The sequence below is a fragment of the Nicotiana tabacum genome, chromosome 1 (genome assembly GCF_000715075.1).
Source record: "Nicotiana tabacum cultivar K326 chromosome 1, ASM71507v2, whole genome shotgun sequence".
Lineage (NCBI taxonomy): Eukaryota > Viridiplantae > Streptophyta > Magnoliopsida > Solanales > Solanaceae > Nicotiana > Nicotiana tabacum.
In genome coordinates, this window is record NC_134080.1 from 75,016,619 (window position 1) to 75,088,707 (window position 72,089).

Genomic DNA, 72,089 nt, shown 5'->3' on the forward strand with positions numbered 1-72,089 from the left:
GATTCCAATCGATCAACTGAAGGAGTTCATCAAAGGAACCATTAAGAACAAATATGAAGTTGCTGCCAAATCCTCCCTTACATATGCAAAGCCGTACACTGCAAGGGTCAATATGTTGAAGATGTCTGGCTGGCTATCAACCCCCGAAGTTTCAACAGTTTGATGGTAAAGGTAACCCAAAGCAACATATTGCGCACTTCGTGGAGACGTGCAACAATGCTGGGACTTATGGAGATTACCTCATCAAGCAGTTTGTCCGCTCGCTAAAAGGAAATGCTTTTGACTGGTACATGGACCTCAAGGCTGGATCTATCGATAGTTGGGATCAACTAGAGCAAGAATTCCTCAATCGCTTTTATAGCACAAGATGCACGGTGAGTATGATAGAGCTTAAAAATACTCGTCAACGAAAAGGGGAACCAGTTATCGACTTTATCAATCGTTGGAGGAATGTAAGCCTCAACTGCAAAGACAGACTTAGTGAAGCTTCAGGCATAGAGATGTGCATCCAAGGCATGCACTGGGGATTGCGCTACATCTTGCAAGGTATCAAGCCTAGCACATTTGAAGAACTTGCAACTCATGTCCATGACATGGAATTGAGCATGGCCTCCGCTGGAAATGAAAGGCTACCCATCTATGAACCTTGCAAAGTGAATGACAAGCAAGAAGTCAGGAAGTGGGGCAAGTTCGTACCCAAGTCTGAAAGTAAAGAAGCTATGAATGTCAATACGTCACCTATGAAGTTCACGACGAAGGTGAGCAAGAAGAAGAGTATGAAATCCACTTCTTTTCAAGACAAGCCAAGTGGAAAGTTGACTCTAAAAGAAATGCAGGAAAAAGAGTAGCCATTCCTGGATTCTGATGTGCCAGCCATTTTCGAAGAACTCCTCGAGTTAAATCTCATTGAGCTTCCGAAGATAAAGCGGCCAAATGAAGCTGGGAAAACAAAAGACCCGAACTATTGCAAATATCACCGACTTGTAAGCCACCCTCTGGAGAAGTGCTTTGTCTTCAAGGATAAAATCATGGATTTGGCTCGCGAAAAGAAGACTGTGCTTGAAGATGAGAAAGCAAGCGCAAACCAAGTCTCTATCACCTTTGGATCATTCAGTCCGGATGACTTATATGGTTTTAAAGAAAGTAAAGATGAAGAATTACTGGAGAGCAGCAAAGCTGAAGTTAAATCAACCTGATGACGATGAAGGTTGGACATTGGTGACTCGTCGTAGGCACCACAAAAGGAGCACACGAAAAGAATCAATAGAACAACCAACAAGGAATATGATGGTAAAAAGACCAACAAAAAAGAATCTAGTTAGGCATTTGAAGGAAGCAAAAGTAGAGATGCACCATTCTCAAAAGCCACGAAATCCAGTGACCTTAGAGGAGTTTTTACCAAGTTGGTTCCGCACGAAGATTTCCCATGAGGGCATTGATGCCTCTTGTTTCCACGCTGACAAAGGGGAAGAAAAGAGTGATGACCTACCATTGGCACCATCTTCGAAAAAGCCCATCGAGTCCACTCCTCAAGAAGTTAATGCTTGTGAGCAAAAGGTCACGTTCACAAATGACGATCTTTTGCTAGGTGAAACTCCTCATAACCGCCCATTGTACATGGTTTGCTATATGCGCGATGAAAGGGTAAATCGGATTTTAGTTGATGGAGGATCCTCAGTGAACATTTTGCCAATCCACACTGTGAAAGAACTTGGTATTCCCATTAACGAACTCTCAGAAAGTCGTGTGATGATCCAAGGATTCAACCAAGGGGGGTAAAGAGCCATAGGCGCGATCAGGCTGGGAATCACTATTGAAGATATATGATCAAGTGCATGGCTGCATGTGATCGATGCGAAGACTTCATACAATGTTTTGCTTGGGAGGCCTTGGATACATGAGAATAAAGTAGTTCCATCTAATTACCATCAATGTTTAAAATACTACGAGGGTAAAGTCGAGAAGACAGTAATTGCTGATGATGAGCCATTCACCGAAGCTGAGTCACACTTTGCCGATGCAAAGTTCTACTTGAAGAACCGCATTGTGAAGGAGCTGAAAGTTGATGATGCTACGAAAAGCAAGAATGACGAACCCATGACTAAAAGAGCTGATGTGACTATTGGTAAAGCCAAAACTGTTACTGGGGAGGTACCCGCCAACGTGAATAAATCTCATAAAAGGGGTATTGCATCTTATGGAAAGAAAGTAAGTCTCGTGCTCCAATATGTCCCTAAAAGGAAGAAAGACGAGGGCGGATCACATAATCTCCAAACCAAGACGCTAAGGGAGTTAACTCTTCCGGTAAAATGAATTGAGGCAGTAAAGTTGTCCTCAAATCTGCTTGCAGGGTTTGTAGCCCAAAATCTTTTGCAGAATGTGGCACTCCCTACAAAGCGAACAGATGAAGGTTTCGATCCTAACACTTACAAGCTATTTACAAAAGCTGGATACAATCCTAATGAGCCATCAAAGTTAGGGAAGCTCCCATCAGAAGATGCAACGAGGCAACCATGTGAATGTCTAGGATACGAGCAACCGTCACCAATGCGCATCTCAATAAGAAGGGCGAGTAGAAAATATATCAGTGTAGAAGACGAATCTGCCGCTTCTAACAGGCCTTCTATCTTTGATCGGCTTGGAAAATCAACTGTGAGAACTTTTGTATTTGAGAGATTGGGTCCATTAAACAAGGGGAATAAGTTACAGAGAAATCATCGAAATACAAGAACATCCGCTTCACCCAAAATTCGGGAGATCTCTAAGGATTTCCAAAGTTTGGTTCCTTCCAGAATGAGGCGACAAACAAAACTGGTGGTTTCATGTGAAGAAGTACTGAAGGTAAAGCCATATACTGTGGTCTACACTAAGGAACGTGACGAAGATGAAGAAAGTGTAGGTTCTTCGTATCATGTCACTATACAAGGGGAGAATGGTGTTTTGTCTTCGATGGAAGATAATGCGGAATTGGAGGAGGTTTCGCCGTGTTATCACATATACTTCAATGATGGGGACCCTCAAGAAGATGAAGATGCGAAAGATGCTCCACCTGAACTTGAAGAGGGAGTGAAAAGGACAGTTGATGCCTTAAAAGAAGTTAACCTTGGCACCGATGAGGAACCAAGACCCACCTACCTAAGTGTTTTACTAGAAGCTCATAAAGAGAGCACTTATATTGAGTTACTCAAAGAATTCAGGGATGTCTTTGCTTGGAGTTACAAAGAGATGCCTGACTTGGATCCGAAAGTAGCAGTCCATCACCTTGCAGTCAGAAATGGTGCTTGTGAGCACGTGATTTTTGCATTATATATGAATTACTCCCATAAATTCAAAACAAAATAACGTCTTTTCATTATTTGCAATTTTTGAGGATTTTGTGGCATTTTCTGATAATTGTTTAATTAACGAAAAAACACAAAAATACGCCGCATTCTCATTTAGGATCTAGTTTTTGCATTATTGAATTAATTAGTAATTTAGTGGTTTTATAAAAGTGGAAAATCAAAAAATATATATATAGTTTATTTTTCACTTTTAATTTTAATTTTTGAATTTTGGTAGTTTCCCTTTGAATTTGATTTTTAATTATTTGTGTTAATTGTTATGTAGAGTTAATTTATGTAATAGGATAATTTGATTAATTTAGGATTATTTTTAATTTTAATTTAAAATAAACTAAAAGAAAATGAAAAAAAAAGAAAAGAAAATAAATGAAAAGGAAATAGAGGCTGGTTTGGGCTGCAAACCCCAGGCCCAAACAATTTCACCCCGAAACCCAGTCAAAACCCGGCCTAGACCCGTCCCCATCCGGTTCCCCCCCAACTAAACTAAACGACCCCGTTTTGATGATAGTGAATCCCAGTCGTTGATTTCCTTTAGATCCAACGGTTGGGAACTAGGGGTCTTGTTGATATATATATGTCCGAACCAGCCCCCCTAGACCCCTACCCCATTTCATCTCCTTCGCCGAACCCTCATCGCCTCCGCCGTGAACCGCCTGCCGTAAATCGTCTCTGCCGGCGGCGGTACTCCAATCGACCCCATTTTTACACCACCGATTCTCCTCCTTCTCCTCTTTCCAAATCTCCAAATTCCCCACTCTCGAATCCCAGCCCAACCTCTCGAATCTCGCATCAAATAGAGTGGCTGAAACCCTAACTCGTCCAATTAGCCCCAAATTTACACCCTAAAACCCCCATCCCTTTCTCGTTCAGATTATCTAAACCATTGCCTTCGAATCACCCTAGACCCCGTCGAATCTTGAATCCAAGTTTGAACCCTAAAATCCCAAAACTTCTGAATCGAGATTTCAATGTAGATTTTAGGTTTAGTTTGATTTTATTCGTATGTTCTTGATAAGAACATGCGATTAATATCAAATTAAGCCTAGAATTGGAAGGTTTGCAGACTCAGTTCAGTTTCTACTGTCCGAGTTTTGTAGGTATCCTCTCTTTTCTTTTGTTTAATCTTTCCTTCCTTTCTTTTTCATCATTTTTCTTATCTACTGCTTCTTTCTTTTCTTCTGTTTTCTTTCTTGTTTCTTCCTAGTTCTTCAGGGTCATGTTCTTTATGCATGTTAGTATTAACTTGTTTAATTAACGTGATTCCATTTTTTGTGTTAGATTGGTTCGAACTTCTTTTATTTTTCCTTTGAGCTCAAGACCTCATGAGTCTTTATGACTTGATAGGTCACTTAGGCTGATAAATTTTGTTTGTTGATTTCGAAATTTGGATTTGTCAAAATTCAATTGGACTTGGATCCTAAAATTTGGAGTCCAAGATCTCGATATACAGACCCATACCAAATTGATTTGGGTCAATTTGATCCATGCTCTGTCCGGTCTCTTCAGGTAATAATAGGGTCATTAAGGGGTAATTTGGGTAGTCTAGGCTTGGGAATCTCTTTGTAACTGCCTGGGGAAGCTTCTAGGAAGCTGGGGAGGGGATTTGTTTGCAATACTGATTTTTAACTAAGGACATTTTAGCTAAAACAAAAATTAGAAAAGGAGCAAAGTGCAAAAACTAAAAGCTGAGGCTGCCCTACTTTCTTGCCTATAAAGACATCATTTCTTGCCCTTCAAGGCAGACCCAAGATTGAAGAAAATTTTTCTGAAAATTCGAAATGGCTAACTCCAGAAAACAATGCTAAATTCTCTGCATTTTTGGTTTGAAACTATTCAAAATTTGGCTGGTCTGTTGGATTTTTGGTCTTTCATTTAGCTAGAGCCCTTGAAAACCATAAATTCTTGTGTCCGAGTAAGAAATGGTCTGAGTTTTCTAGGATTTCAAAGCTTATTTTGGGAGTTGTCTAGTTTTGGGTCTACTGTGCCTTTGAAGCTGATTTTGCTGTGATTTCATCCCCTACTTTGAGTCTGCTACTGTTGTTGCTTCTGTCCTAATCTCAACTTAGCTTTTCATTCTTTTGTCTTGCCATTTGTTACCAGGTACACATTCCTGGACTATACTAGATGTAAAGCAAGTTTGAAGCATGAAATGAAAATGGATGTTCAAAAGCATGACATCGAGTATTCCGTTTATAGTCTAATTGTATTTCCGTGAATTACCTGGTGATTTATTTCTAAATTTACAATATTTCCTAATTGCTTTCTAGTGTAATAACTGAGTCCCTGCTATTGTATCTAGCCTTGGGCTGCTGGGGTATGGACTTGATTTAGTTGAATAACATGTGAGCTGAGTGGTGGTGCTTGATTCCAAGTTAATTTTGTGTTTGTTTGTTACTTGCTGGGTTTAAACGACTTCCAGGTCTATTGTGTGGCTAGTGAACAACAGAGGTGAAAGCATTAATTGTCTGATGTTGGGAATTCTGTTGAAAATCCTGGGTTAAGGTTTAGAGTTCAATAGAACTGCTTGTGATTAATTTTAGGACTGTATTCAATTGAAAGTAGATCGATTTTGCCTCCTTGTCATCAACACTTGAATCTATGAATAATATTTTCTTCAGACTTGTGATTTAACTTTGTAGTATTGGGAGTCTATTTCCCCAACGAGTATACTGTTATTCTGAGCTTGGGAATTTTAAAATCATTTTGGAAATCAGAATTGATTGAGCATAAATGTAATGTTGTCTGTAAATAGGGATTATTTTATCATATATTGCAGGAGCTTAATATTGTTAATCCCATTATACCGAATTTTCCCTTTTCTCGGCAGGCTTTGCTTTTAGTTTGGGCTTTAAGTTGAGCCCAATTGCATTCTCATGTCCCGTTCAAGTTATTGGCAATTGGCCATTGGACCCCAGCTGGCTTAAACTTGTTTGACAATCAAGCCTGGGTTCTGTTGCTAATAGTTATATGGCTTTCAAATTTCATATTAGTTTAGTATAAAAGTAGATCATAAATTCAATTAGTTTTTTATAAATTAACTAGATTCCTTAAATGAATTTAAGAGCATGCTATATTGAGGATAAATAGCTTATGGCCCTTTAAGGTTTAGTTTGGACTATCGTTTAAAATCAGAATTGGGGCGAGTCGTGTCAAATAAATCACAAGATGTGTGGCCCGCATTTAACTATTTCTTTTAATCCTTAGAACGCGAGGCGCACCATTTAGCAAATTTTTCATGGCCCTCACAAAGTTAAAACGCGTAGTTGCTGTAGGCGCGTTCTTTTAATAATTTGCCTTCTTAAACTCGAGTGCGCATTTATGTGACCCAAATCCAAATCTCAATGATGTTAAAATATGTCAAAGACCACGGGTGCATTTATGTGACGTGGTTTAAGACGTGTTTTAATAACGTTGCAATCTTCCTAAAAATGAATAAAAGCGTTTAAGGTTGAAAATGCACATAGGTTTGAACATGTACTAAAATCAGATAATTAAGCCGAATATAATAGTTGAGCGACCGTACTAGAACCACGGAACTCGGGAGTGCCTAACACCTTCTTCTGGGTTAACAGAATTCCTTACCCGGATTTCTGGTTCGCGGACTGTTAAACATAGTCAATCTTTACCTCGATTCGGGATTGGAACCGGTGACTCGGGACACCATAAATCTCCCAAGTGGCGACTCTAAATCTTTTAATAATAATCCCGTTTCGATTGTCACTTCAAGTTGGAAAAAACTCCCCTATATCACCCTTCTCGGGGGTGTAGGTAAAAAAGGAGGTGTGACAGTGCTCGCCTTGTTAAACAAGCTCAAAGGCGTTTTAGGTCGGACTTGGTTCCCCTGATTGAAACTGAAGTTTACAAACTCATTGAAGCTGGATTTATTCGGGAAGTTAAATACCCAACATAGGTTTCAAGTATTGTCCCTGTAATGAAGAAGAATGGCCAGATTCAAGTATGCGTTAACTTCAGGGACCTAAACAATGCATATCCCAAAGATGTATTCCTGCTTCCTATTCCAGAGCTGATGATCGATGCTACTACTCGTTATGAGGCAATGTCTTTCATGGACGGTTCGTCGGGCTATAACCAAATTCGCATGGAACCAAAAGATGAAGAGCTTACTGCGTTTCGCACCCCCAAGAGTATTTATTGCTACAAGGTAATGCCTTTTGGCTTGAAGAATGCTGGTGCTACTTACCAAAGGGCTATGCAAAATATTTTCGACGATCTTCTCTACAAGAATGTCGAATGCTATGTTGACGACTTGGTGGTGAAATCAAGAAAGAAGAGCGACCACATGAAAGACTTGAGGATGGTATTTAAATTGCTCTGGAAGTACCAACTTAGGATGAATCCGTTGAAATGTGCCTTTGGAGTTACTTCTGGAAAGTTCCTTGGTTTCATTGTCCGCCATCGAGGGATCGAAATTTATCAATCCAAAGTGGATGCCATTTTGAAAATGCCTGAGCCTCGAGATATCCATGAATTGAAAAGTTTGCAAGGAAAGCTAGCATACCTTAGAAGATTCATATCAAACCTGGATGGGAGGTGCCAACCATTTAGTCACCTCATGAAGAAAGGCATTCTTTTCAAGTGGGATCAAGCTTGTAGCAATGCCTTCAAAAGTATCAAAACCTACTTGATGAAGCCTCTAGTTTTAGCAGCTCCTATACCAGGAAAGTCATTGATACTATACATTGCGGTGCAAGAAAGGTCTGTTAGAGCACTGTTGGCCCCAAAAAATAGTGAGGGGAAAGAAAACTCTCTTTATTACTTGAGCAGGATGATGACACCTAACGAGTTGAACTATCCGCCAATTGAAAAGTTGTGTTTGGCGCTAGTCTTCTCAATTCAAAAGTTGAAGCACTACTTTCAAGCTCATGTTGTCCGTTTTGTTTCTAAAGCAAATCCCATCAAGTTCATGATGTCAAAACCTGTTCTTAGTGATCGACTAGCAAAATGGTACCTCTAATTTCAACAATTCAAGATTTTGTACATCCCTCAAAAGGCTGTAAAAGGACAAGCATTGGCAGACTTCTTGGCAGATCATCCGATACCTGATGACTGGGAGTTAACTGATGAACTACGTGATGAGGATGCAATGGTCATTGAAGTTCAACCTCCATGGAAGATGTACTTTGATGGTGCTGCGCATCGTGGGGGAGCCGGGGCTGGCGTAGTACTTGTCACTCCCCAAGGTGAAGTCTTACCCTACTCCTTCACCTTGACACAACTCTGTTCCAACAATGTCGCTGAGTATCAAGCATTAATACTTGGGCTTGAAATGGCCGTTGATATGAAGCAATTGCAATTGCAAGTCTTTGGTGACTCCCAGTTAGTGGTCAATCAGCTTTTGGGTAGTTACGAGGTCAAAAATCCTGAACTACGCCCATATCATGATTATGCTAAAAAGTTGATGGGGTGGCTCAGTGATATGACTATTCAGCATGTGCCAAGGAAAGAAAATAAGAAGGATGATGCTTTAGCTGCTCTAGCTTCATCATTAGCCCTGCCTGACCAAGTGCAAGTTACTATCTGCCAAAAATGGGTAGTACCGCCGCCAAATGAGGCTGAAGGTGAAGAAAACGAACTCAAGCATCTTGTTGCTGTTTCTGAAGTTGAGAAAGAAGAATGGCGACAACCCATTATCGACTACTTATGTTATGGGATACTTCCAGAAAATCTGAGGAGAAGGACTGAAATCCGTCGTCGTGCACCTCGCTTACTTTACTACAATGATACTCTATACAGAAGGTCGTTCGAGGGAGTACTCTTGCGATGCCTAGGAGAAGAAGAAGCTCTCCAAGCTTTACAAGAGGCACATTCTGGGGTATGTGGGTCACACCAGTCTGGACCAAAGCTCCACTTCCATATAAAAAGGATAGGATATTATTGGCCAACGATGGTAAAAGATTGCTTGGACTACGCTCGAAGATGCAAGGCTTGTCAATTCCATGCGAATTTTATTCATCAACCTCCTGAAATATTGCACCCGACTGTTGCATCCTGGCCATTTGACGCTTGGGGATTGGATGTTGTTAGACCACTGCCAAAGTCCTCTGGTGGGCACCTATGCATATTGGCCGCAACTGACTACTTCTCAAAATGGGCTGAAGTTATTGCTCTTAAGGAAGTAAAGAAGGAAAATGTTGCAAGTTTCATCCAAGTAAACATTATTTATCGCTTTGGCATTCCTCGTTACATAATAATGGATAATGGAAAGCCATTCGATAATAGGTTGATGAACAAGATTTGTGATCTCTTTGGCTTCAAGCAATGTAACTCTTCGATGTACAATGCCGCCGCCAATGGTTTGGCTGAGGCATTCAACAAGACTCTATGCAACTTGTTAAAGAAAGTCGTCTCCAAATCCAAACGAAATTGGAATGACCATATGGAAGAAGCTCTATGGGCATATAGGACGACTCACCGCACGCCAACACAGGCGACTCCTTATTCACTCATTTATGGAGTCGAAGTCATCTTGCCACTTGAGCGTCAAATACCTTCGTTACGACTGGCTATTCAATAAGGGATCACTGATGAAGAAAATGCTCGACTTTGATTAGCAGAGTTGGAAGCTCTTGATGAAAAGAGATTGGAAGCTCAATAGAGTCTTGAATGTTATCAAGCTCGATTATCTCGCGCCTTCAATAAAAGAGTTCGCCCGAGATCCTTTCAAGTAGGAGATCAAGTCCTCGCCGTACGAAAACCCATAATTACTTCCCATAAACCTGTAGGGAAGTTCACTTCAAAATGGGATGGGTCATATGTCGTACAAGAAGCTTACTCAAATGGGGCTTACAAGCTGGTTGATGTAGATGGTATGAGGATCGGCCCTATCAATGGCAAGTTTTTGAAGAAGTACTATCCTTGAAGTTGCAACGCTCCTTGACGCACGAGCCTAAACTGCATGTTGCTACACTCCTGGCCCACATGAGTCTAAGCTATGTATGTCCCAAAAAAAAGAGTCCGCTAGGTTGAAAACCTCGAAAGAGGCGGCTCAGGCAGAAGTTAGGACATCAAAAAAAAATCCGCTAGGTTGAAAACCTCGAAAGAGGCGGCCTAGGCAAGAAAAAAAAACTCACCCATTTCGAAGTATGGAATGACTTGATCCTCTTCACCGAGGTACGTAGACAGCTTAGGGTTTCATTCTAAGTTCAATCATATGAGTTCAAAATATACATATTACCCAAGTCATTCTTCAAATGAGATATGATGGAATATGATTCACTTGATTGACACTTGAAAATTGGGTGTACATGTATTCTTTCGTTGAACTCTCCATCTTATCTTGATGGCTCAGCGGGAGCAAGTCCTCTATGTCAAATTAAGGTCTTTGATGGAATGATTGTAGTTTCTTTAATAAGAAGTCTCCGATTTTAAATCAAGTTGATTTTTTGCCAGGTTTGTTACATCATCAATTTGAAGTGTTCAAACTGGCTAGTTCTTTAAATTAAATCTGCAAGCATGTCAAGGCTTCGAATCCATAAAGCACTAAAAAAAGTCAAGAACAAAGGGGAACATTAATGAGAACACACAACATAAAGTGAAGCAAGAGAAGTTTTATTGCTGATGAGAACATCTACTAAACAATCAAATGCGAGAAGAAAAAACAACAACAAATAAAGTAGTGTTTATAGCCTAATCTAAGCACAACTTGTAGTTGGCCAAATATTTGAGCATAGCTTCCAAGTATTTCTTCTTCTTCTTCAAATCGGCCAAGTCATCAGTAGTCAACGAGACAGTGCAACATGCATCATACTCCTTTCTAATAGTTGAGGCTCCTAACTTGGCTTCTTCAACTTCTTTCTCAGCGACTTCTAAAAGGGCTTCTAAGTTCTTCTCTTTTTCACGGAGCTTCTCTATCTTCTCTTTCACTGTAACTAGGGAATGGCGGATAAATGACACCTCTCTAACCTTCTCTTCTTCTTCTTCAATCATGGCATTTGTAAGGTGTACCTCAACATCTGATATTGCATTTTCTTCAGCCTTCTTAGATAAATCCGAGCGTGTCTTGTTATATGAAGCATCAAGCTCAAAAATGGACTCTAATAGGTTTCTCAAAGGGGAAATATCCACATCATCCCCACCCATTGCCTCAAGGATCACTTTAGTATTTTCTTCAAGCTCAGATACATTGTCTGCAGTGTTGCCTTTTAGATTACGTTGAATCGAAGTCCAAAGCTTCAAGATAAACTCCTTTCGGATATCCAAGACAACCTTCTTTCCATCAAAAACTAAAGCTGCAATTGTTGGTCGTTCACGCAAATCAGAGCCCAACTTCGCCCTGATTCCATCATGAGAAATAGAAGTTGCCTCTTGATCTGCCTTGGATGTGGAAGATGATTTCTGTGGGTTCGGTCCTGCTATAGACTCACCACTATCTTGTGGCCTTACTCGTTGCAACGCTCCAGTGTTATTAGCCTGAAAAAATGATAATAAATAAATAAATGTAAGAACACTTCAGCAAAGCCATTGGGGGCCATGGATAACAAAAAATAAAAAGTTTATGTTTTCCTTTACCTTCTCGTTCTGAGCTGTTAGTGTTCTTGAAGGGCTATCAATGCTTTGGACCTCTACAACCCCTTCTGGGTTTGGCCTTTTCTTTTTCCAACATTGATCTCCTTTGATGCTATCATTCTCCTCTTGGGATAGGCGCTTGTTAGAGACATCAACGACTACACCAAATTGAATAAGACCTTTGTCAGCTGGAGCAAGGATCTCATCTCTTCGAATTTCTTTGTGTAGCATGGGTCCGTTGCCTGCGCGCATCTCAACAACCTTAAACTGTAAAGCTGGAAGCTTATCAATCACTAAGACATCCTCATTGCGGTCTTGAATGGTATTTGTGATGGACTCAACAATATTCATCAAAAATGGTAAGTGGTTTTCAAGAAGGCTTCCATGTGCCCTTGCCCACCAAGATCTATAGTTAGACGATGTAAACTTCTTCATGTTGGACCCAAAAGGAGGAAATACTGCCCTCGACTTAGATCTAGTCAACACACAAATCCACGCAAGTCTTAACCCTTCTTCTAATAAGGCCTGACGAAAATCTTGCTCCAAGAGACCAGGGGTATCTTGATAAAAACCAAATTGGCGGCTAAATCGATGAGGGTTGTAAGGTTCAATAATAAAGTTGACTCCATCCCTTAAAGGAAGATAATTCGAGCGAATACTCATAAAGAAATTTAACTCGGACTCATCTGCCTTACCATCGTCATAGTAGTGGTGCGGACCAGATCTGCGGGGCATTGTCGAAGTCCAAATGATATTTTCTCCACTATGAATACGCTTCCTTGCTTCCTCTTTCCTAAAATATCTAGCAACACCTTGCCATGAGAGGAACAACTGAACCCTTTGCATATGGAAAATGAGTCTTAAAGTATTGGGCTAACCAACCATACACATAATGAGCAGGAAAGCAAGTTTAAGCAGGATCAAGCAACGAGCACTTTGAAATCTCGTTCAAACCCTTATATATTCTGGCTAAGACTGGGACTGCAAGGCTGACTCTTCGCTTACAAGCAAGTTGACACGCGATCTTAAAGGTCCTAGGACGAATGAAGTCACCATCTTTTGAAGGAAGCACAAAAATACATAACCAACAAGATAGAAAAGCAGCCAAGTATGTCTCATCTTTCTTGTCATCCATAACTCTTAGCTAACAGAATAAAGCTCCTTCAACAGTCGACCAATTAATTGCATCCTCTATGACCCTGGTAGGATTGTGCGTTGATTTCAAACGAGCAGACTTCTTTTCCTTCCTTAAAGGAGGCTGAGCATACTTCATTGTCTTCCTGCACCAGAACTCTACCCATTTTTTCGCATAAACCTTTGGATCATTGCTATCTCCCTCTCGGAGCCGATGGAAGGCATTAAATAAATGCTCACAAGTCAGGGGAAGAACCTTCTCCCCTTGTCGTACGTGCATGTAAGCTCTTCAACATTTGGCACAACTTCCTCGTAAGGAGATCCTGTTATAGGCAAACCACCGATCTTATATAAATCCCAAAGTGATATAGATAGTTCTCCAGCAGAGGTAAGCAATGTGTTGGTAACAGGGCACCATGCCTCACATAAAGACTGCATAATACTTGTATTACGATCATATGTGAAGAGTGAAGCATATACGGCGTCATAAATTCTTGCACCCTCCAATGACAAGCGACACCTACTTAAGACGTCTTCTGCCCATTCCCAGTAGCCAGGAACGTTATGAAATTCACCGCCGAACGACAAATCATTGCCCCAATAAGTTTCCTTGTTAATAATTCGACGCCCCAAACATGGTAAGGTACTCGCAACATTCCGAGCATGATGAGTAGTGGTGCAAAGCATCCATGTCTTGGGAGGACAACTATTGTATTCAAGCGTCCAGTCTGCCAAATAAGGTGGATCCCTCAAAGGTACCCATGAAGTTGCAGCATATTGGCCGATTAGTGACCTATCAACTTGTAACCTTGTCCCCTCCTTGCTTCCCTTATGGTCCGAAATAATAAGGCATGGCGAATTAGAGGAAGAAATTCTTGAGTCTATGAAGTAAACCATGTTTACACTACAAAAAGAGAGAAAAGTGTTTATTAGCACTTAACTTAGAAATGCGATATTCATGGCCTTAAATTCATAATATAATGTGCCATATCTTAAGACTAATCTACTAAGCATGAAAAAGGCAAAGTTTTTTGGCTTGGACGGTGTAATGGTCTTTGCCATAGATAAAGAGAGTCAAGTTTTCAAATAAAGTGAAGTTTTTGGCTTAGACAGTGTAATGGTCTATGCCTCAGATAAAATGAAGTTAAATCTTCAAACAAGATGAAGTCGTTAGCTTAGACCGTGTAATGGTCTTCGCTTAAGACAATAAATCTTTGGCTTGGACGGTGTAATGGTCTTTGCCATAGATAAGGAAAGTCAAGTTTTCAAATAAAGTGAAGTCTTTGGCTTAGACAGTGTAATGGTCTATGCCTCAAATAAAATGAAGTTAAATCTTCAAACAAGACGAAGTCGTTAGCTTAGACAGTGTAATGGTCTTCGCTTCAGACAATAAATCTTTGGCTTAGACGGTGTAATGATCTTTGCCTAAGATAAAGGAAAATCTTTGGCTTCGACGGTGTAATGGTCTATGCTTCAGATAAAATAAAGTTAAATCTTCAAACAAAATTAAATCTTCAAACAAACGGTGTAATGTTCTTCACTTCAGACAAAGTAAAATCTTTGGCTCAAACTGTGTAATGGTTTTCGCCTCAGATAAAGTAAAATCAAATCTTCAAAATAAAAAAATATATCTTTGGCTTAGACGGTGTAACTGTCACAGATAAAGTAAAGCCAAATCCTCAAACAAAATAGAGCCTTCAGCTTAGACGGTGTAACTGTCTTCGCTTCAGACAAAATAAATTTTTGGCTCATACTGTGTAATGGTCTTTGCCTCATATAGAAATAAAGTCTTTGGCTTAGATGGTGTAATGATCTTTGCCTAAGAAAAAGTAAAATCTTTGGCTTAGACTGTGTAATGGTCTAAGCCTCATATAAAATGAAGTTAAATCTTCAAACAAGATGAAGTCATTAGCTTAGACGGTGTAATGGTCTTCGCTTCAGACAAAGTAAGTTTTTAGCTCAGACGTGTTATGATCTTCGTTTCAGATAAAATAAAAAAAATCTTTGGCTCGGATGGAGAAAGGGTCTTCACCTGAGATAACGTAAAGTCAAATCTTCAAACAAAAGATTTGTAAGGCTCTCCCACTTAATCTATATAAAGTGAAGAAAGGTAGAGAAATAAAGTACTACATGTCATAAAAAGGCACTAAGAGGAGTTTGGCATTCACCTATTGTGCGATTTAAAAAAAAAGAGAAACATGAAATAAAGTTTGTGATAAAGTCCAAGCATATCTTAATGTTGGGTGTTTCTCGCATAAAGGTATTGAAAGTACATAAATTGACGTGAGTGATATGAAAGAAGGAAAAGTAAATAGAACAAAAATGGTATTGCACTTGATATTAAATTGACATGCTGGAAACAAAAGGTGAATAGTACAAAAGGAAATAACATTGTACTGATATTAAAAGTGACATGAAAGAAGGAAAAGATTACACTTTGGAAAATACAGAGAGCTCTCCAACTTTCTGAAATTGCTGACAGGAAATTTGCACGGTACAAAAACAGTGCTATGCACCTCTATTTATAGGGATGAAAATTGGGTAAATGGCTAAGTCCTACATGGAAATGGATATTGTCATTGGATCCTAACCAATCTCAAAAGATACACATAGCAAGAATTCTAATTTGATTAGGAGATAACAAAAAAAAAACTCTCCTGGATAATCTTGAGCAGAAAGTTTATCAACAATTTTAAATTCTTTTAGTTGTGGATTTACACTCCAATTCAAATATGATCCGTAGAAGATTCTAAATTTATCTTGCACGTGAAATGATGGAACTACTTCCTAGCATCATATATATATATATATATATATATATAGATTCCAAATTCATCTTGCACGTGAAATGGTGGAACTATTTCCTAGCATCATAGTATATAAGTTTAGTCAATATATTGACCACGTAATTCCTAGACAAATTATAGTTTGCCTCATGTGCTTGATTAACTTGTATTTTTTTTTACTAGTACTTAAAGCCAAATCGTGAAAAAATTGCAAAGTCTATACCACGATAAGTCTTGAAGTAGGGGGCATTTGTAAGTATTTAAATTTTATTGAATTTAAATTCATAAAATAATTTGGACCATATTAAATTCAAGACATTAGTCCAAATAAATATTGTGGCTAGTAAATTGAGCTAATTATTAAAAACCAATATATGTGTTGGGCTAGTCCATTTAATTGGACTATAAATTAAATGATAAGCCCACTTCAGTAGCCCAAGGTCCAAATGGCTATTTGCCCGTCTTAAAGCCCAGGCTCGTGCCACGTGTCAAGTGATGTGGCAATCCAAGTCAAAAGAACGAGCCAATAAAATCATGCCATGTGTCAAGTGATGTGGCAATCCAAGACAAGTAAATGAGCAATGAAATCATGACATGTGTCACGTAATGTGGCAATCCAAGTCAAATAAATGAGCCAATTAAATCATGCCAAGTGTCTGGATGGTATTGGTCAGTTCAAACGGACCAATCAAATCGCAGAGCCATACCACTCCCTACAACTATAAATAGAGATCTTCATAAAGCTAGAAGGCACCATCAGAAGTTATAACAAGAAGCAAGAGAGGGCCCGTAGATCAAACGCCGTAAATTTCTCTACAAGTTTCAAGCTTCAAGCAATCAAGTTCAAGTTAAAGAAATCAAGTTCAAGCTCAAGAACGAAGAACGAATCAAGATCAAGTTCAAGCAGTCAAGCTCAAGCTCAAGGACAAGATCATCGTTCGTGGAAACAAATAGAGATTCAAGATCAAGCTCAAAGACCCTTGAATTTATTTACTATTGGAAGAAAGAATTAGATGATTCATAGAGATTGTAACACTCAAAATATTTGAAATCAAATACTACGATTGTTGCGATATTTTCGATTTTAATTTTATTTTCTCGACGCAAATTTATTGTCTACAACACATAAATAAATAAAATTGAATGATTTTTTCTTTATACGTTGCGTCTAAATTATTTAAATACATTATTATGCGTTACAAAAAAAGTGCTCGATATACGGCTGATTACTTGGTTAGTGGAAGCCTTTCACAGTAAAAAACTAAAAACCCCCTTCCTTTACAATGGTGTTTCCAATATATTTTTGACAAATATATTTTTCAAAATAAAGAAAATTTTGAAAGCTCAGTCAAATGGCTAAGGAAACTGAAAAGTTCGGCACCTGAGCCTGAAATCGGGTCCGAACTTGGATCTAGCCCGTCTGTCATGTCTATTTTAGGGGTAAATATTTTACCCTAAGGTAAAGCAATTAGGCGGGAAAGTTAAAGCCCTCAAAACATCATTTTTCACTCTTGCAATAACAATTTTCTCTCAAAATCCGATTTTCCTCATCAACTTATCGGCGACCAGCGGTTTACGACGAAGGAGAAAACGACGTCGACATGGAAATAGTAGTTTTTGCGCCGGAGTTGACGTCGGAAATGGAACTCGTACGTTGTAGGCTCCGTCAACGGTGGGAGTTAGCCTCTGTTTTAAACTTTCTCAACGTAAGATTTTAGCATTTTCAGAAGTTAATATTTTTGTTCTTCCAGAATTGCATAGTTGACTTATTTGCTTGCTTATATACACAAAACAACTTTATATATCCACCTAATGAGCGTGGATAAATTGTACATGTTACACGCAAGGTTAGATGTGGCTAAGATGCCACTCGGTTCGATTTCTTTTCGTACTTGTACATGTACATTTATACACGTATATGTTTAAGGTATTTGAGGGTTTTGTGGAATGTGGATATATTTTTGTGGTTAATAAGTTTTGAGTTTCTGGGTGTGGTGGCTTCAATCCATATGTACCCATATGGGCCTGACAATGGTGATGTGTTGTTATGATGGTTGTATGGCCTGCTAAATGAGTAGTATAATCGTTTGTTTCCTTTGTATTGTATAATGTTGGGATGATTTTTTTTGATTACCGTAGTATTCGGGCCATCTTGCGCCCACCTCTACTAATCTCACGGGTACTTGCTACTTCCCACCAGCACAGATGCTAGGTAACTCTGTTCATAATATTGGGATAGATTTTAAGTTATACACACTGACAATGTAAAGAATTTTACACCATCATTTCAATTTAAGTGGATATAGTAGGTTATATCTTTATTTTTCAGGTTAACCATATCAAGCTTGCTATAAAGATTTACCTGTTGTTGTACGTTAACTTGGTCTGATAGTATAAAAATTTTATATACTGACAGTGCAACAATAACAACAACTAAGCCTTAGTCCCAAACAAGTTGGAGTCAGCTATATGAATCTTCACTTCTCTATTTAAGCTCTACTCATTCTCTATACATTGACAGTGGAAAAAACTTAAAACTCTGTTGGGATTACTGCAATTTTTAAACATATACTTGTATAAACAGTGAATGTACATTTTGAAGGTACTTGAAGGTTTTGACCTGCAACTAACAATTAATGAAATTATTTATTATTGCTATGTAAGATCACAATGACTGTTGAATGTTGATCTGACAGTGGATATAGTTTGGCGTTGAGTGTAAAATTGCATATGTGCATTTGAAACTTGCATAACTGGGTTATACGAGCTTGCCATTTTCCTTTTGATACTTGTACATGTACTATAAAGGCACTCTGCTATTTATACCTGTGTACATCATATAAATGTGTTGAATGTTTAGTTTGAAGGTACTTGAAGTTCTTTTTAAATGTTGATAGGTTTTTGAGCCGGTGCTCAAAATCAAATTGAAAATTTCAGCCGAGGAGATAGAAACAGCCCTCATTGAGCCAAATGATACTCTTGCTCAGCTGCATATCATGCTTCTGAAGGTTTGGCTCATACGTTATCTTTATTACTATTTGTGTGCATACAACTATGTGTTTGCACTTTAATTTCCACCATCTTTTTGATCTAGTAGTACCTTTAGTTCTGTAATACTACTTCAAGGTGGCTTTAAAGGAGAGAATGCACATAGAGGATGCCAACTGTCTTTTCTTACACTAACCTCAAGATTCTGAACATCCATGCCAAAAATAACTTCAGAATTCATGAGCAGCCCGGCACAGAAAGAAACTAGACAAGGTTACTTCCCATATCTGGTACACCATTCCAGCAGGCATTTTATAGACTATTTGGAGGAAAAGGAACCATAAAATCTTTTATGGCAAATATGAAAATGTAATTTGCCTTAAGCAAAAGTTGTTATCTTTTTGCCCTTTGGTGCAATATGGTTTTTGCAACTAATGTAGATGCCATGCTTGATTTCCTCAGCTCACTATTCTTCTTGTGAGGTAAATCCTAAGATGTAAACGCACCAACAGCACCTTCTCAATGCTGGTACACAACAATAATTTTTAAATAAAAATAAAAATGAGAGAATGATGAAGCTGTGAGTTTCACTGTGATAAAGTGAGTAGTTAGAGTTGTAAAGTTGTCCATGTACGTCAGAAGAAAGTATTGCTGCTGGATTTGAAGTTCAACTACATGCATTAACTTGGGCATGCTAAGATCAACTATGCTCTTTCTTTTCTTTCAGGTTGCTTCCCATGTTGACTACCTTATGATTCTTAGTTAAGTTTGTTGCTTTCTATAAATTTTAGCTGCAACTAACAACCAACAAAATCCTTTTAAGTTTTGGAAATGTTCATATGTTAAGCTTATACTAGCCATGAAATCCTGGGCTGATATCAGACTGAGTTATGATGGTGGTTATATTTTCTAGGGTCTCTTTATGCTATGTGCATTCAGCGTAGATCTGTATATTTTCTTCTCCATGCATGCATTTCTGATCATCTTGATAATTTGTCTGTTTAAAAAAAAGAAAGAATAATCTGATTTTTGATAAAAATTGCCGCAATGATCATGTTCCCGGAGGTATGATAAAAAATCGGTTTACTGAACTTGTTTCTTTTTGACCAACTTGATAGATTTACTTGTCATGGAATTGAAAAAAATTAGTAAAAGTTGGAGCAAGTAATCTTGTCCCTTGAGATATTACAAAGGAAAAATGCATTTTTCTCTTCACTGGATGGGTTTGTATAAAGTGTCATGCATGTTGGGTAGGGGTGGGCATAAAATCCAAAAAAGCAAAAGTAAGACCGGATCGAATTAATCCGGTATGGTATCGGTTCTTCGGTTGTTCGGTATTAATTCGTTATAGAATTTTCAAAAGCTCGGTACTTCGGTACGATTCTCGGTATTGAACTTTCGATACTTCGGTATACCGAAATATGCAAGTCAGGTAGAATAGAGGTCGATGCTATTAGCTTGATGAATTCCTCCACATTTTCAAATCCAAAGGCTATTGTTGATTGGTGGGCTGAGGATTTAACTGTCCTTAGAATTGATTTATTCCAAAGGGTTCTAATTGCTATGATGGCTAGGAATTGAAACAGTATGCACCTGGACCAGTCTATTCGCAGAAATCCCTTGGAAGTTTCGTGAGTCTTCTTGAATTTGGATTATTTGGTTAAAGAAAATAACGAAATTAGTGATCTTTTATGTTAATCAAAATTGAACACTTAGCTTTCTCTCAATGCTTCTCCGAGCTGCAATATCTAGAAACCACAGTTGCTTGTAGGGTAGATTCAGATGAACTGATCTTGTATTCTTATATGATTCCTAATGAATTAGAATTCACCACTTTTTTGTTCACAAAGACTTGGTACGATACCGTAACCGTACAGAACCAAACAAGAAAATACCGAACTACTTTGGTACGGTATTCGGTATGCACAATTGATAAACGGAATACCGAAATACCATATCGAAATTCTTAAATACCGTACCAAAGTACCGAACGCCCACCCCTAGGTGCAAATATTTTGATGACTGGGTTGACAACCATTTTTTTCTAACGTGCAATGCGAGCTCTATACTTTTGAGGCTAAGATTTTCTTAGGATACACACTACTAAAGAAAAGACATGGAAGTAAAACTTTGTACTCCAAGCTGTTAATTTGATTTGATGAGATGAACACTGCTTGATTCATGCAGACATTGTCGTTGCTGACTCGGTATTATAGATAGCATAGCATGACTTGGGGACTGTATCATATGGCAGCCTGGATCCTTAAAAAGAGTCAAAGCAGTTTGTAGTTCAGACCGCCAATTTCATGACTTTGCCTGCTGGGCGCTGGCATAAGATTTTCCTAGACAATAGACAGACTCTTGAAAGATAAATGATAAATGGGTGCTCTGAGTGATGATGTTGATAGCATTTCTGCCTTTTCAGAGGATACGATTAATTCATGCAATTGTACATATGCTGATTGGTGACGAAAAGTTGCTAGCAACATTTGTTTATCATATGATAAGCTACATAACAACAGGAACTTCCAAAATAAATAGCTCAGACAAGAGTCTTTAGAAATTTCTAAAAGGGGAATGTACACTAATCACTTTTAAAAAATTTGTAAGTTGTCTTAGGAAGGTGAGCAGTGCATTTTGTGAGTAACTATCCGATAAACTCTTAGTTAATTTTGCTGTTAAAAATGTTTGTCCTACTTTTTTTATTTCGATTGCCCCAAATTGTTGTCCACTTTCCTTAAACCGAACATTCAATTGCTTCAAAGCCCACTTTATATCTTTCATCTTTATCCTCTATTATGTTCATTTACTATATAAAAGTCAAACTATGACTACCCATTTTTCTCAACAAATGCTAAATTTGTGACAAGTCAAAAGTTAGCGAGAGAATTGGGACAGAGGGAGTCGTCTAAAGTTTTATGTCCCAATCCCAAATTTATCTTTAAAAGTACCCACTCTATTTTCAAGTAAAATAATCTCATCCCTTCCCGGTTGTAAGAGACATTCTGAAATTATAAACTTGCTAACGTATTTATATTTTTTGTCCTGACTTTCTTTTTCTAACATGATTTGCATATTTCTTCAGGGGATACCTCCTGTGAGTAAACTACTGAAAGTTTCTAATGGATGGGTGATAGCATTAAGCAAGAAACTTGAAATGTGGTGGCCATGGGTAGGTGATTCTAGCTTTTGACTGGTATGTGTTTGATTCAAGAAATGAAGATTTCATTCCATTCCTTTTGGCATTTCATTGCAGGTTGCTGAAGGGACTTTTCCATTGACTGCAAAAAAGGGGTACCATATTTCTCTCCGTCTTTCTTCCCTTCCCAAGAAATGAAACTGCTCTGAAGATTAGGTTTACTTTGATGAGAGATGTCTCTCATTCAGCTTCTGTTTCTATTTTTCAGAGAGGAGATGTCCACATACAAGGCGCTCGACCCAGCAGTTCGCCTGCTTATTCTTAAAGCACTTTGTGAAATTCGAGCTGATGTATTGCATCTGTGTTTCCCTCTCCTTGAATTCTGTGATTTTTTCTAGTGCTCACTCTTCTGCATCAACATGCAGCAATAGCAATCAAAAGTTGGATGAAACCATATATGCTGTTGATTTCTCTTTAACATATTAATGAATGCTGCTTTTAATGATTTCGCATTTATCGTTTGTCTTTGCAGCAAGATGACGCCATATCTTACATTAACCATGAAACTAAAAGTAAAACTGATGCTTCTGCTTTCCGTAAGGAGAAGCTTGGGGGCAATGGAGATGAAGTTTCATTCTGGTAAGTTCTGAATGTGTAACATTAAGCTATGCGAGTATGCCTTTGACAGCTCGACATTTCGTGACAGGTATGATGGGAATGAAACTATTGGTCATAGATTATACAAGGAAGTTTGTCAAATTGAATCCATCTCAAAGGTAAAGGACAGGAAAAGCATATCAGCTATCACTTCTCAGTGGGAGACACTTGCTACTACGTTTGAAGAATTTCAAAATTTTGTGGTAAGGCAACAATTCTCTTTCATTCCAAACGATTCAACTTTTCAATAGTCGTCACATTCCTGTTGCTATCAATGATAGGAAGAGTTTTCATCAAGTCAAGTTAAATGGGAAGCTGATGTGGGCAAGGCTGTTGAAGCTCATGCTATTCCTGCTCTTCAGAAAATTCAGAGGGTTGGTTTCTTTCAGACTGTTTATACGAGTTGTCTTATTTCTTTTGGTTCTATAAGCTGAGGATTCCAAGGAAATTTATGCAGAAATATTTCTGCTTTCATCATGAGCTCCTGATGCATATAGATGTTTTCCTTTTACAGAAGAAAGATATGGCTTTGAAGCGACAGCAAAGAGAGCAAAGACTCGTAGAAGGCTTAAGAAACCTTGCAGTTCCTCGTTCTTGCAGGATGCGTAGGCCAGTCAATTACAGATGCGGTATATATGAATTTGTTTTGTTAATCAATCTTTTCTGATTGTATCATTAATTCCCTCATTGATTCCATACCTTAAGACAAATAAAGTTTATCTTGGGCCTGAATTTCTGTGACATATTTGAAATTTTAGGGAGTTTTATTTCTGGAAATTTTAGTTTCACTTTTACAGAAAACGTAAACATCTTTATCATTGGAGGTTCTTATATTAGTTCATCCTATTTCCGTAAGTTTAAAGCATGGTTTTAGTACATGGGATTGCCTATTTATGAGATGTAAGCTTCAAATCATGTTAGAAGATATCAATGAGACTTTTGTATGAGCATGGCACATAGGGAAAGCATGGAGACCTTGGGAAATATTTGCAGCATAATTAGATAGTATATAAGTCCAAATGATTTTCTGTTAGTGTTCCAAACTGTGGATGCTTATGCAAGTGCAAATTCATATGCAGATGATTTTGATAGAGCAATCAATGAGGCCATACAAGTAACAAAGTAAGTCTTACTAGTATCTCATTGCTTCTTCGTATCTTGGGTGATATTATAGGCATTGTCACAGTTTCTCCATGTCACTCAATCAACTACACTCATCCAACACAAAGGCTCTGTTTTTCTCTCTAGTTTGAAAATATCTTATTATCATAGTTGGTAAGTTCTTGAAAGCTGTTAAAATGAGGTCCTGCTGAATGATTGGGCCATGGAGGTAACCAGGTCATTAGGTTGGAAACTTCCAAAATTTCCTAGGATTAATTGCTGAATCTGCAAGCCTGTCCCGCTTGAAATGTGAATCTAATCACATCGCCTTACACCATGTGATGCCTTGTCATTTGTGGAACATATTCTGACACTAATTATGATCAGATCATTTGCATTGCCCCAAAATTTGATGAACTCCTACTGAAGCCACCTCAGGATCAATGCCTAGTTTCATGCTCCCTTTTCCCGCTACTATTCAAACCTACTTTACTAATGTACCCCACTTAACTGCTTGTATCTCAATTGGCGGTATCCACCCATATATGAACTCTTGTCAACAAGAATGAGCTTTGCTTTTATGGTGCTTTTGCATGATCTGAGTACAAACTCTCTTCTAAAGCATATTTGAACACTATGAAACCACCTGCAGTTGCAGTAATGGTTCAGAGTTACCATTTTGTTTTGTTTTTTTCTTTTAATTGTTTTTCATGTCAAAGCTTGTTTTGAGTTTTGACTTGAATCATTTCATCTACATCCCAAGGCTAATTTTTCTTCCATTCATGACACAACTATTTTTATCCATTTCGGATCATAACCTTGGCTTACTGGCAAATAATTTGTGGTTTAGCAAACGGAAGGGAATTGAAGAACCAACAAATGAAACTCAACTCAATGAGCATGTGCCTAGGAATGGAACTAATTCCCTGGATTCCTCTCCAGCATCTAACTCCATAAGCAGTGATGCCACAGACAGTGAAACTGAGAGTGATGAGCCTCAAGGAAGCAATGATGACGTTGATGATACCAGTGATGAGGTTGATGAAGCTGATCTTGATGAAGATGATACTGACTCAATGAAAGAAATTAACATAGCTGGCAACAGAAAGCAGTCAATGAAGGAGAATAGTCGCTTGGACTATAGGCCAAGCAGTTGTCGCTACAGTAAGCGGCTAGCTGGAGTTGATGGCTTTGCTGTTCCAGAAACAACTCATATGGGTGCGAAAAATAGGTTGAGGCAAAGACCTACTGTTAATACTGCTGCCGAGTCTGTTGTCGTTCCTGATTCAGAAGATGAAAACTGATCAGGACGCACTTGCAACAGGACATGCCATTAGAACCGATCTCTATTTTGGTACAGTTTGGTTGATTATCCTTCCGAGCCAAATTAGTACGGCTTTTGGAAAAGCAAACCGGTTGTTACCACCTTAGTCATAATTTTGCATATATAGTAATAGTGTCTGTGAACTTAGGGAAGGCAGAAAGTGTAGTTGTTTTGGTTCAAACAGTAACGTAGTTAATGCTTCATTACTTTTCTGTAAAAGCAAATCAGTTGTCACCACCTTGGTCATAATTTTGGGTATACGGTTATCTAGCAACATGGCTTCAGAAAATTGTCTGTGAACTCATGGAAGGCAGTAAGTGTAGTTAATGCTTTCATTAGTTTTTGTAAAGCCATGTGCTTTTACGCATTGTTGGTTGCCAGTTATCTGCGGAAGGAGTGTTTCCTGAGCTTAGGCTTGTTGCTGAATTTGCCTTGCACACACTTTTAAGGAGGCAAAAAATAAAAGGAAAAGAGAAAGGACGATTCCATTCCACCACAATTATCCCATTCAAGTAGTTTTTTGAAAACTCGTCAAAACATAGGGAGTTATTTGGAATGTGTGCCTTGAACTGAAACTGCACTGATTTTGCAAATTTAGATAATTAATTATGCTCACTATTGTTTATTCTCTTTTTTTTTCCGTCAATAGGACTACTTTGATTTGGAAGAGAGAAATTGAAAGACTTTTGATTCAAAGCTTGAAATTAGAGGGAATCTTTTGGACCTTTCTCTTCAAAAGTTTTTTTTTTCTTTAACAAATTCAACTTTTATATAGTAAATCAATTATTTTTAATTAGCACCAGGGCTATCAATAAGAAAAATATCTCCTCCAATTCCATGCAAGGAACTAGATGATTACCCAAAAAAATGAGCAGATCAATGCATAGTAGTGACTTCTCTGAATAGCTTATAAATTTATCGTTTAATCTATTTAAGAAAGCAATAAAATAGCATACCTTTTTTTTCTCTCTCTCCAAAAATGCTAAAAAGGCTAGGCCCAGTACTAGGTTGGGCTAGATTATTAAGGCCCAATTAGATCCCAACAGACCCTAGCCCATTCAGTATAAGATGGGAAATAGAAGCAAAGAATGAGGTGTTAGGGTTCATCAGACGCCAGCAACAATACAATGAGACCCCTGGACGAGCAAGAAACGACACAAGTCTTCGAAAAGCTACACAAATTCGTGGGAAACAATCTGAAGAACATAGTCGAGAACCCATCTCACGAAGGACCCGACAACACTCCCGGTCGCTACTGCTTCCGTCTTCAGAGAAACAGAGTCTACTACGTATCAGAATCGCTGGTCAAACGAGCCACGAATATAAAGCGAGACAACTTAATTGCACTTGGAACCCAGATAGGAAAATTCACAAAAGGAGGTAAATTTCACCTGACTGTACAGTGCTTGGGTATATTGGCAGGTCACTCTAGGCACAAAGTGTGGTTAAAACCCACCTCTGAGATGAGTTTTTTGTACGGTAATAATGTATTGAAAGGTGGGGTTGGGAGGATTACTGAGAGCATTAGCGAACATGATGGAGTGGTGGTGTTTTCAATGTCGGATGTGCCTTTGGGTTTTGGGGTTGCGGCGAAGAGTACGCAAGATTGTAGGAAAATGGATCCAAATGGGATTGTAGTTCTTCATCAGGCTGATATTGGAGAGTATTTGAGGATGGAGGATGAGCTCTAAATTAGATTTTTGCTTAGTGTTTTTGTTTGTGTAATCCAATTGGGCGTCGTTGTATGTTGCTCAGTATGAGTTTTTGGCATTGTGTTATCACACAACTTCTATATTATATGGTATAATTGTTTACTGGTGAAATCATTTCTTCCTGCTTAATTTGTCTTGCCTTAATTATTAGTATAGTTCAATCTACCATGTGATATTGCACGTCTTTAATTTTAATTATAAGAAACTTATAGTTTTAACAAAATGCTGTCCGGACTATATGTTCATCAACGCAATAAATTGGAAAATAGCTTTAAATTTTGATGGGAAAAAAACAAGAGAGGTATAAGCATCTTTTTCCTGGAGCACAAAATTTTGGGATTCCAGTGTATAGTGTCTTTCTTTGTAGAAATGATGTGTAAATGGATGTGGCTACACATAGCATTACTCTGTAAGCCTGTAGATCAAGATTCAGCGGCACAGGAAAAGCTGCAGGTTTTTTTCCAGAAAATGCAATATATTTTTGTTGGATAGTAACAGGGGAGATATTATACTTTATTCAATTAAATCTTTTATCCATTGCTTGGAGTGTTTGGTTGGGTCTGTATCTGAAATTTTCTGGAGCAAACCGTACCGAAAATGACCGCCAAAACTGCAGAGCTAAATTATCAAATATTTGCTGTATGAAGATGAATCCTCGACATTGCAGCTTCTGATTAAAAAGATTTACTTGTGATAAACAATCCAGGCTGAGTCATGGTCAATCTATAAAGGGCTTTTTGTTGGTTCAGGTATTTAGGTGGAGAAGGGTAAAAGGGCGGACTCAATATGTACCTGTTAATGCATAAATGACTGCCAATTGTTTCTAAGTAGTAACTGTTATTGCATATGCAATGACCGCCGAAACTGCTAAATAAAGAGCAATGCTAAATTATCAAATGTTTGCCGTATGAAGATTAGAATGCATTGTCAGTCCAAGCTGAGTCATGGTCAATCTATAAAAGGAATTTTAGGTTTTTGGTCTAGTTGTAAACGCGTAACATGTGATGTTTGTTAGGGAGGAGTAAAAGAGCGGGCTCAATATATATCGAATGTGCGCCTGTCTTAAAACATAAAAAAAAAAAAAGTAAAAGACTTTTTATTACTGTCTCATTTGCCATTGTGTCACAGTTGTACTGCATTGCTGCTGATACAGTTCAGCTTCCTAGCTATAATTTGGACCGTGTGACATATGAAGAGTAATAGTAGTTGATTGGGAAAACTGATACTTAGGAGTTAGGACTTTGGAGTTTTTGAGTAAATGATCACAATGGTCCTTAGGGGTCGTTTGGTATAATCCCGGTACTAATTTATACCACATAAAAGATGAAATAATATAATGCCACAATTGATGGTATAAAGTGGGATAAGATTTTGGGATTATGTTTATACCTTGTTTGGTTAGAGGTACAAATTTATACCTCCAACCAAACAAAATACAAATATAATCCCACTTGTTATGATTTTTTCTCATAAGAAGTTAATGAGGGAGGCATGGGATGTACACATTTCCTTTTAGTTTTACCTGATCTTTGTCCTTTGCTAGTTTTAACAGGACAGATGGAGGTGAAGTTGAATATTCTGTGATGCACATTAGATAAGGTCAGGATGGCCGAGTGGTCTAAGGCGCCAGACTCAAGTTCTGGTCCTCGTGAGAGGGCGTGGGTTCAAATCCCACTTCTGACATCATTTTGTTATTTTCTTTTTACTACGTTTCCTTTTGTTTGTTATTGTTATATTTTGTTATTAGAGGTTGATGATTCAGCCTAAGCTACAATCAACAAACTCCATTTTGTCAAAAGAAATAGTCGTTCGTGTTATAAGTTTATTTCAGCATGTATACTTATAGAACTCAACTAGCATAGTAGCAAAGTCCTTTTGTCCTCGAAATCCGTTATTGGTAGATGGTTCTAAATAAATCACTATTTGTTTTACTTAGAACGAGTCACGCTTTGGTAATGGATTTTCCCTCACTATTTCTTCTTCGTATTGAAAATGCGATCTTCCAGCAAATCTGTAAGTTGCAACATATTTCTCTCGGAAGCATTGGGGTTTCGACTAATCGGCTTCGCGCTGCCTTAGACTTATTGAAAAGGAAAACGCTCCCTATCAAAAAAAATTTCCATTCCCAGAGCTCGAACTTGAGACTCTGATTAAGGTGAAACGTTGTTATCCATCCAATGCCTCAAAGTGATACAACTTCACATGATTTTTTACTTATTGACTTGATCAAGATCCTTCTTTCTGTAAAAGAACTTCTCATTTAGGAACTGAAGACCATACAAACTTGTAGTTAATTGGAAGAAAGATTCAAATCAAAAGAAAACAAAAGCTAATATTTTGCTCCTGCTGCAGAGGAATTTGGTGCCAAAGTCTGCATTTGTAGAAACCTAGTGGCCATATGTTATTTTACTCAAATTTCAAAGCATTTGAGAGATTGCATTTTTGGTCCCCGAGACTCTAATAATATCCACCTAAAGACATTTATCTTTCGATTAATTGAATTAAATGTTTCTGACCCTTGCACAACTGGAATCTCGTAACTTTTTCTGAACTGTGTGACATTATCTAGCATGCTAATAGAGTTATTCTTGTACATGGACAAATTGTTCACTCATATTTCTGAGCAAGTGTGGACGAGTATAAGCGAAATTACATAATCATAGAGTGTATAGGTAAATAAGTAGCCACCATATCAATGCCCATATTTTGTGATAGAAATAGATTTCTTGCATCTTAGAGATAGTTTGGTTGATGGTATTCACATAAAATAATAAAGTGTTTGGTTGGTTGCATATGATAAAGGAGGAGAGTGAATAATACGGTGGACAAGATTCAAGAGAGTAAAAGTGAATAATGGATAAGGCTAGACAAATTGGAAAATCTACATCTACATCTACATATATAATAAAGCTGGGTTTTGAATATCTGATAAGCCAGTACTTCTATTTATCTATTTTCTTAGATTTTTGCCCTTTTTCATCTTATTTAAGTGCTCTAAATAAATTTTTAAAAAAGCCAATGGTCACCACAATTATAACCATATTAATTACGCCTCTTCGGCTTCTCCGTGGTAAAAACTCATTCTTAATACACATCTCATTCACACATTACATCTTTTTCTATTACAACCAGAGGTAAATATTTTTGCATAATAACACTTCTCATCGTCTTCCTTCTCTCACTTTCAACGATAAATTAAATCTCCTCCGTTTTATTTACTTCTTCCTCCAAATCCACAAGTTTCCTTCCATGGACCCGTGCTTCACTGGTAAGTGTTTGATTACCATCGAGTATGACTGCATCTGTGTGGAGTATGAAGCCCTTGTATTTTGTATATCTTTTTACCTGTCAATGTTTCGGACGTTAATAAATGGTTAATTCTCTTTCTTCCCTCTTATACAGTTTTTTTTTTTTTTTGGTTCTACATGATATGATGATCGACCTTTGAAAATTAATAGCCAAGCACTGCTGAGGTGAATACCTTTTTTTGTCGTACCTTAATTATAAAAATATTTTGTAACCATTGTAGTATATGATATTGTTCTAAGCATTCAATTTCTTTTTTTCTATTGTGAACTAATTACAACTTTATTGATATTTTGTTGATTTTGAATTATTTTGTTTTGTTGATGTCACCATCTTTGGTTAAGAAACCTTAATAATTAGGTCATAATGCAATTGAGACCTAAATCTTAGAATTCCCACGAGCCACTATATCGTCAGTTTCTTATAATCAATTTTAAGAAAAAAAAACTCAGTTATTGTTTTCTTTATTCTGTAATAATAATTTTTACCGGTAGTTAATAGTTTCATTTTGTGCGGAATTTGCATATCGTAAGGTTCATCAAGTTGATAAAACATGAATAGCTTTACGCAATATGATAACTAGAATCTTAATTATGTTTATGCTTAATGATATTACATGTAAGTTTAATTGATGTTTCAGAAATCTTTATTCACGAAGTTTTATCTGAATTTTTGTTTTTTAATTCTATTGATGCTCCAACTGAAAAGTTTTCTAATCAGTTTTCTTGAATTTGTTTGAGTTTTGTCGCAAGGTCTGGGGGTGTGGTTTTCTCAAATGGTTGGATCAACATGATGAATTGTTCTTGAAGAATTATAGTTTGATACTTTGAAAGACCAGAAAAGGAAAGATAACGCTACTGTCTCCTAGTCAGTTAGTTAGATAGGATATGTATGTCTAAGATACATATTGAATTGTATTGCACATCCTCTTTAGTGTGATGTAATTGTCATTTGTTTATCTTAAGAATTACACAAACTATTTTTTTGTAAATAACACAAACTATTTTTTTGTTTGTAAATATATATGTTAGGAGAAGCGTTTGTCAGGCTTTTCTTTTAAATAGTAGCACTTGAACCGTTACAATATGATGTGCATCAAGAAAAAGGAATAGTCTTATTACTTTCTCAATCAATTGAACTTTGCATGTTTCTGTTAGATTTTGACGATTTTGATATCCTATCGTTTTTGTTGTTGTACTTTTGGCTAAGTTTGTTATAGTTGTGATAAAGTAGTTTATGCCAAAGTTATTGAACAATGTAGTTTACAACTATGTCCCAATTGAGCCATCTTATTTTATTTGGGAATACTATTAAGGTAAGAGTTGAAAATTAATTATACTTGGAAAAGTTCAAGTAAAAGTAACATTTTGAAAGTCATAAATCTTTCTTCCATGAAATGTCGGTCTCATAATAATCAAATATTGAGTAGCAATTTGAATTATGTAGAAAACAATTTTACTTTTGAAACTCCATCAAGTCGGTGGATCTTTTCTTTAAATAAATTTCCAGAGAGAGTGTAGGATCTAAGTAGAGAAAATATGACCATATTTTTTGGACAATCCAAATTATTAAAATAGAATTGAAAAGTGAAGTATTTTTATTTTACTGTATTATATTTCTATTTGACGAGGACTGAATACGCTAATGGGGTGCTTTTATTTGTGATAAGTAACTAGTCCTTAGCTTGGTACCAAATTGTCTCCTTTTTGTCATTTTTTCGTGGATTAATAATTTTGATGTATTTATCGACATTTTAAAATTGAAAACATTTTCAAGTTAGGCAATCATGTCATTTGTACATTGTGTTCTCTTACGGAAATTATTGTTATTTAATTTGATGAGTATGACTTTTAATACCCTTGCTTTTGCATATGGTTATTAAATGAGCTTAAGCCCCTTGAATATTCTCGTGCGATTAGGCTCAGAAACCTTACTAACAATCTCCATAGTCAATAGCAAATATCTATAAAAGACTTAGGTGAGTAGTAAAGACGAATTAAATTTTTAAATCTAATCAATTTATATTTTGAGACAAAAAGAGTTGTTAAAATGTTAAAAATATTTTAATGAATTTGATGAGATTTTTTATAACGGCGCTTCACGCGGACAAATTTACTAGTTAAATTATAAGTTAGGGGTAATATCAATTTCTTGCCTATTTGGTGCATAACGTGTAATAAGACGGAAGGATGAAGGTTAAAATAGGAAAACTAACGAAAATCCACCTGAATAAGAAAAGAACTCGTCCCTCTTTGTCACAGAGACGATCCTTCAATTCTTTTTTATCCCACGAAAGAATAATAATGGCGACGAGCGGCAGAGAAACCCGACGGCGCCGTATTGTGGAACGAGGAAATGACCGATTAGCCCTTATCACCGGCAGGATCCCAACTCTATCATCAGAAACGGAATCGGGATCGGGACCGGGATCGGAATCTCGGCATTCTCACACCGCCTCTTGCCCTCCATGGATTTCTCGCGATCACCTCCCTTCCAATCAATCGTCTCCCGGTACGCACACTAATATTCACATCAATTGTTTGCTTGGTTTCAATTTTTAATTGATTTTTGTACATGTAAAGTGATAATTCAATTTAAATTACTTTTTTCTGTTTTGCTATCAAAAGTTTCTTACTACGAGAAACTGTTTGCAGTTGTCCCTTCGGGGATATAAAATGGGAACGAATTATTTGTAGTTAATTGGTGTATTATGTCCAAAAAAAATAATTAGAATTTTGTGAGTTTATCAATTAGAACGCCTAATCCACCGGGGTACCTACTACTTCCCACTACTTCCCACCAGCACAAGTAGCGAGTAATTCTGCCGAGCTTAGGCATTTGCCTCCACTGATAGAATTTTTTGAGTTTATAGAAGCTTCTAGAAGATTACAATTAAAGGAAGAAGTAGAAATCGATGCACGGTAAAACTAGCAATGTTGGTGTGTGTGTGTGTATATATATACATATATATGTGGCCCCTTGGAAAATGGTCCGATAGATTCTTAGGTCAAGGCGGGTCTCAAGTTCATGTCATTGAAGTATAGTAACATGATAAACTTTTTTTTCTTTTTTGAGAAATGAAATCATTTTATTGCATATCCGGCGAAACGGTGTTAACATTACTTAGTTTATATCCAATTTATGTTGATAGTATGTAAATATTGAAACTATACTCCTGCCACGGATTGGATTGAAATGGGTCGGTGTCAATTGTCATTAAGAGACATCGCTTAAAGCGATGAAACTATGTTAAGCAAGGAGTTATCTCTTTATGAGTGAATCAATGCGCTTTCAAAAAATGACACGCAAAAAATTCTCAACGGGAAGTGGTTGGTTCTTTAAATCTCAATTTTGAAGAGTTGGATTCATATCTGCATTTTTGTATGCAGGATAATGAAATTAGTTATTTTAGTTACAATTTGATTATTGTAGGACTAAATTCATTTGTGTTTGATATTTTCTATTTTCTGTAAATGGAGCATTTCATCTCAAAGAAGCGTACTTCTTCATTTTTCTTCCTCCCATGGACGTCGCCACTATTTTGCAGTTTTCTCTGGACAATTCATAGCATTTCATCTCAAAGAAGCGTGCACCTTTACTTCTTGCTCTTTTTGCTTCCTCCCATGGACCTCGCCCTTTTTTGTGCTTTTCTCTTTTGAAAAGCTGGTTTTTGTTGTATGCTCTTATCTATTGACATAAGAAGAATCCCAGTAATTACTCCAATATTCTTCAAGATAGTGCTAAGACGAGGGCTTTACAAGAGGAAGGTAATTTTTATAAACAAGAAATAGAATGTATGTTGTGGTTAACAGGTGCAGAATATTGCTTGAATCATGTTATTTATGCTTCATCCTTCCCAGATCACCTGATTTGCCAAGGCTCAATTTTGAAAATTTTGGTGCTTATTTGCCTACTTTTTTTAAAAAAAAAGTTTGGATAATGGATACCTAATACTCCCTCCATCCCAATTTATGTGTCATACTTTCCTTTTTAGTCTATTCTAAAAAGAATGTCATACTTTCCTTATTTAGAAACAATTTAACTTTAAAATTCATATTGTACCCTTGAGGAGATGATTGAAAGTCACACAAATAATTATGACTTGTTTTGGACCACAAGTTTTAAAGTTTTCCTTTCTTTTTTCGTGTCGAGTCAAACACCGCCACATAAATGGGATGTAGGGGGTAAGTAACAATATATAGATTCTTTCACAGCAAAAATTCTAAAGATATGTGTAAAAAACTATGGTCCAAGATAAATAGGTTTTATAATTGAGAAGCTAAAGAAGACATTCAATTAGTCCTCGTGTTGCATCCCTATTTTTGTATTTTTACTGTATCAGCGTGATACTGTTTTTGATAAAATCTTCACCTTATAAAAAAAAGCGAGCATTGATGGTGAGGTTTCCTGTTATAGTACCTTTAATGCTGGATATTTGAAGAACTATTGGAAATGCATCTATGGAAAGTTTCCTTGATTCACAACTAGACTTAGAAACAAGTATAAATCATGGCATATTTGGAGGTAATGAAAGTCAGTACCCAGACTTCTAAATTAGACAAATTATGACATGGATAAAATTATGACAATTGGACCAGTCTCTTCTGTGATTTCTTGCCAATAACTTTTCGTTTTAGAATTCTGATTTTGTCCGATTGGAAGGAATGAGTATGTGAGCTTGGTGAGAGTTATGTCGTGATGCTGTGGGCTAGTGCTTGTGTTATTAGTATTATACTTTCTTTTTCGATAAAGGATAGTGCTCATTATACTTGTCACTCATTTATTGCTACTTCACAGTTTCTATTAGTGGGAGTGGGGCTTCTGGACCATTTTTGCCCGATAATGACCGTGGAATTGAGCCTGGTGAGCATAATGAGTCTGATGGCAAAAGCAGAACAACTCCATTCATGCGAAAATGTGAGTCGAACATTGAAACCTCAAGTGCACCTGCCTTGGATCTTGATGGCAAAGAGCAGTTATTTCCGGATTCATCTCCTGTGAATCCTCCATGCCTTTCTGCTTCTGAGGGGGGTCAATTTTTTAAACTGAAGAGCAACTATCACAATATTTTCGCCCCAAATAAAATCAGTTCTGCAATTGTTGCTTCTGAGAGTATTCGCCTCAACTTTTCTCTTGTGGCTGCCATTTTGGTTCTTGTGTCCTATAACAGCCACTTCTTCAACGTGGTCATATTCTTTAGACCTCTTCTGCTGCTGTTGTTGACCAACATATCGATTGTTATTGCACGCCTTCTCGTAGAAGAAGCAGGGTCCCAAAGGAATCAAAAAGCGGCAAACAGTATCCCTACTGCTGGTATGGTTGATCAAATTGGGAAGGCTCTGGAGCTGGGATTGTTATTGCAAAACATTATGAATGCACTGTTCATGGATTGTAGTATCTACTCAATAACAGTCGTATGTGGCCTTTCAATAATCCAAAAGCTTGGCTGGTAAAGTTTTTTTCCTGGCTGGAGGATCTAAGAGGTGTATCATCTTAACAAGTTTGTTTTGTCTGTTTTTGCCCTTGTGTTGCTAACTTATTTTGAGAAACATTTTGCTTCTTTTCATTCTTAATATTCGGCCTCCCTACTGCCCTACCCCCAAAAAGATGGTGATAGAAGTTGTCTTCATATCCAATTTTGTAGCTTCACCAGACGAAAAAATCGACTTATGTAGATGTTTTCGAGTTTTAAAAGTATTTTTGTGAGATTGTGCCACATTATAGCAAAAGATTTCCTGTATTCTTTTCTTATGGTTTCATAGGAGTTTTGTCAAGATGCAATCATCAAAAGGGCAGGGGATTTGTAACAAATGCGGGGGAATGTTTGTCCTTAACATTGAATTTTCAGACAACTTATCATTCACACGTAATGGAAGCCATGTGCACCTTGACATTAATACTGATGTTTACTACAAACAGCCGAAACAAGAACACATCCCAAGAGGTGAATGCTTTCCTAGGCATGTGTCGTGTATACATTTATCACTTGAAAAATGCACATGTAGAAGTACAGATCTAAATAGCTGAGTAATTTCTCAAGGAAGTGGAATGTCCAAACGGAAAAAAACAAGTGGTACAAATCATATTAAACCTTAAACAAGAATAAGAAGATATGGCTCATAGCCTCATATTGACAGCTTTCTTTCAAAGTCAAAATTGCAATGTGACTTAAGCTGTCAGCTAATGTATCAACTACGCCATCTGCGTTGCTTTGATGTAAAGGCCTAGAGGTCTTGCCTCCATCTGAGAATGGATTTGAATCATCAACATGAAAAAAATCTCGGCCACATTATTGAATTCTCTATGTTGCCAGGGTTACACTTTGGAAAGTTTTTGTAGTATGATATAATAAACAAAATATTCTTTGTTTATAAGCCCAATAGCAACTCTTTATTCCCAACGGTTTACCCCTTGTTTTCATTTGGGAAAGCTTCCAATTAAAAGGTGAAATTCCAGCCATTATTTCAAGATGATTTTTTTTTTAGTATGTTGCTCATATTTTATTATTCTATATTTGGTTTTGCCTGACAATCTTTATCAACCATTTATGTAACACTGGCCTCCAAGTAAAGAAAAACCGGAAATAGAGCCGTCAATATGGGCTTGGCCCGTTGGTCCACCCCACCCCACCCCGTAATTTAGCAGGGCTGAGCAAGAATTTTTGGAGCCCATTTAAAAATGAGGCTTTTAAGCCCGGCCCGAGTAAGCCTGTGACCCGTAATGTCGACCCGTGGGCCTAATAAAAATACGAATTTAAAATATGAAAAGTATAAGACAAAAAATAACAAGAAGAGTATCCCAAACTTAAAGTTTATTAAGCTCATCATATTAAAAGATCAAAGTCTTAAAACGTTAAAATTTAATTATTCTCAATATTTAACTAATTAATATTGCATACGAATTGTAGATGTAGAAGAAAGTGAAGATGTTAAGACAACCTTTCATAAGCGGATTCAAATGTGTTTGATGAAGATGATGTGTTAGATATTCCATAAGCGTCATGGGCGTTCTCTTGAATAATTTGTTTTGAGTTTTGGCTTTTAATGAATTAAATATAGTCTTGTTTTTTACTTTTTTTTAGTATTTATTATGATATATTAGAACCGTATAAGAAGTTATTAAGTTTTGTGAAATTTTTCCAATAAGATTTTTTTAACTTTTATTTTTTTTTTAGTTTAGAAATTAAAGAAAAAAATATAAAATTATATTTTTAAAAATGATGGCCCGGCCTGTGGGGGCCCGTAACCCATATAGGGCTGGGGTGGGCTGATTATTATAAGGTCCATCAAAATGGTGGGCTAGCCCAACCCAACCCGTCAATTGCTAAAGCCCACGTAGGCTGGGCTGGGCTAGTCCGACCCGGCCCATATTGACAGCTCTATTGATAATTGTAAACTTAATGCCCGTTTGGACATAACAAATTTTTTCCTTGTTCTCAAAAAATTTCACTTTTTTTGGCCAAAGAATCACATTTATCTATTTTGTGGTTATTTGACATTTTTTAATTCATTTATATAACTAAAAAGCTTTACTAAACGTCTCCATATGAAAAGTCGCACTAACCGTTTTGCCTCTATTAGTAATAAAGACTAATTAATTTATAGATAACCGTTTTTATCCTCAAACTTGTATCGCAAAGTCACTTTTAAAATTATCTTAATTACACCTACATCTCCTCTTCTCCATAGTAATTACATCAATTGAATTGAAAGTTGGTTGATAAATTCAGTATCCAAATTGAAACCAATTGCAGCAAAAGATACTACTACTGTATCTCAAATAAGAGAGAACGAAAAGATTAAAAACACATAAAAGTATCATAGTTGTTGCCCCTTCTGATTCGCAGCGTCGATGCGTATTTGCTTAGCAGTTTCCACTGATACTCTCTATCTACATAAGATTTTGTGATCAGCCTGCGTTTTGATAATTGTTGTCCCACAAAGTGTTACTGCATTTCTCAAAAAGATTAAATTTTCTATTATTGTATAAATCATTCACTATGTTCTCTAACACTTTCTTTTTTCTAGGTGCGAAATGAGAGAGGCATATACAACTTAAAAAAATTCTCATTATTTTGCTTTTTCTATTTTCCTTCCGAAGTTTATGTGAAGCTAAAAACAATAAGAATGAGAAAAATTATAGATATTTTGTTGTTTATTTGAAGGAGCAAAGTTGAAGTGGGATCACTAAATTGCAAGAAAAGATGGAAAACAATAATTTTCTCACAAATTTACTCACTTTTCGTGACAATAGCTACTGACTATTGAGGGTTTACAATGCGGCCATTGGATTGATCTCTTAAGCAAAAATCGGTTGTTTATTTAATACTCCAGTAGTAATCACATTTTGGACTTCTCTCTTCTTCTTCTTCTTCTTCTTCTTTTTCTTCTTTTTTTTTTTTTTTTTTGTTATTTGGATGTCCTCGAAGGGACACGACTCATGGAGTTGTCACATTAGTTGAAATGAGTTTAGGTACTCTTCTATATGAATAATTGTATAGCTATACTGATAATTCAAAATTAATGAAGTTTGTGTAAATTTGAATTTATTTTTATGGGTGATATGTAGTTGAAAATATACCATTTGGAACCAGCATGTCTTTACATATAAAGAGGCTATATTCTTGAGTCCGGAAACTTAAGAACTATTGTGGAATCTTAAAGAAGACAAAGTCGTAGGCTTCTCAACAACATGTTACTTATATCATAGTTGAAATTTGTTTTGTGGGCGTAAAGTCGTCCCTCCTTGTCCAATGACCACTAAAAAGCATTTTTGTAAGAAACAATACAGGTATAGTTTTTTTCAATGGTTTTATCTCTGGTGCATTATGTCAATTTATGTTGGTGATTGTTGTACAAAAACATTCATTATGTGACTATTGAAGCGTAGGGATAAGTTTGTAAACAACGATTAAACCAGCATTTTTTTCTCATTTTTTTGCCATTATCTTTTTTCTTTTTCCCTATTTTTTCCATTGATATGATCATAAGTTAGAAAAAATAGAATTTAATTTGTAACAGATTTTATATGGACATTTATCTTCAGAAGTTCACTTCCCAGCAATCAAATTTTTAAGAATGCTTAATTTGAGATATACTAGAGCTGGTTTTTTAGCCAGCAAAGTTGATATGTTGAGATATCTTTGCTATTCACACTATTGAGGAAGAAGGTAGTTAAAATAAATTGATGTGAAAACGCTCTAAGAATATTATTGTTCTTGCCTTTTAATTGAGATACTACTAATATAATTTCGTGAACAAAAAATATATATAACTTGAATGTTGAAATAAAAAAAAAATAAAAAATCAAAGAGGAACTAGAATAAATTCTTTTCCTTCTCCTATTTCTTGATTCTTTGCCTCTCTGATGCTTGGATTTTTTTTTTTGAATGAACTATTTTTTTCAATTTATTGGATTGGCGATGAGAACATTGAAAGAGAAAGAAGCAGACTTCTTGGGAATTTTGCACAGAGTTAGGAGGAGAAATTGGATATTGTAAATACTATAAAGAAGGGAGCAAAATATTTTATTTTACATCTATACATTTATGATGTATGAAAATTTATTTACAATATCATGTCATATTTATCTATTATAGTAAATAAGCAAATAATATATTAATTTTTTTTTAATATTAAATCGCATGTAAATATGTATATAACTTAAACTGCAATTATTTGAAGTAACTGTGGAAAGGGAAAAAATAAATTTATCGAGAATAGTAGAGATTTAAAGAGTTTTCAAGAATAGATGAATTAAGAGGAGGGAAGAGAAAAGAAATCAATAATGATCGTGCAGATTCAATGACTTTTCTAGAATAGGAGAATTGGTAATGAGTTTAAAAAATATATTCAGAGAAGAAAAGAAGAATAATCAAAGGAAGAAGTTGAAAAAAGGAAAAGGAATAAGAAAACAAATAAATATTGGAAATACAATTCAATGAACAGACATCACAACTTTAGACGTCACTCTTTTGTTTATTTTTTTAGTTGCGTTGCATTCATTTCAAGTTTTATGATTTGAATAGAAGATTCTTTTTTTTAAAGGAAAACTAAAGCTGTGCTATCTAATGAAAGAATAGGCATGTTTTAGATATGTATTAGACTAAGGAAATAATAAGGTGCACATAAACACACATATATAAGTGAAAAAATTGCTTATAATTCTTTATTTTTTTTAAAAAGTCAGTTTATGAAAGATGTTGTCCATTTAACCTCAATCAATATATATATAATTTATTTTTTATTTATATATGTACACCATTTATCTCTTTTATTTTAATTAAATTAATATTTTTATAACGGCGTGAAGCACGGATTAATTCACTAGTTATATAAGAAAATCAGATCATTCGGAAAGGTGAAGTATTAATCTCACATAGAAAGAATGTAAAGCAATTCATTAAACAATATAATTGCATCATCTCGTCATCTCTAAGTAACTTGATTCATAACGTAGGATATTGAAATTATAATTCTTCTCTGTCCCTCAAACGAATTATAAGTATCAATGAATATGATAAAGATTGGATATCCGAAGAAATCGGAAGAGCAACTCCTAGTTGGAATTTATTCTTCGCTACTTTCTATTGTACATGTTTGCACGCATGTCTCTGAGTCAATCATAACAAAACTATTGAAATAGCTGTAGCATTTCTCCTTATTATATGAAGAATTAAGAATAGCACCTTTACTAGGCTTGCTATCAAAGTAGATAAGTTTACACAAAGCCAGATGCAAGCAAAATTCATGTTACTCTAGCCAGTCAGGAATACAAAACATTCTAGGACCAAAAAAGAAGCCCTTCAATATCAGGAAGCAGCTCAGAAACCTACAACATTTTGTCGCTTGAATGCTTTCAAGCATTGGCAACCATCCCTTCTTGGAAGTCAGATTGTAGGTTTCCTTCAGAATCTGCTTTTAGCTCGGATTTGGGTGACCAACCATACATCTTTCTCCTGGCTTCCCTACGGGCTGCTCGTTCTTCCAACTTTACTTCCCTAAACTGCTCTTCAAGTTTTGCTTCATCTTCAGGTGTAAAGAATACTACCTCCATTTTACCAAGCTCCTCGTACAACTTCTCAATCTTAGCTTTCCAGAAGAGGCCTAATTCAGTGTCCATCTCGTGGTAAGGTGTCTTCAGCAGGTACTCATCAATACCACCTGCCTTGTCAATACATCGAAGGGCATGAGTTGTCACCTTCACACGAATATGACGATCTAGGATATAGCTGAAAAGCCGTTTCTCTTGCACATTAGGCTTCCAATTCCTCCTCGACCTGTTCATAAACAATCACAGTTTTATTTTTTAGAAAGTAAACAATAGCAGTTTGTTATGATTCACCACATAAGATCGGAATCAAACTGCAGATAAAAATTGACTTATGTTTTCTATCTATGGGACCAAGAGAAGCTAGAAACAACAATGATCCAAAGGCGGCGGAGACTACACATTTACCAGCATTTGCAAGCCAACTAAAATTTTTAGAGCTTAGGCAATTATATTTGAATTTAGTGATAACCAGGTTAAATTTCCCCAAAAGAAACTGAACACTCGTTATCTCTCTTGCTAAACCAATTCAATAGTCATAAACAATCACAGTTTTAATCTTTTGAGAAAGTAAACAATCGCAGTTTATTATGATTCACCACATAAGATCGGAAGCAAACTGCAGATAAAAATGGAACCTTATGTTTTCTATCTTTGGGACTAGAAACAACTATGATCCAAAGGCAGCAGAGACTATGCATATACCAGCATTTGGAAGCCAACTAAAAGTTTAAAGAACTATAGTCTATAGGCAATTTAATTTGAATTTAGTGATAACCAGGTTAAATTTCTCCAAACTGAACACTTATTGTCTCCCTCGCTAATCCAATTCTCCATAATATCCTTTAGTTCAGTTTTTTTTTTTTTTTTGGATGAAGTAGTTCAGGAAAAATAACATCAGAATATCAGAAGAATCATTCGTACAGATAAGATACAGGTACTGAATGCCAACAAAGCATTGCTATTAAGCCAGAACCTAGAGCTAAAAAAGCAACAACTACACCTCAATCCCAAGGGTTCAACTATATGAATCATCACTATCCATGTCGCTCCATTTAGATCTGTCTCAATCCAATATTCAACCATTTAGGTTCTCTACAATTCATATTGGCATACAAATCTCTAACAATATTAAGCGAATCCTAGTGAACAATAGACTAAGGTTATACTTTTTCATCACAACACAATGTTTCGTCTCTTAGGGTATCATCCACCACTGCTACACTTGATGGTGACTGAATTTCTTCGCTTATTAGCAAGAAAGCATGTCCTGAACCTTCTCTAATATCTTCTCTTATCTGGAATACTTTATCTACCTAAACTGGATAACCAATTTAGTAACAGAAATACTTTGCTCATGCAGCCCAATAAGGAAGAACGGGATTGAAAAGTGCTTTTGCTGGGCAATGCATTTTTGTCATCACCCTAACTATTTTCTTCTTTCTTTCCGCAAAAATGGACTTTGGTCATACCCTTTTCCTTTTCGATAGGTGAAACACCTCAAAAGACAACTCACCAACTTGCAACTCCCACATAAACGTAAAATATTGATGCTCATTCTTGAGAGTTTAGATGTGAACCTTACATTGTACCAATTTGTATCAGAGAGGAAAAAGTGGAAGTTACAACATAGTTTGGTCTTTATCTTTTTAATGACAGAAGAGTAAAAAGTACATACATTAGTGATTTCAGATAATATCTTATAGTCAAGTATCCAGATGAATGACAAAAAAATTTCTTCACAATAGAATTCTGAGCCTTTTTCTTTTTCAAACCTTATGTGAATTGCTTCCCTTGACCCGAGGGTCTGTCGGAAACAACCTCTCTACCTTCGCGAGGGAGGAGTAAGGTCCGTACACATTCCCTCCCCAGACCCCAGACTACGGGAATAAACTAGGTATGTTGGTGTTGTACTGTTTAATAGAATTCGCCTATCCAAGACAAACATTTTTTTTTAATTTAGGAATAAAGGTATGCAAAGGAAGGAAAAATACTAATATGACAGAACCACCAATTTGCTCAAACAATTACTTTCTTGAGTTTTGGCCATGTCCAGGTATATCAGTGTTATCAAAGGCGCGCTTAAGCCCTGAAGCGAGGCTCAAAACATATTGAGCGTTTCGCCTCGCTTAGTGGGCGCTCTAGCATTGTCATCAAAGCTTTAAGGCATACTTTTCCTTGCCAATGAGCGTAATCTTGAAGAGGCCATACTAAACCATTGATATTTCACTTTATTGTAATTTTCTTCAATTTCTTAGTCCATATATTTGGTATTCATGCTTATAGATATTAGTTTTGGACTACACATACATATTTGTAATTTTTCTCCATTTGTGCCTTTCTTCGTTAAAGCCCGTGGTTTATTTGCGCTTAAAGCTCCAACATACCTTAGAGCTTTTTTGCGCTTTTCGCCTTTAATAACACTGAGGTATATGCGAGAATTTGGACAGATCTATACTAGGTTGGATTTTGTCAATTATCTAATGAAAGGGGTAAAAAGAACTGGAAGGAAAAAAATTCTTACAGAAATGTGTTTCACCTGCAAAGGGGAAAAACAAGGTAGAAACTGAAATAAAGCTCAGTGCTAGAACTGGAAGGTAGCATACTGTAGCTAGAAACATTTACATACTTTTGATAATGCTATTAAAATACCTCATTTTGACAAGTAACCATAATCGTTGACTTCTATGACGTTCTAAACAAAATAGGAATGTAATCATCTAAGCAACTCAGGAGAGCTAATTGCAGTCTCTTATTTTTAATCTTCCAGAAATTGGAATACTCGTTTCAAAAGGAACATCATTTTTAAGCTTGAGAAAAGTTACCACACATACTGTGGAGATCTTTTGAAAATGGGAATCAATATGTAGAATTTCAGATATGTTCCCAAGTGCTGACAACAAATGAAACAAGGCACTGCTTCACTTCAATGAGGGTAGCCCTTTGAATATCGATCGGAACATCTTTCCCTCTCCAGGAAAACCTGTTCTTGCATACTTCAGAATAACCCAAAAACATATACTCCCCAAGTTTCATTATATAATGGACCTACGACGTTTGACTAGTCGCTAAAACTAAAAAAAGAAGACTTTTGACACATAAGTAAATGTTATATTACATACTAAATGTACCTCATCATGCCAAGTTATTCCTATAAGAGCATGACACTAAGGGCAAAATGGGGATGTCAAAATTAAAGAATTTCCCAAAAAGTGGGAATATGGAATCTGTATAGGAAGGAACCCCTTCTTTTTGTTTTTGGATAGGGGGTTGTCTGACTCTGTAATTTCCTAGCAGCACTATTTAAGTGCTTTGCTGTTTATATTTATAATTTATTTACTTACCATTTCAAAAAATAAAAAGGTCTGAATCCTTTTGAATGGACCAAAAAAGGAATCAGGAGTGTCATATATAATGGCGCAAAGGGAATGTCAAACTTTGTGAGAATCTCCCTCCCTACATCTCTAGTCCTCTCTAGCTCGCAAGATATAATCTATTCCACCAAATCCTGAACCCAGATTTACTGCACATTTTTTTTTGATAAGGTTTTACTGCACATTATTCAGCAAGTTAAAAAGGTTAGCAGTGGCAGGAGGAGGTTGAAACTTATACTGCATTAGCAGTGGCAGGAGGAGGTTGAAACTTATACTGCAGAAGAAGAGGACGAAGAGATGTTTACACTTTCTTTTTTTTCCTTCTCTTATCCATCCTTCCACTCCCTACAAATTATCTCATTTTTTTGGAAGAAAGAAAGCTTCACTGTATCATCTTAACTAACTTTTGAAAATGAGAAACAGAAATATGGCAAATAGAACACAACAATCAAAGGAGCTAATGTTATAGGCAACTGAATGCAAGTAAAATTGTCACAAACTAGAAGAGGAATGCAGTAAACCCCACCGACACCATTTCCTCCCAAAAAAATCTTTCCAAACGAGAAATACTCCAACAGCAACTTATTTTCCGAGCTTTTTGCTTTTGGGGCTGCGCTGGGAGAAAAAGGAGGGGGTTGTATTTTTTTTCTTATTCCAAGTTAGAACTGAACCTCTTTTTTTATAACCTTTAGAAGTGGACCTCTTAAGAGTACGTAGGCCAAAATTGGTGCTCATCACATTGTCTACAATTCTTTTGCTTGAACATAAAAATAAGAATAAAAGCATAGTTAGTTAGTTACATCCAACCGAGAGGTTGTGAGTTCGAGTCTCCCCAAGAGCAAGGTGGGAAGTTCTTGGAGGGAAGGATGCCGGGGGTCTATTTGGAAACAGTCTCTCTACCCTAGGGTAGGGGTAAGATCTGCGTACACACTACCCTCCCAGACCCCACTAAGTGGGATTATACTGGGTTGTTGTTGTTGTTGTTGTTAGTTAGTTACATCTAAAAAACACTTCTAATAATAAATTCTTATCTAGAGGTTTCACCTTCTGGGAACATGGAAGCACCATGCAGCTCAAAATGAGATCAATTCCAAGTTTTTATCACACATTAACCAAAAAGACCACATATGCCTCACTTTCGCATTATCGAAGCTGCTTAGGCTCGACCAGAACAGTGCTTAAAATAATTTTTGGAGCTTTAAATTGTTTCTTTTTCTTTCTTTGAATAGGTTGGTATTATAAACAGAGGCGGATCAAGGATTTAAATACTATGGGTTCAACTTTTAAGGTTTTTAGCATTGAACTCATTATATTTTCCAAGTTATGAGTTCATATCCACTATTTTTGTAATTTTAATGAATTTTTACATATAAATTGTTACACCGCGTCGAAAGTTATGGGTTCAGTTGAACCCTTTAGTTGTTCACTACATCCGTCTCGGATTGTAAATGACATTCATGATTAGCAGCTAAAAGAAGATTTCCATATTTATGCAGAAAAACAGAAGATGTTTTCAGATAAGTTTTAGCCAAATAGGAGTTCTTGCTTTTAGAACTCAATATATATATAGCAAATCCCAGTTTACCACAATCTTTCTAAAATTCCATGTTTTAGTAAAACTACTTACTCCACTATGTTGACAGACTAGCACCTTACAACAACAACAACTCTGCCGGTGTGCGCTTGCTTACATTGCCGGTCCCAAGCCTGGATAAAAGAGGAGGGTTGTGGTAAGAGGCGGAGGCAGGATTTTATGTTTATGGGTCGTGAACTACACCGAGACTCATAGCTCTTCTTAATTAGTAGTTACTGGGTTCGCATTAGATATTTATACATATTAAATGAATTTTCGAGTACAAATACAGAGTGTAAGAAAAAGCTACTGAGTTCATCCAACCCGTAGCTAATAGGTCTACCTCCGCCCTGGTTGCGTTAGGCTGGCAACTAGCTTAAAACTTTCAAATTCATGATGAATCCGCATAATACAAACTAGCACCTAACTAATTATATTTAAAATTAAAGATGGAAGAACATCTGAGCAAGTTAATCACAGAGTAACCACAAAGGAACTTCTTAAAATCTCATAATTAGCCAATAAATCCGTGGCCTTGTGATAAAATAAAAATGAGGATAAGAAGAGGAGGAAATGACTCACGTATTTCCACCCTTTTCACTGACACGATTACCAAACTGAATATGGCGGCCAGCGAAGAGGCCGCGCTGAGCCCGACCCATCACGACTTTACTCTTTGGTACGCACTTCTCGAGCTGTTGTTTAACTCCAGATGCCAAGTTCTGCTCTCCGCCTATATTCTTCACTAGCTTTTTCATTATTTCTCTTGATCTGAACGCCATTTTCTCCTTTTCCCCTTCACAGTTCAATTTTCGGGGTATAAATCGTCTATGGGTCTAAATTCAAAGGAATTAGAGAATTTTGATGGAATTGGTGCTTTAGGGTTTTAGAGCTGAAACCTGAAAACCCATGATGAAGTGGCTTTAAAATTTAGTTTTTGGCTTAATTTTGTGTTAACATTTTTCAAAATTATGGAGGCCAAAAGTTATTTCTTTTATATTTCTTTTAGGTTAAATGATCTCGTGACCACTTAAACTTGTACCCATTTGTAAAGCCGAGCTTACCGTTTTCCTATTTGAATACTTTGACTTGACAGAATGAATACTAATAAATATATCCAGTAGAGTGTGTATATCAATTAAGCTGACATGTACAACACATCATATGTTAGATTATTTATTACTTGACATGTGTTATTTTTGGGTCCCACTTTCAAATACTAAATCAACAAAAAAGAAGTCACAAATTAAAAATAGAAAAAAGAAAAGGAGGAAAAAGTCCTGACACGTCCTACTTCTCCGTTCACCCAACTCCCTTTCTTACCTTATTCTTATTCTTCTCCTTTCTCTTTTTCCTTACTGTTCTTTCTCTCTTATTCTGAATCAATTTCACAACTCCACTATGGTCATGATTAGACCAGGAAAAAATTGAATTTTGGAATTTCATAAATTCAATAGGAATCCATTGTTTTGCACAATGGAGGCCACTGAATATCATTGCAAATATCTGCCCCTTTTTTGCTACTATTTTGGCAAAAAGATTCGATGATAGAGTTTTCTTCAGACCACTAGTGGTTTAGAGTAGTGAGTACTTTTGACCGCCATAAAACTTAAATGGCTGCCACCTCCGCTTCGCTAACAACCAATCATAACCCCATCTTTTCTAAAACTTCAAAATCGTAAGATATAAGTAAAAATACACAATCTTCATATCGAATTTTGGCCGGAAATAAATTTTCTGATGTTCTCTCTCCTTGCTTAAGTTGAAGAGAAGAGAGAGAGCGGAATGGAGTACTGACAAGCTAGGGATCATTTTTTTTCCTTTTCTTTTTAATTTTTTTTAATTTTTTTCCTATTGATTATAGTATTTTCTTTGATCAGATTATTACATTCACGCGCATTTTCTGCGTGATTGATACACATTTTGTCCACATCACCTATGTCACTGCCATATAAGCATAATCAATGGTCAAAGTAGTTTATTAATACTCGTTCTGCCAAGTTGGAGTGTTCAAATGGGAAAACTATAAGTTTATGTATCGGCTTTACAAACGGGTACAAGTTTAAGTAGCCACGAGGCCATTTCGCCTTTCTTTTATTAGGAAAGTCTCTGTCATTCCTTACAAACTAGTATTAGTACCCGCGTGGATGCACAGACACTAATCATGTCAAATATTTAAGTTATTTGGATTGTATGTAAATAATCTTAAAATTTACACTTTCTCAATAAATATAAATAATCATTGACTATTAACTACATGAAAAAAATTAACCATTTCTTCTATTTTTCTTTTTTGATGTCATTCTTGCCGGTGTCATTGGATTCTAAAAATAGTCAAGAAGCAAAATAATAACTCATATTTATGGCAAAACAATCAAATATTGAGACAATGAATGACTCTTTGGATAAGACTTAACTCTTTTACTATTACTTGAACTCTTATTTGGTGTGTTGATATCTCTTAAAAATATTTCTTTCTTAATTTCAGTTTCTAGAACATTATTTTTCAATAATAATTATTTTATAATAATGTAATTAAAAATATTATTCTTAATTCAAAACTCATTTTAGTTGGCTATCTAAAAATATAAAAAATTCTTTAGCTAGTGTATTTTTTTACTCCATTTTGATATTTGACATTAACCATGCTAAATATCTGAGTTATTTGAATTATATGTAAATAACCTTAACATTTAAACATTCTAAATAATTATAAATAATCGTCAAATATTAATTAATAAACACTACATGAAAAAAAACTAACATTTTCTCAATTCTCGTAGTGATAATTTTTTTTGCACTATTCTTATAGGTGTCATTGGATCCTAAAAATAGCCACAAAGTATCACGACCCGAATTTTCCACCCTCGGGAGTCGTGATGGCGCCTACTAATGTGAGCTAGACAAGCCGACCATAGAACATATTACCTTTTTACCCATTTTATATTCTTTAACAATTATGAAGCAATAACATTTAAACAGCGGAATTTAACGTAAGCGAAAGAAAAAGCAATAAACTATCTGAACATGAATCCAATACAACTGTTTGAGCCTCTACTACCCAGAACTGGTGTCACAGTTTCACAGAGGATCTAAGAATACTACATACAAAGTCTGAAAAAATAAGTGATACACTGTTTCTGGATTTAAGGAAAATGAAACAGGAATAAAGGGATAGAGGGAGAAGCCAGGGCCTGTGGACGCTTGCAGGTCTACCTTGGATCTCCGCGTAGACTGAAGGCAGCCACCCAATCTACGGTCCAAATGTTGTTGCTCCGGGATCTGCACGACTGCACATAGTGCAGAGTGTAGTATCAGCACAACGACCTCATGTGCTGATAAGTGCCTAGCCTAACCTCGGCGAAGTAGTGACGAGGCTAAGACCAGACTACCAAATAAACATGTGCAATTCAACTATATATAGCAAAAAAGAAGAACAATAATATACAGTCAAGTATGGGAGGGGTAACATGCTGCGGGGGAACTATCAATTTAGAATAGAAAGACAACAGGTAATTGAAAGAACCAAAATATCTCAGATATCAACAAAGAATCAGAAATCAATAAGTGCATGGTATCACCCTTCGTGCTTTTACTCTCGTCCTCACCAAAGCAATCAAGTAATGAAAATGTGCACGGCATCACCCTTCGTGCTTTTACTCTCGTCATCACCATATAATCAATATAATCGACACAAAATGGTACATCGTGCGACACATCATCACCCTTCGTGCTTTTACTCTCGTCCTCACCAAAGCAATCAAGTAATGAAAATGTGCACGGCATCACCCTTCGTGCTTTTACTCTCGTCATCACCATATAATCAATATAATCGGCACGAAATGGTACATCGTGCGACACAGCATCACCCTTCGTGCTTTACACTCTTTCCTCACAAATCATACACGACATCACCCTTCGTGCTTTAACACTCTCTTACCAAAATAATACACGGCATTACCCTTTGTGGTTTAACTCTCTTCCTCACCCAAACAACAATCACAAACAATATGGCAAAGAAATGAATGATAAAAATCTCGTTAAGGGAACAATAACTCAACAATCAAGTCCTAGTAAGGGACAACATCAAAACAATAACAACATTCCGGCAAGGGAGTCAATATAGTAATTCTTTTCTCCTTTTCACTTTTACTTCACAATTCACTTTACAACTTGAGCCAATGCTCTAAAGGGTTCAATTACCACTTATACTTTCACAATATACAACTTGAGCCAACGCTCCTCAATGTTCAAACGTCACAATTACTTGCACAAACTTTGCCCAACAAATGGAAATCATCACCAAAGCATGAATAATACAACGAAGTCATGAAAATCACAATATAAGACTTACGGGCATGCTTGACACCAATGTATAGATACTCGTCACCATGACTATACGTCGTACTCAACAATTACCACATAGCAAATAGGACTTGACTCATAATCCCTCAAGCTAAGGTTAGACCAAACACTTACCTCGATGCCACGAACACAATTCAAGTCTCTACTATCGCTTTACCTCTTGATTCCACCACCAATTCGCTCGTATCTAGCCATAAGTTACTTAATTACATCAATAAATGCTAAATGAATCAACTCCAATGCATGAAGATGAATTTTCCAAAGTTTTACCCAAAAAGTCAAAAATCGCCCCGGGCCCACATGGTCAAAACCTGAGGTTCGAACCAAAACCCGATTACCCATTTCCCCACGAACCCAAATATATTATTTATTTTGAAATCAGACCTCAAATCGAGGTCCAAATCCCCAATTTTTTTGAAAAACCTAGGTTCTACCCAAAACACCCAATTTCCCCCATGAAAATCATTGATTTTGAGTTGAAATCATGTGAAAAGATGTTAAGGATTGAAGAAAACTAGTTAGAATTCACTTACAATCGATTAGGAAGAGAAACTGCCTTTGAAAAATCGCCCTAGGGAGTTTATGTTTTGAAAAGATGTGAAAAATGATTGAAAATGCGTCTAAGCTATGAACTTACAGGTCTCTGATGTCGCAATTGCAACCAGAGTTCGCAATTGCGAGCCCTTCAGATTTCTGAGACTTTCGTATTTGTGAACAAGATGTCGCATTTGTGACTTCGCATTTGCGATACATAGATCGCATTTGCGGCTTCGGGCATTAAATAAAAACTTCGCATTTGCGAAGGGTATCTCGTAAATGCGAGATAAGGGCTGGCCTGGGCTGTTCGCATTTGCGACTCAGCCTTCGCATTTGCGAGCCAGGCTTCGCAAATTGCCTTTGCGAAGCCTGCAGACCTGTTCACACCAGCTAAAAACCTGCAATTTTCCAAGTCCAAAATCCACCCCGTGGCCTATCTAAAACTCACCCGAGCCCTCGGGGCTCCAAACCAAATATGCACACCAACCTAAAAACATCATACTGACTCGCTCACTAGAATAACATCGGGGTTGGGCTCCACCACCTTGAACTACCTCTCTAGGACGGCCTGCTGCTGACTGGCCCCTACCTCTAGTGGCCTGAGCTCCACTTCTAATATCTCTACCTCCACCTCTAGCACCTCTACCCCCACCTCTAGCTGGCTGGGCGGGCTGTGGAACACTCGGTGCCTGAACCATGGTACGGGAACCCTGAAGCTAGGAGTTGTTCGGTGCTCGAAGGCAAAACCTAGCAATGTAACCCATATCACCACAAGTGTAACAAGGCCTCGGCTGCTAAGACTGCTAACCCTAACGACCTGAATGACCACCCCGAAAACTCTAAAGCAGTGATGCACTGATAGGAGCTGGTGGTGCACTGTAGGACTACTGATCAGAATACTGCATATGGGAACCACGACCACCTGAAGCACCATAAGAAACTTGAAGTGCTGACTGAAAAGGACTAGGATGATGGCCTCTACCATATGAATCTCTACCTCTAGATGAGGTACCACTGAATCAGCCTGAATGACGAGACCTCTTGTCAGAACCTTAACCACCTCCCTGCGATAGAACCATCTCAACTCTCCTGTCCACATTGGCCGCCTCATGGAAGGAAATCTCACTCTCTGTCTCCTTGACCATCTGAAGTCGAATCGGCTGAATAAGTCCCTCAATGAGCCTCCTCACCCTCTCTCTCTCGGTAGTAAGTATGATAAGAGCATGACGACCAAGTCGATGAATCTGGTCTCATACTGAGTAACGGTCATAGAACCCTAATGGAGACGCTCAAACTACCTCCGATAGATCTCTCTCTAAGTGATAGGGAGAAACTTCTCCAGAAATAGCTGAGTAAACTGCTCCCAAGTCAAAGCTGGTGATCTGGCTGGTCTAGCCAAACAATAGTCTCTCCACCAAGTCTTGGCGGATCCAGATAATCGAAAAGTAGCAAAATCGACCCCATTGGTCTCCACTATCCTCATGTTCCTGAGAACCTCATAACAGTTGTCTAGATAATACTGGGGATCCTCATAAGATGCATCGCTAAAAGTAGTAGTGAAGAGCTTGGTGAACCTATCCAACCTCCACAAAGCATCGGCAGGCATAGCTGCTCCGTCACCAGGCTGAGGTACCACACCGGCTGAACTGCTCCAGCTGGCTGAACTGCTGGAGTCTGAAACTAGGGAGCTACCTGCTCCGGAGTGCGAGTAGCACGAGTCTGGGCTCCTCCTCCAACCTGAGAGACGGTTGGTGATACAGGAAGCAGGCCTGCTTGAGTGACACTCTCCATAAGGCCCACCAGACAGACCAGAGCATCCTGGAGTACGGGGGTAGCAATAAACCCCTCTAGGACCTGAGCTGGGCCCACCGGAACTGCCGGGGCCGGAGCCTTTTCATCAAAGTCAACCTGAGGCTCCGTCGCTGGTGCTGCTGCTCTAGGCTGAGCTCTGCCCCTACCTCGGCCTCTAGCACGACCTCGGCCTCGCCCTCTACCCCTCGTGGGAGCTACTGCTGGGGTCTTGGGCTGCTAGTCAGTGGGTGAGGAAGCGGTGTTCTCGCCATTTGCGAAAGAACAGAGTAGAAATTCAATTAGCACTGAGAAACCAAACCGCACGACAGAAAAGAATAAATGTGAAGTTTTTCCTAACTCTGTAGCCTCTGGGATAAATACAGACGTCTCCGTACCAATCCCACAAACTCTACTAAGTTTGTCTGTGAACTGTGAGACCCATGTAACCTAGAGCTTTGATACCAACTTGTCACAACCCGAATTTTCCACCCTCGGGAGTCGTGATGGTGCCAACTAATATGAGCTAGGCAAGTAGACCATTGAACAAATTACCTTTTTACCTATTTTATATTCTTTAACAATTATGAAGCAATAACATTTAAACAACGGAATTTAACATAAGCAAAAGAAAAAGCAATAAACTATCTGAACATGAATCCAATACAACTGTTTGAGCCTCTACTACCAGAACTGATGTCATGGTTTCACAAACAATCTAAGAATACTACATACAAAGTCTGAAAAATAAACGATACATTGTTTCTGAATTTAAGGAAAATGAAACAGGAATAAAGGGATAGAGGGAGACGCCAGGGCCTGCGGACGCTTGCAAATCTACCTTGGATCTCCGCGTGAACTGAAGGCAGCCACCCAATCTACGGTCCAAATGCCGCTGCTCTGCGATTTGCACATAGTGCAGAGTGTAGTATCAGCACAACCGATCCCATGTGATGGTAAGTGCCTAGCCTAACCTCGGCGAAATAGTGACGAGGCTAGGACCAGACTACCAAATAAACATGTGCAATTCAACTATATACAGCAAAAAAGAAGAACAATAATATACAGTCAAGTAAGGGAGGGGTAACATGCTGCGGGGGAACTATCAATTTAGAATAGAAAGACAACAGGTAATTGAAAGAACCAAAATATCTCAGATATCAACAAAGAATCAGAAATCAATAAGTGCACGGTATCACCCTTCGTGCTTTTACTCTCGTCCTCACCAAAGCAATCAAGTAATGAAAATGTGCACGACATCACCCTTCGTGCTTTTACTCTCGTCCTCACCATATAATCAATATAATCGGCATGGAATGGTACATCGTGCGGCTTGACATCACCCTTCGTGCTTTACACTCTTTCCTCATAAATCATACACGGCATCACCCTTCGTGCTTTACCACTCTCTTACCAAAATAATATACGGCATTACCCTTCGTTCTTTAACTCTCTTCCTCACCCAAACAACAATCAAAAACAATAGGGCAAGGAAATGAATGATAAGAATCCCGGCAAGGGAACAATAGCTGAACAATCAAGTCTCGGTAAGGGACAACATCAAAACAACAACAACATCCCGGTAAGGGAGTCAATATAGTAATTCTTTTCTCTTTTTCACTTTTACTTCACAACTCACTTTACAACTTGAGCCAATGCTCTAAAGGGTTCAATTACCACTTATACTTTCACAATTCATTATACAACTTGAGCCAACGCTCCTCAATATTCAAATGTCACAATTACTTGCACAAACTTTGCCCAACAAATGGAAATCATCACCAAAGCATGAATAATATAACAAAGTCATGAAAATCACAATATAAGACTCCCGGGCATGCTTGACACCAACGTATAGATACTCGTCACCATGCCTATACGTCGTACTCAACAATTACCACATAACAAATAGGACTCGAGTCCTAATCCCTCAAGCTAAGGTTAGACCAAACACTTACCTCGATGCCACTAACACAATTCAAGTCTCTACTATCGCTTTAACTCTTGATTCCACCACCAATTCGCTCGTATCTAGCCACAAGTTACTTAATTACATCAATAAATGCTAAATGAATCAACTCCAATGCATGAAAATGAGTTTTCCAAAGTTTTACCCAAAAAGTCAAAAATTGCCCTCGGGCCCACATGGTCAAAACCCGAGGTTCGAACTAAAATCCGATTACCCATTCCCCCACGAACCCAAATATATTATTTGTTTTGAAATCAGACTTCAAATCGAGGTCCAAATCCCCAATTTTTTGAAAAACCTAGGTTCTACCCAAAACACCCAATTTCCTCCATGAAAATCATTGATTTTGAGTTGAAATCATGTGAAAAGATGTTAACGATTGAAGAAAATTAGTTAGAATTCACTTACAATCGATTAAGAAGAGAAGTTGCCTTTGAAAAATCGCCCTAGGGATTTTATGTTTTGAAAAGATGTGAAAAATGGTTGAAAATGCGTCTAAGTTATGAACTTACAGGTCTCTGATGTCGCAATTGCGACCAGGGTTCGCAATTGCGAACCCTTCAGGATTTCTGAGACTTTCGCATTTGCGAACAAGATGTCGCATTTGTGACTTCGCATTTGCGATACATAGATCGCATTTGCGGTTTCAGGCATTAAATGAAAACTTCGCATTTGCGAAGGGTATCTCGCAAATGCGAGATAAGGGCTGGCTTGGGCTGTTCGCATTTGCGACTCAGCCTTCGCATTTGCGAGCCAGGCTTTGGAAATGCGAAGCCTGCAGGCCTGTTCACACCAGCTAAAAACCTGCAATTTTCCAAGTCCAAAATCCACCCCGTGGCCTATCCAAAACTCATCCGAGCCCTTGGGGCTCCAAACCAAATATGCACACCAACCTAAAATCATCATACTGACTCGCTCGTGCATTCAAATCGCTAGAATAACATCAACAACTGTGAATTTAGCATCAAAATCATGAAATTTCTTAAAAACTTCAAAATTTTCAATTTTCTCAAAAACGATCCGATTCACGTCGTTTCAAGTCCGTTTCTTACCAAATTTCATAGACTTATCTTAAATCACATATTAAACCTGTACCGGGCTCCGGAATCAAAATACGGGCTCGATACCATCAACTTTTAAACACTTTTAATTTCCAAAACTTATAAATAATTTCAGAAAATAATTTTCTTTAAAAATTTATTTTTCGGGCGTGGGACCTCGGAATCTGATTCCGGGTATACGTCGAATCCCATATTTTCCTACGGACCCTCCGGAACCATCACTTCACGAGCCCGGGACCGTTTACTCAAAATGTTGACCGAAGTCAACTTAATTCATTTTATAGTCAAAATTATCATTTTTCACAGATTTTCACATAATGGCTTTCCGACTACGCGCCCGGACTACGCACGCAAATCGAGGTGATGCTGAAAGAGGTTTTTAAGGCCTCAGAACGCAGAACCCTTTGGTCATCAAACAAAGTGAAATAATAACTCATATTTGTGGCAAAGCACAAAGGTTGGCACGATATAAACGATTCTTTGATTACAACGTGACTCTTATACTACGACTTGAACTTTTATTTGGTATGACTTTATCTTTCAAAAAATATTTCTATTTTGAAATTTCAATTTCTAAAACCTTATGTATATTATAATAATGATTATCTTTATAATGATGCAAATGAAGATATTATCCTTAATTTAAAATTCACTTTAATCGGCTATTTAAAAATTTAAATAATTCTTTGGTCGGATTTATTTCAGTATGACTCCACTTTAAGTTTATCGATATCTCTAGCCCCAGAATTTGAGTTTTTAATACCCTATATATACAAAAAAAAAATTATTTTTTGAATCATTAAATGTTAAATTAGTTGATTATTATTATAAAACATTGCATATATTGTCTTAAAGTTGTCAAGTAGTTTATTTTTCAACACCATACTTGGCTTAACCTCAAAGCAAACTACTCAAATTGCATTCCAATTCAAATTTGAATATCATATCAGTTTGTTAGTACTACCGATTTTTTAAAAATGACACATAATGTTAATTAAAAAAAATATTCTAAGATATTCTTATCTTATAATCTATGTATTTGAGTTGAAAAAAATATATTTGAAATCGATGAGATTAACTTTCAAATTTTTTATACTCAACAACGATGAAACATAAGAAGAAATTTGTTGTTATCTTTTATTTCTCGTTTTTAGATCTTTCAAACATTTTATTCAATATTTTTTTTCTTTTATCTTACTTTTTATGTTATTATTTCTTTTGTTACAAAAAATTAATTTATTTCACTATAAAAGGATGAGTTTTAATAAAAATTGTCTACATATGAACTTTAACTATATTTTTAGTATTTGGTTCAAATTATTTCATATTTTTCTTTTGGCTTTATCTAATCAGCCTAAATAGGTGCTCACCCGATCACTTAAATTAAAAAATTGAATAATGTGTAATTTATATATAATCCATATATAATATGTGTATAATCATGTGTTGTCAGTATATTATCTATTATATTAGCTATAAAAAGTAAACAATAAATATGGCCGGATATTGTGTAAATATTCCATAAGATTTCATTTTTTTTGAGTTTATCCATGATATAACTTCTATTTTAATAATTTTAAAACTCTCTACTAATGCTCAAAAATATCTTATCTTTTTCTTATCTTTGAATTAAAAAAAGTAAAGAGTTTTTTCAAAATAATTTATTTACATTTAAAAAAAGTATTTCACTTCATACCAATTTTTTCTTTATATATACTCTTTGTTACACTTAAAAGTCGCTATAGAAACTATCAATTAGAAACTAATTTCTCTGTTGTTGAGTTTGAAAAAAAAACCTTTCACATAATCTAATGATTCAAAACTAATATTCTTCAACGAAAAAAATATTATACCCTTATAATATTGGCTTGACTACAACTAAATGAAGAGGTTTCAGCTTGTACCCTTCAATTCCTTGAATGTGCTAAATTGAAATTAATGATAGCAATTGTATAGCCAAAGTTTTATTATTTGTTTGATGTCCATTTATGCAAATTGACTCTTCAAACAAATATTCTTCAAGAAGAAAAAAGAAAAAATATTTTTTAATATTGACTGATTTTGTGATGTTTCTTTCTCTAGTATGTATGTTTACTTTATTATATATGTAAGTAAACTTTTATTTGGTTTTGTAAACTCTTTTTTGTTATTTAGATAAACATAGGCGTGTACTCTATATATTACATTTATTTTAAAAGAATTCCGTTTTATTCAAATCTAGCTACAGTGTTTCAAAGAACTATACTTATAGGATTTTAAATGTGAAGAGTTTTATAGTTATATGGAGTAGTTTTTTTTGCTAGAGGTGAAATAGTATTTAAATAATTAAAAAAAATAACAAAAGTTCCTAACATGATTGCATATGATCATTGACCGAATTAAGTATGATAACATGATAAAAAAAGATAAATTTTATTTTTAATTTAAATTCAAATTTTAGAACTTTATCTATAAATTCAAAATTATCTTTTAATTCAAATTCCGTATATATATATTTGTATTTAACTTAAATAGTCAAATATAGAATAAAGCACCATATACTATTGATATTTATTAACTTGCTACTTTATATATATATATATATATATATATATATATATATATATATATATATATATATATATATATATATATATATATATATATATATATATATATATATATATATATATATATATATATATATATATATATATATATATATATATATATATATATATATATATATATATATATATATATATATATATATATATATATATATATATATATATATATATATATATATATATATATATATATATATATATATATATATATATATATATATATATATATATATATATATATATATATATATATATATATATATATATATATATATATATATATATATATATATATATATATATATATATATATATATATATATATATACCATATACTATTAACATTTATTAGCTTGCCACTTGGCTTAACCATAATGTCAATTATATATGATAACTTTTTTGCTTTAATATATATATATATATATATAGATGGCATAGTTTAAAACTATTGATGCTTATCTCTTTGTAATCCTTAAATATATATGCATTTACAAATATTGTTATCTTAAATTATAATTAATTAATACATACTTATTGTAATTTATTTATTTAATGTAAATATTCTGATAAATGATGAAAAATGCATATAGTTGTGTATATTTGCATATTAATTCTTGTGTGAGTCGCGGGAGTTTACGTGGCTTTTGAAGTGAAATATGCTCATTATGTGTAGTAATGAGTTTGGATGATAAAAGATCAAAATATGACAATTTGACACAAAAAGGAAGAGATGGAAAGAATTGGGAGCCCGTCTATTCTCGTACGTGGCATGAAAACGGACGCGAAAAAGGAGAAAAGTGAAGGCACAAAACAGCGAAGCGAAGCAAAGGCATGGATCACTTCGCGAAATGGAAGAATTTCAAAAGTTGAATCCGCGTCAAAGTTCGCGTGTTGCGCGAAGGTAGATGCAGATTCCAGCTTCTCCCATCTGAAGTTGGATTAAAAAATTCTGCCCCTCATCAACCCTAAGTGATATAAATACATCCTAAAACACAAATTGGAGAGGAGGAGACACTATTTTAGGGTTACACAACGCCTTTGGAGGCAAGAATATACGAGGATCAAGGAGGACGATTCAACCACGAATTTTTCTTTTCTTCTTCTTGTTTCTATTGTTGGTTATGAATTTTAGTATTGCATTTTCACATACTACTATGTCTAGCTAATTTATTATTTAGGATTGTGATGGAACCTTTTGAAGGATGAATTCTTGTTAAGTTTGAATATAATTTAGCCTTTGAATTTCTTTACTTGTTCAACTACGTGCTTATTTTTGTTGATTGAATGTCCATCAATTGATAGTGCCTACTTATTAAGTATTGCTTGGGAAAGGATATATATTTAGGTAGTTGTTGTACAACGTCACTCCTAACGTATACGAGGAATCAATACAGCGGGTTTAGAGGTGGGTTTAGGATTAACAAAGCCCTGGCGTGGTCATAGTGAGCGGTAAGATTGTGACAACTAGCGTAGTTCGGGAGAATATGTCTAGTGAATTGTTGTAGTTGCTCGGGAGAGAATTATAACACCGAAAGTGCTCACGATCAGTAGAGAATAATTAGATGAAATTATAGGAGACGTAGCGGTAGGGATTCCGATAATTGGGGAAATCATAACTCTAGACCTCCTTAATCTTGTCTCTAACCTATAGTATCTTTAGTTGTTAATTTACTATTTTAATTTGTTAGTTAATTAGTTAGACATAAGAATCTTAATATCTATAAGTTAGGAATTGTTCAACTCTGTCTTCTTGGTGATAGTGAACAATTGTAGCTAAACCTTAGTTCTCTGTGGGATTCAACTCCGGACTTTTAGACTGAATTATATTTGCAGCGGCCGCTTATCCTTTTTAGGAATAGAGTTGGGCATGATCAAATATTGGTGCCATTGCCGGGGAACTAACGGTGTAGCTATAGGTGTACATATTGCTAGGTTGCAAGTTTAAACTTTTTTTTTTGTATTTGATTTTTTTAATTTCTGTTTTATTTGTTAATTTGAGAAACATGACATCTTGGAATTATGAGAGTTTTGATGTTGGTAATTCTATTATTGATCTTCCTAGTGCTTATTGTGGATGAAACCAACTTGCAAAACTATTAATATATTCCCGAGAGCGAGTTATGCGCACCAACTCAATCTTATGTGTGGAATGTGTGTGATATGTGTGGTGGTCAAGGTGACCACTTTCATGGTTGTACTTATATTTATTATCTTCCCCCAACCCCTTACTTTGATAGTTCTTATTTTTCTTGTGAAGTTAATAGGAACAAAGAACCCAAGGATAATGACCTGAAAGAGATCAAGGATATGCTAAGGTGTCTTGTGGAACAAAATAATGAGAAATAACTGCACATACAAAGGCAAAATGCTACTATTCGCAATCTGGAGGCACAAGTGAGTCAACTAGTTGAAGCATTTAATGCTCAACAAGCCAATATTATGGATAGTAGTCAAAAAGAGCATGAATTAGATACCAAAATTGAGGTTCTAATGGAGGAGGTCAGAGTAGAACACCAACAATCTAACCAACTAGAATTTGAGGATGTAGATGTTGAAGAAGAGATACTAGAGTCAACCAAGGACATTGAAGATACATATTTAGTTGACTCTAGTGTCATTGGTGTTGAGGATGTTGACAATCCCAAGGTTCATGTAGTTGAGCGCATTGGTCCACACTCCAAGCATTTTCCACATTGTGTTTGGATGATAATATGAAAATAGAGTCATCCGAGCCAATTGAGGAGTCAAGGAATGAGGAACAAGGTACATATATTTTGGAATTCTTCTTGCCAGAAAGTCAGGATTATATACCTCATGCAAAGGCCAAGGAGTGAAAATACTACATTATTTCCTTGGGCCAGTTAGATTCGTTTCACCGCCCCAAGAGCATAATCATAAGTTTGAAACAAAACCTGGGGTTCAATTCATAAGCTCGAGGTGGAGGCAGAAAGTGATTCACGTCGTGCCGTGATGTTAAATTAGACGCTTGTTGGGAGGCAACCCGACTTTATCGCTTTATTTTATTTTTATTTTTTTTAATTATATTTTTTTTTGTAGTGTTATTTTTTTAATTTTCTAGGAGCATGGGAAACAAAGCTATTGGAAGAAAGCAAAGCAAGTGAGATGATAAGAACCAAGTGTGGGGTGCCCGCACAAAGAATCAAGTATGGGAGAAGTCTGAGTACCCCATGAGCAGCTAATGTTTTGGCCTATGGCCTGCAGGGAGTTTCTTTTACCCTTTTTGTATTTATAGGTGTGCATTTGGACAATGAACAATTTTAAGTGTGGGGTGAAGAGACTGTTTGGGTGGATTCCATGCTAGTTTAGTTGTGTTATTTTATATGTTTAGAAAAAAATTTAAAGAATAATTAGGTAAAAATAATCCCTCTTGTTTTTTCTTATGACCGCGGTTCTTTTCAAGGAATTACTTTTTGAACCGGGTAGTAGTTCTTTTTTTAAAGTAGAATTTTTAAAATTTTTTGAACTTTTCCCATTGATGGACTTCCTTGACAGTTTTCTTAAGGGTTTAAAGTCTAAAGAAAAATTCAAAAAGTTTTTTTTTTCAACTGATAATGGAATGGGAAGAACTTAAATATCTAGCTTTTTGACATGTTTTATGTTGGGTCTTAGAGCTGGAGCATTTGCACTAAGTACTTTCTTCTTTATTCTTGTGGCTATATGGCTTGAGAGTATATGTGTTTCTTTTGACGCTTTGACTCGTCTATTGACTCCTCTTGTTACTCTTAGTGTTTGGATTATATGATGACTCTGCTAGTTGCTTTAACTTTAGAGTGGGGTCTGAGCCGTCCTGAGTAAGTCATGTGCATTGTATGAGGTGAGATTTTAGTTGTACTCTGTGTCATCCCTTATTAGTCTAGAATTTGCCCCGTGTGTGGGTCGAAGCATGTCACGACCCGAATTTTCCGTCCTCGGGAGTCGTGATGGCGCCTACTCGTGGAAGCTAGGCAAGGCGATTATTGTAAATTCATTTCCCTTTTTATTTAAACATATTAAACAATGTAAAATACTAAGTGATTAAACAACGGAATAAGATTAAACAATCGGAAAATACGGAAGCCGAAACTTAATATTCCAACCAAACACTGCTAAATAATTTGAAGTAAAATACTACCCAGAATTTGGTGTCACAAGTCACAGACTGTCTAAGAATACTATAAACAAGGTCTGAATGAAATACATAAGTCTATCTTTGAATAAGTAAAAAAAAACAGAAAGAGAAAAGATAGGAGGAGACGCCAAGGCCCGCGGACGTCTGCAGGACTACCTCGGGTCGCCTGTGTGGACTGAAGACAACACCTTTACTGCGGTCAAAACGCTCCAGTATCAGTATCTGCACACAGTGCAGAGTGTAGTATCAGCACAACCGATCCCATGTGTTGGTAAGTGCCTAGCCTAATCTCGGCGAAGTAGTGACGAGTCTAGGACTAGACTACCAATTAAACATGTGCAATTAAATCATATACAACAGAAATAGAAGCAGGTAATTACAAATAAAGTTGGGCGGGGGAAACATGCTGCGGGGAGTAGTAGGTAACTATAGAATAATAGTAGAGAAATGTAAAGATGCCATAATTAAAATACCAGCAAAAGATAAAGAAACAAGAAACAAGTACACATGTAATACCGTTGCAGGCGTGCAACCCGATCCCAAATCATATAGTACCGTTGCAGGCGTGCAACCCGCTCCCATTTCATATATTACCATTGCAGGCGTGCAACCCGCTCCCATTTTATATGTTACCGTTGCAGGCATGCAACCCTCTTCCATTTCATGTGTTACCGTCGCAGGAGTGCAACCCGCTCCCATTTCATATATTACCAATACCAATCATAAAAGAATCCTGGCAAGGGAACAATAATTTAACGACAACGTCCCGACAAGGGAACAAGACTATAACAACAACATTCCGGCAAGGGAACGATAAGGATAATCCTCATATGAAGCACAATAAACTACAACGGGGTCATAACAATTACAATACAAGACTCACGGGTATGTTTGACACCAACGTATAGATACTCGTCACCATGCCTATACATCGCACTTCACAATTAGCAAATAAGACTCAACTCTAATCCCTCAAGCTAAGGTTAGACAAAACACTTACCTCGAACTTCCACGGCCAACTCAAGCCTCAAACACCGCTTTTCCTTTTGAATTTGGCTCCAAATCAAGTGTATCTAGACATAATCGACTTAATAACATCAATAAACGCTAAACAATTCAATTCCAATGCTTAGTTATGGATTTCCTATCATTCTTCCCAAAAAGTCAAAAATCGACCCCAGGCATGCTTGGTCAAAACACGAGGTTCAGACCAAAACCTGATCACCCATTCACCCACGAGCCCGAAAATGTAATTAGTTTCAAAATTCGACCCCAAAACGAGGTCTAAATTCCAATTATACAAAAAGCCCTAACTCTACCCGAATCCCTAATTTTCTACCCTTAAGAACATGATTTAGGCCTAGAAATCTAATGGGTGTTAATGGAAATTGAAGAAAATGAGTCTAAGATTGCATACCTATAAATTTGTGGTGAAGTTCTCTTTCAAAAATCACCCAATTTGAAGTTTGGAAGAAGTTATGAGTTTTGGGTTAAATCCCACTTTTGCTTCTGTTTTAAAAATCACTGGGCAGACCTACATCGCGTTCGCGATGGGTCTGTCACGTTCGCGATGGGTCAGGCCCAATTAACCATCGCATTCGCGATAACATGCTTGCGTTCGTGGAGCTTCAGCCCCCAGATCCTTCGCGTTCGCGGTTGTGTGGACGCATTCGCGTAGAGTAAAATCCCTCTCCCCCTGTACAGGCCCAAAAGCCTTCGCGTTCGCGATAACAGGCCCGCGTTCGTGAAGGGAAATACCCCCAAAGCTTCGCGTTCGAGTCCTGTGTCTCGCGTTCGCGTAGAAGGAAGTTTCGTTCAGCCTGACTTACCCTTCGCGTTCGCGAGAGTCCTTCCGCGAACGCGAAGAACAACACACCAAAACACCAGAAATTGAAAACCTGTAATTTTTTCCAAGTTTATAACCTTCCGAAACCTATCCGAAACTCACCCGAACCCTCGGGGCTCCAAACCAAACATGCATACTAACTCAAAAATACCCTACAGACTTACTCGTGCGATCAAATCGCCAAAATAACCTCAACAACTATGAATTTAGCATCAAAATCATGAAATCACCTAAGAACTTCAAATTTCAATTTTTCTCAAATACGGTCCGATTCACGTCATTTCAAGGTCATTCCTTACCAAATTTCACAAACTTATCTTAAATCACATATAAGACCTGTACCGAGCTTCGGAATCAAAATACGAGCCTGATACCATCAAGTTTTAAACACATTTCATTTTTAAAAACTCATAAATATTCTAGAAAATAATTTTCTTTAAAAATTCATTTCTCGGGCTTGGGACCTCAGAATTCAATTCCGGGCATACGCCCAAGTCCCATATTTTCCTATGGACCCTCTGGGACCGTCAAATCATGGGTCCGGGTCTGTTTACCCAAAATGTTTACCGAAGTCAACTTAAATTTATTTTAAAGTCAAAATTCATCATTTTTCACAGATTTTCACATAATGGCTTTCCAGCTACGCGTCCGGATTGCGCAACAAATCGAGGTGATGCTCAAAGAGGTTTTTAAGGCCTCAGAACACATAATTCATTTCTAAAACAAGTGATGCTTTTGGGTCATCACATTTTCCACCTCTAAAACAACCGTTTGTCCTCGAACAGACATAAGAAGGAAGTACCTGAGTCGGGGAAAAGATGGGGATAACGGCTCCGCATATCGGACACAGACTCCCAGGTCGATGCCTCAGCAGGTTGACCTCTCCACTAAACATGAACATAAGGGAAATTCTTCGATCTCAACTGCCGAACCTACCGGTCTAGAATAGCTACCGACTCCTCCTCATAGGACAAGTCCTTGTCCAACTGGACAATGCTGAAATCTAATACGTGGGATGGATCGCCGTGATACTTCTGAAGCATGGACACATGAAACACTGGATGCACGACTGATAAGCTCGGCGGCAACACAAGTCTGTAAGCCACCTCTCCCACTCGATCAAGAATCTCAAACGGGCCAATGAACCTAGGGCTAAGCTTGACCTCTTTCCCAAATCTCATCATGCCCTTCATAGGCGACACTCGAAGCAATACCCGCTCACCGACCATGAAAGTCAAATTACGAACCTTATAGTCGGCATAACTCTTTTGCCTGGACTGAGCTGTGCGAAGCCTATCCTGAATGATCCTGACCTTGTCCAAGGCATCCTGCACCAGATCTATACCCAACAACCGGCCTCCCCCGGCTCGAACTATCCAACCGGTGACCGACACCGCCTACCATACAAAGCCTCATAAGGAGCTATCTGAATACTCGACTGGTAGCTGTTGTTGTAAGCAAACTCTGATAAAGGCAAAAACTGATCCCACGAGCCTCTAAAGTCAATGACACAAGCTCGGAGCATATCCTCCAAAATCTGAATAGTCCGCTTGGACTGCCCGTCCGTCTGAGGTTGAAACGTTGTGCTCAACTCAATCCATGTGCCCAACTCTCGCTGAACTACTCTCTAGAAATGTGAGGTAAACTGCGTACCTCGATCCGAAATGATAGACACGGGCACACCATGAAGACGAACAATCTCCCGGATATAGATCTCAACTAACCTCTTGGAAGAATAGGAGACTGCCACATGAATGAAATGTGCTGACTTGGTCAGCCTATCAGTAATAACCCACACTGCATCGAACTTTCTCTGAGTCCGTGGGAGTCCAACAACGAAATCCATAGTGATACGCTCCCACTTCCACTCAGGAATCTCAATCTTTTGGAACAAACAACCGGGCCTCTGATACTCGTACTTAACCTGCTGACAGTTCAAACACCGAGCCACATGAGCCACAATGTCCTTCTTCATTCTCCGCCACCAATAATGCTGCCGCAAATCCTGATACATCTTAGCGGTGCCCGGATGAATAGAGTACTGGGAACTATAGGCCTCCTCTAAAATCAACTCTCGGAGTCCATCCATATTAGGCATACAAACTCAACCCTACAATCTCAGAACTCCATCATCTCCCAATGTAACCTGCTTGGCACCTCTGTGCTGCACCGTGTCTCTAAGGACATACAAATGAGGATCATCATACTGCCGATCTTGGATACAATCCAATAAAGAAGAACAATCGACTGTTCAAGCTAACACACAGCTAGGCTCAGAAACATCCAACCTCACGAACTGATTGGCCAAAGCCTGAACATCCAAAGCAAGCGGCCTCTCACCAACTGGAATATAAGCAAGACTGACCATACTGGCTGACTTCCTACTCAAAGCATCAGCCACTACATCGGCCTTTCCCGGATGATATAAGATGGTGATATCATAGTCTTTCAACAGCTCCAACCACCTTCTCTGCCTCAAATTTAGCTCTTTCTGCTTGAACAAGTACTGCAGACTCTTATGATCCATGAACACCTTACATGCCATGCCATATAGATAATGCCTCCAAATCTTCAACGAATGAACAATGGCTGCCAACTCCAAATCATGAACCGGATAGTTCTTCTCATGAATTTTTAACTGCTGCGAAGCATAGGCAATGACCTTGCAATCCTACATCAACACCGTACTAAGTCCAATATGAGATGCATCGCAATAAACTGTATATGGCCCTGAACCTGTGGGCAAAACCAACACTGGTGCCGTAGTAAAAAATGTCTTGAGATTCTGAAAGCTCGCCTCACACTCATCCGACCACCTGAACTGGGCACCCTTCTGGGTCAACCTGGTCATTGGGACTGCAATAGACAAAAACCCCTCCACAAAGCGACGATAGTAGCCTGCCAAACCCAAGAAACTCCGGATCTCTGTAGTTGATGCGGGTCTAGGCCAGTTCTTGACTGCCTCTATCTTCTTCGGATCAACCTGAATACCCTCTGCTGATACTACATGATCCAATAATGCAACTGAACTTAACCAGAACTCACACTTCGAAAACTTGGCATACAACTGACTATCCCTCAAAGTCTGAAGAACCACTCTAAGATGATGCTCGTACTCCTCCCGGCTGTGGGAATAGATTAAAATATCATCAATGAAGATTATCACCAACGAATCCAAGTAAGGCCCGAACACTCAGTTCATCAAATCCATAAAAGCTACTGGGGCATTTGTCAACCCGAATGACCTCACCAAGAACTCATAATGCCCGTACCGAGTGCGGAAAGCTGTCTTAGGGACATCAGATGCCCTAATCCTCAACTGATGGTAGCCAGATCTCAAGTCAATCTTCGAAAATACCTTAGCACTCTGAAGCTGATCAAACAAATCATCAATCCTCGACAATGGATACTTATTATTGATTGTAACCTTGTTCAACTGCCAGTAATCTATGCACATTCTCATCGATCCATCCTTTTTCTTAACAAACAACACCGGCGCACCCCAAGGAGAAACACTAGGTCTAATGAAACCTTTTTCAAGGAAGTCTTGCAACTGCTCCTTCAACTCTTTCAACTCAGGCGGGGCCATACGATACAACGGAATAGAAATGGGTTGAGTGCCCAGAGCCAAATCAATGCAGAAGTCAATATCCCTGTCGGGTGGCATACCCGGCAGGTCTGAAAGAAATACCTCAGGGAACTCACGAACAACAGGCACAAAATCAATAGAAGGAACCTCAGCACTAAAATCACGAATATATGCCAAATAGGCCAAACACCCCTTCTCGATCATACGCCAAGCCTTCATATAAGAGATAACACTGTGGGTAGAATGACTAGGAGTCCCTCTCCACTCTAAACGAGGTAAACCCGGTAAGGCTAAGGTCACAATCTTGGCATAACAGTCCATAGCGTGGTAAGGTGATAACTAGTCCATCCCTAGTATGACATCAAAATCAACCATGTCCAGAAGTAACAAATCTACACGAATCTCAAGACCCCCAATCACAACTATACATGAATGATGGACTCGATCTACCACTATAGAATCACCCACCAGTGTAGACACATATATAGGGGCACTCAAGGAATCACTAGGCATGACCAGATACAATGCAAAATAAGATGACACATAGGAGTATGTAGACCCTGGATCAAATAGGACTAAAACATCTCTACTACAAACCAGAACATGACCTGTGATAACTGTATCGGAAGCCTCAGCCTTAGGCCTGGCTGGAAGAGTATAACATTGGGGCTGGGCCCCACTACCCTGAACTACATCTCTGGGATGGCCTGCTGCTGGCTGGCCTCCACCTCTAGCTGCCTGACCTCCACCTCTAATACCTCTACCTCCACCTCTAGCACCTCTACCCCCACCCATAGTTGGCGGAGCAGGCGGTGGAACACCTGATGCCTGTACCATAGCACGGGAACCCTGCTGCTGAGAACTGCTCGGTGCTTGAGGGCAATATCTAGCAATGTGCCTCGTGTTGCCACAAGTAAAACAAGCTCTCGGCTGCTGGGGCTGACGACCCTAAAAACTCTGAAGTGGCGGTGCACTATAGGACTGCTAACCAGAATACTGCATATGAGAACCACAACCACCTGAAGCACCGTGAGAAACCTAAAGTGCTGACTGAAAAGGCCTAGGAGGATGGCCTCTACCATACAAATCCCTACCTCCAGACGAGGCGCCACTGAATCTGCTTGAATGACGAGGCCTCTTGTCAAACCCCTGACCATCTCCCTGCAACATAACCATCTCCACTCTCCTGGCCACATTAGCTGCCTCATGAAAAGAAATTTCACTCCCCATCTCCTTAGCCATCTGAAGTCGAATAGGCTGAATGAGTCCCTCAATGAAACTCCTCTCTCTCTCTCAGTGGGAAGTATAAGAAGAGCATGACGGGCCAAATCAATAAAGTTGGTCTCATACTGAGTAACAATCATAGAACCCTGCTGGAGATGCTCAAACTGGCTCCGATAGATCTCTCTCTGAGTGATAGGGAGAAACTTCTCCAGAAATAGTTGAGAAAACTGCTCCCAAGTCAACGTTGGTGACCCAACTAGCCTAGCCAAACAATAATCTCTCCACCAAGTCTTGGCGGATCCAGATAAGCAAAAAGTAGCAAAGTCGACCGCATTGGTCTCCACTATCCCCATGTTCCTAAGGACCTCATGACAACTGTCTAGAAAATCCTGGGGATCCTCAGAAGATGCACCGCTGAAAATGGTGGTGAAGAGCTTGGTGAACCTGTCCAATCTCCATAAAGCATCGACAGACATAGCTGCTCCATCACCGGTCTGGGCTACCACACCCGGCTGAACTGCTCCAACTGGATGAGCTGCTGGAGTTTGAAACTGGGGAGCCATCTGCTCCGGAGTGCAAGTAGCAGGAGTCTAAGATCCTCCTCCAGCCTAAGAGACGGTTGGTGCTACAGGAAGAAAGCCTGCCCGGGTGATGCTCTCCATAAGGCCCACTAGACGAACTAGAGCATCCTGGAGTATTGGGGTAGCAATGAACCCCTCTGGGACCTGAGCTGGGCCCATCGAAACTGTCTGGGCCGGAACCTCACCATCAAAGTCAACCTGAGGCTCCGCCGCTGGTGTTGTTACTCTGGGCTGAGCTTTGCCCCTACCTCGGCCTCTAGCATGGACTCGGCCTCGCCCTCTGCCCCTCGTGGGAGCTGCTGCTGGGGGCTCGGGTTGCTGATCGATGGATGAGGAAGTGTGTGTTCTTGCCATCTGTGAAAGAACAGAGTAGAAATTCAATTAGCATTAAGAAACCAAACCGCATGATAGGAAAGAATAAATGTGAAGTTTTTCCTAACTCCGTAGCCTCTAGGGGATAAATACAGACGTCTCCATACCTATCCCTCAGACTCTACTAAGCTTGTCTATAAATTGTGAGACCTATGTAATCTAGAGCTCTGATACCAACTTGTCACGACCCGGATTTTCCGCCCTCGGGAGTCGTGATGACGCCTACTCATGGAAGCTAGGCAAGCCGATTATTGTAAATTCATTTCCCTTTTTATTTAAACATATTAAACAATGTAAAATACTAAGTGATTAAACAACGGAATAAGATTAAACAATCGGAAAATACGGAGCCGAAACTTAATATTCCAACCAAACACTGCTACATAATTTAAAGTACAATACTACCCAAAATTTGGTGTCATAAGTCAGGGACTGTCTAAGAATACTACAAACAAGGTCTGAATGAAATACATAAGTCTGTCTCTGAATAAGTAAAAAAAATAGAAAAAGAAAAGATAGGAGGAGACGCCAAGGCCCGCGGACGTCTGCAGGACTACCTCGGGTCGCCTGTGTGGACTGAAGACAGCACCCTCACTGCGTTCAAAACGCTCCGATATCAGTATCTGCACACAGTGTAGAGTGTAGTATCAGCACAACTGACCCCATGTGCTGGTCAGTGTCTAGCCTAACCTCGACGAAGTAGTGACGAGGCTAGGACTAGACTACCAATTAAACATGTGCAATTAAATCATATACAACGGAAATAGAAGTAGGTAATTACAACTAAAGTTTGGCGGGGGAAACATGCTGCGGGGAGTAGCAGGTAACAACAAAATAATAGTACAGAAATGTAAAGACGCCATAATTAAAATACCAGCAAAAGATAAACAAACAAGAAACAAGTACACATGTAATACCGTTGCAGGCATGCAACCCGATCCCAAATCACATAATACGGTTGCAGGCGTGCAACCCGCTCCCATTTCATATGTTACCGTTGCAAGCATGCAACCCGCTCCCATTTCATATGTTACCGTTGCAGGCATGCAACCCGCTCCCATTTCATATGTTACCATTGCAGGCGTGCAACCCGCTCCCATTTCATATGTTACCGATACCAATCATAAAAGAATCCCATCAAGGGAACAATAATTTAACAGCAACGTCCCGGCAAGGGAACAAGTCTATAACAACATCCCGGCAAGGGAGCAATAATATGACAATAACATCCCAGCAAGGGAACGATAATGATAATCCTCATATGAAGCACAATAAACTACTACGGGGTCACAACAATTACAATACAAGACTCACGGGCATGCTTGACACCAACGTATAAATACTCTTCACCATGCATATACGTCATACTCCATAATTAGCACAAAGCAAATAAGACTCAACTCCTAATTCCTCAAGCTAAGGTTAGACCAAACACTTACCTCGAACTTCCACGGCCAACTCAAGCCTTAAACACCGCTTTTCCTTTTGAATTTGGCTCCAAATCAAGTATATCTAGACATAATTGACTTAATAACATCAATAAACGCTAAACAATTCAATTCCAATGCTTAGTTATGGATTTCCTATCATTCTTCCCAAAAAGTCAAAAATCAACCCCGTGCCTGCTTTGTCAAAACACGAGGTTCAGACCAAAACCTGATCACCCATTCACCCACGAGCCCGAATATGTAATTAGTTTCAAAATCCGACCCCAAAATGAGGTTAAATTCCAATTATACAAAAAGCCCTAACAATACCTAAATCCCTAATTTTCTACTCTTAAGAACATGATTTAGGCCTAAAAATCTAATGGGTGTTAATGAAAATTGAAGAAAATGAGTCTAAGATTACATACCTATGAATTTGTGGTGAAGTTCTCTTTCAAAATCGCCCAATTTGAAGTTTGGAAGAACAAGTTATGAGTTTTGGGTTAAATACCGTTTTTGCTTCTGTTTTAAAAATCATCGGGCAGACCTTCATCGCGTTCTCGATGGGTTTGTCGCGTT

The 72,089-nt window shown here is 37.5% G+C and overlaps 4 protein-coding genes and 1 non-coding gene across 5 annotated transcripts; 4 read left to right on the forward strand and 1 right to left on the reverse strand.

Annotated features, from left to right (window-relative positions):
• The first annotated feature begins 17,138 nt into the window (after positions 1-17,138).
• LOC107796515 (DDT domain-containing protein DDR4) lies at positions 17,139-25,334 on the forward strand. The gene is made up of 11 exons (XM_016619300.2): positions 17,139-17,496; positions 18,688-18,798; positions 21,864-21,950; positions 22,035-22,072; positions 22,186-22,267; positions 22,450-22,556; positions 22,624-22,777; positions 22,856-22,948; positions 23,089-23,203; positions 23,654-23,696; positions 24,526-25,334. The coding sequence occupies exons 1-11, from the start codon at positions 17,392-17,394 to the stop codon at positions 24,977-24,979; spliced, it is 1,389 nt and encodes a 462-aa protein (XP_016474786.1). The 5' UTR covers positions 17,139-17,391; the 3' UTR covers positions 24,980-25,334.
• A 742-nt stretch (positions 25,335-26,076) lies between these two features.
• LOC107796512 (uncharacterized) lies at positions 26,077-26,822 on the forward strand. The gene has a single exon (XM_016619297.2). The coding sequence runs from the start codon at positions 26,127-26,129 to the stop codon at positions 26,688-26,690; it is 564 nt and encodes a 187-aa protein (XP_016474783.1). The 5' UTR covers positions 26,077-26,126; the 3' UTR covers positions 26,691-26,822.
• A 1,488-nt stretch (positions 26,823-28,310) lies between these two features.
• On the forward strand, positions 28,311-28,394 carry TRNAL-CAA (transfer RNA leucine (anticodon CAA)). The gene has a single exon. It is a non-coding gene; the product is annotated as a tRNA-Leu (tRNA).
• Positions 28,395-32,258: 3,864 nt separating this feature from the next.
• LOC107796514 (uncharacterized) lies at positions 32,259-35,711 on the forward strand. Its single transcript, XM_016619299.2, has 2 exons — positions 32,259-32,528; positions 34,815-35,711. Exons 1-2 carry the CDS (start codon positions 32,321-32,323, stop codon positions 35,468-35,470), a joined length of 864 nt encoding a protein of 287 aa, XP_016474785.1. The 5' UTR covers positions 32,259-32,320; the 3' UTR covers positions 35,471-35,711.
• A 4,939-nt stretch (positions 35,712-40,650) lies between these two features.
• Positions 40,651-46,927, reverse strand: LOC107796513 (large ribosomal subunit protein bL28m-like). The gene is made up of 2 exons (XM_016619298.2): positions 46,596-46,927; positions 40,651-41,295 (listed from the first exon to the last, which is right to left on the reverse strand). Exons 1-2 carry the CDS (start codon positions 46,793-46,795, stop codon positions 40,875-40,877), a joined length of 621 nt encoding a protein of 206 aa, XP_016474784.1. The 5' UTR covers positions 46,796-46,927; the 3' UTR covers positions 40,651-40,874.
• Between the last annotated feature and the right edge of the window lie 25,162 nt (positions 46,928-72,089).

What these genes read in the sequence shown, in the direction of transcription:
- LOC107796512 (XM_016619297.2), top strand. Translation starts at nt 26,127, where the DNA reads ATGAGACCCCTGGACGAGCAAGAAACGACACAAGTCTTCGAAAAGCTA.
- LOC107796515 (XM_016619300.2), top strand. Translation starts at nt 17,392, where the DNA reads ATGGAAATAGTAGTTTTTGCGCCGGAGTTGACGTCGGAAATGGAACTC. An exon ending in CTGTTTTAAACTTTCTCAAC is followed by an intron (nt 17,497 to 18,687) that starts GTAAGATTTTAG and finishes AAATGTTGATAG; the next exon opens with GTTTTTGAGCCGGTGCTCAA. An exon ending in CCATTGACTGCAAAAAAGGG is followed by an intron (nt 22,073 to 22,185) that starts GTACCATATTTC and finishes TCTATTTTTCAG; the next exon opens with AGAGGAGATGTCCACATACA.
- LOC107796513 (XM_016619298.2), bottom strand. Translation starts at nt 46,795, where the DNA reads ATGGCGTTCAGATCAAGAGAAATAATGAAAAAGCTAGTGAAGAATATA. An exon ending in AGTGAAAAGGGTGGAAATAC is followed by an intron (nt 41,296 to 46,595) that starts GTGAGTCATTTC and finishes GTTTATGAACAG; the next exon opens with GTCGAGGAGGAATTGGAAGC.
- LOC107796514 (XM_016619299.2), top strand. Translation starts at nt 32,321, where the DNA reads ATGGCGACGAGCGGCAGAGAAACCCGACGGCGCCGTATTGTGGAACGA. An exon ending in TTCCAATCAATCGTCTCCCG is followed by an intron (nt 32,529 to 34,814) that starts GTACGCACACTA and finishes GCTACTTCACAG; the next exon opens with TTTCTATTAGTGGGAGTGGG.